Genomic DNA, 72,089 nt, shown 5'->3' on the forward strand with positions numbered 1-72,089 from the left:
GCTTATTGATTTGAAGGTGCCACAGTCTGCATTCCTCAGGTTCACAAGTTCACAAGAACATGCTCCTCTATCCTCCTCCTCCAGACTCCTATTTCCCTCAAAGTAGATGGCTGGATTACGCCCAATGAAGAAAGACTCTGCACTTGTGGGGGTGTTCTACTTCTTTGCGGGTGAGTAGACGGCTCTGGGGCCATTGCTGGGAAGGTCTAGTACCGGATAAAAGTGTTTTGGAGAAAATCGGAGCAAAAAATGTTTTGCCTTTTTGCTCACTATCATGTTTTCGGTGGCCTGTTTGGGGGGTTCCTGGTGTTTGTGGGTGGGTTTTGGGGTCTGGGAGCAACGCTGGCACAGTCTAATTTTGATTGCATTTGTTTTCCAGGACATCCATGGTGGAAAAGTTGAGTTATGACCTTGCTGCACAGCGCGTTTGGACAGAATTGAAACAAGGCCGAAAAATAATTCTAAGTATGAGATTTTCCATTTTTGCTTTTTGCCTGTTTGGGGGTGTTGTGCTTTTTTGCAGGTGGGTTGGCGGGTCTTGTGGCATTGCTGGGAAGGTCTAATACCGGATAAAAGTGTTTTGGAGAAAATCCATGAGGAAAACGTTTTTGAATTTTCTGACATTTCGCTCAGTACAGCGTTTTTGGGGGCCTGTTTGGGGGGCTTCCTGGTGTTTTTTGGGTGGTTTTTGGGGGCTTTGAGCAACGCTGGGTATGGACACTGTTTCATTGCAAGTGGTTTGAAGAAAATCCGTGGTGGCAAAGGGGAGTTAGGGCCTAGCTGCAGAGCGCGCGTGGAGTGATGTTGGAAATTTGCCAGGAACATTACTAAGTCCCCACTTTTGTAGTTTTGCTTTTTCGCTGTTTGGGGGTCTTCTACTTGTTTCTGCCTGGGTTGACGGCTCTGGGGCCATTGCTGGGAAGGTCTAGTACCAGATAAAAGTGGTTTGGAGAAAATCCATGGTGGGGAAGGGGGGATTTGGCCTAGTTAAAGAAAGCGTTTGCCACTATTCTTAACTTAGGGCTCGTTAGGGTTAGCAGTATTGTATTGCATGTGTTTGGGCGGGGGGCCCGCCATGATGAGTGAGACAGACTTGCGTTACTGTACCAGTCCAGTACATGCAGGTGGTGATGCTCTTACTTTTCTATTACGGGTGGCACTGAGAATACTCTGTTACAAGGGCTACTGCTTAATTAATTTAACTTTCACCTTACAGTGCCAATGAATAGATACTAGAAAAGGAAAATGAAGAAGATAAATAATCTGATTATCTATCACTGCACATGGTATGTATTTGCTTACATATGGGATGACTTTAGGTGCTTTGCTTTTTATTGAGTGAACAGTGATACATCCACACAAGAATGACCGAGTTCTACTAAACTTATTAACAGATGTAGTGAGCGTCCATCGTAATAGCCGGATATATGCTGTGCTTGCAATACAAACTACTGCTACTATTCATGGTAGTATTCGGACAAAATTACAACTTCTTTTTCTTGCCTTTCCTACACTGGGACGGACGTGCGGGTGCGGTGTTACATACTCTTCAAAGTAACACTTAGTTCATCCAGTGACCGTCTACTCTCTCGACATACACATATGCTATCTAAGAGTCAGATAGTACCATGATCCAGGCATCCATCCATTCAAACTATATGTCAATCATTCTTCTTCATGTCTCTCATCTGGACAAACCTTACGTTTTCTCACGGGGAGCACACTATGCACTCTGCAATCTCAATAAGTAAGGAATATAAGAGCTTACCACTGCCCGCCACTACCGTGGCAACCCGCACAGCAGTTTGGTCTGGCGCTTGCACCGCCTCCTCCCCAGAACTTTCCTCCTCCACCTCCGCGCTGGGCCCAGCACCAGATGTTCCACCTACAAAGTACATTTAAGAATGTTAGATGTCATAGACATACACCAATCACTAGTATTTTGTCTAGGAATGAAGAAATGTGAATACCGAAAACAAGCTAATAATTTGTGACTGTCTACTCTAAAGTAAAAATGTCCCTTTTTCCAGGGAAGGGTGTTGTCTTGCTGCACTTTTTGGCACAACTGATGAATGCTTGCTTTTTAACACGCACCATTTGTCTCATAACAGACAGAATCTTCACTTCTAAGAACAAATCATCATCACTAGGACGGAGGGACCAACGAATCAGCACCAAAAAGAAAAATTAAAGTTCAAACCAGGTGAGGGCTCGGCTCGCCCACAATAAATGTGTGAAATAAATCACTATAAGCACTTTTCCATTTTTAATCAACCGTTTATGTTTTATGACAAGCTTGATTTCAATAAATATTTTTACTTTTAATAAAGCTTTAAAACTTAAATAGACTCTGTGGTTTTTGGCCATGAGTGAATGAGCAAAATGTTTTGCAAATTGCAATGCTTGAGCCCGTGCCTCTGACACTTCTGGACTCTGACTCCGTACTCTTGTCCTGCGTTGGATAATCATCATTGGGGATCAATCATCAATGAATTCGGGAGCCAAATGACTCTGCCACACTATCTAGTCAGTAAGGAGATTGGGGGTTCTTCAAAGTCTGATATCACTGAGGTATGTGGAAAGTCGACCTGTGCCTATTATAATTGATAAACAATGCACTTTAGTGTCCATAGTTCTGTTTGTACAGATTTGTCCCTGCAACAGTAGTAGTATGGATTGTCCTCCTATCCAAACCAAAAGTAAAGTAGTATCTTATTCTTTCTTGGTGGTCATTCACCTTTTTATTGTTGGTAATTGTCAAAGCATAAACATTTAGAAGACTTGAAAAGACATTATGGACAATCCCAGAGGACTGCACTCAGAGCATGGAGCTATTGCTGACTAGAATGGGAGTTTCGTTTTACACCTTTTGCCAAATGTTCAATCTTAGTTAGCTACACAGACAGACAAATAAGAATAATCTAGTAATACCACAGGGAGTCATAGTCGAGGCAGGATAAGAATTTAGATACAGTGTACAAGAAGATCAAAGACGATTTAGAAAAAATCGAATGAGGAACGCAAGGAAAAAGTAGGTACTCTATATTAAAATTAAAACTTACCGGGGCCACCAAAGGAGCCCTTGCCTGACCGATCCTGGCCTAGTTCAGCAGCAGCAGCCTCCTCCAATGTCCTCTTGCCCCTGGGGGGAGCTGATGTACAACATGAAAGAAAGAAAGACCCAAAAATATGGATGATTGTTGTCAACCAAATCAAACATTTCAAAAGAACAATAACAAAATCTTTTGGCGAAATAGCAAATAGACAACTATTGAACGGAATATATTGACCTATCTCATGTGGTCTACTACGATATTAGTATTGCTTGATTTGCGGACCGTCGACTTGGAAAGTTATGCAACTCACTAAACAAACTACTAAAAAGGTTCGCCTAGGACTGGCAGGCAGAAGTCCACAGCACGCGAAGTGACAGACAAACTCCATCGTAATTGCAGATCAGCGACAACACTAAAAAGTTTCCTACTACATTAACCAGTCATTAAAATACTCAAACTATCAATCCACCACCACTATTTCTTCTTATTGCCAGGTGTACAAAGGAAGGACTGGACTGGAGTCTGTAGGGGCAGATTTACAAGCCCCTTGCGGCTCTTTTGCTCCATTGTTGGGTGACTTTTGTGACGCAGAGGCATAACAAAAGAGGCGCCATGGTGAGGCGTATATTAACAACATGACGCATACGGGAGATGCATCACGTTGTAAAGCCCTGCGTCATCAGGGGGTGTTCCGGCGCAAGGGAGGGCGTTCCTGCGCAGGAACGCATCCTTAAAGTGGCTGAGGGAAATCTACAAGATGTCAATCAGTCACTTTTAGGACAATGATGCGCGACTCAAACCCTGCGCCTGCTTGAAGCAGACGTACGACTTGACGCAGCATTGGGGAGATAGGGCACCCCAGAGCATTGCTGGAGCTGCGCCATTGTTGTCACGCGACTCCAGCAATGCGCCGCCTTTACGGCACAGATGCGTACGGCTTCTGTGACGTTTTGGGCCTATGGTGCGCCGCATTGTAAATACGGTGCACCATGAGTGGTGGTGGCGTGGCGCACAATTACTGGCGCATCCCTGCTACTTTGCAGGGATGCGCCGGTAATTGAAAATCTGACCCTTAGTGTCTAGCATTATGCAGTTCTTTACACTACACTCATACATAATTTCTCAGGCCAATGAAATGAACACAAAATAGAAAACAAATAAGCATAGTAGCAAGGCTACTGAGAAGGAGAGCAGTGCACCTGAAATGCACAGAAGATTTTGAAATATAATTTACCTACAATGTAATCGGCAGCATTATTGCTCTTGGTAAAAAACAAAAATTTGCAATATAATAACACACAGAGCGGGAGAAAACAGAGTAGTGATGAAATAGCTAGAAATAGCTACTACTACTCACCAAGCCCGGGGATCTCGACGCCGAGCACGTCCAGCAAGTCGCATTCCCGGTCTATGAGATCCGTCCAGCGGTGGGTGGCCTGGTTGTAGGTGCGCCGGACCCCAGAGTGTTCAAACATGGCCCGGCACACCTTCTCCCACCGCTTCCGGCGCTCCCGGATCCCGTAGCCGGTAGCGATCTTGCCGCCTCCCATGATGGTCTTGGGGAGGCGGCGCTGGACATGAAAGACTAGTGCGGCCACCTCCTCCGCACTAAAAATCTCCCGAGCTATAACTTGCTCCCCATCAAACGCCCGCACGGGAGACGGGCACGTGGTGCGGGACCCTTCCCCTTCGCGGGCTGCTTCCCGGCTCCCTTTACCATGGTCTGGGCAGAAAGGAAGGTAAATAATAAAGAAGAAATAGAATAGGGTAGAAGAAAAGAAAAGAGTTAAAAAAAGTAGTTTAAAATTAACCCAAAGTAGCAGAAAACACAAAAATATAGAGCTAGAAAAATAGAGGGATAGATAATAAGTAAAATAGAACAAAAAAAACTTCAAACAAGCAAAGGATGGCAGAGATTGACAGAGGATACAGAAAGCATGCCCAGAACCATAGCAATGAATGAAAAACAAGATGGCCTCGCCCGTTGACGACCGCGTGGGTAACTTCGCAAACGTTGTGCTACAAGCGGCTTGCGAACACGCACAAAATCACGCGAACAAACACGCTGCAAAAAAAACAAATCGTGTATTCGCACGAATTCGCGGCATCCAAAATCGATCTTGCACGAATTTGCACCCCGCAAATCGCGCGAAATTGCAGAAAAACTATTTTTGCAAAACTGAAAGCACTCAGCAGGTGCAAAAGTTCAATCTTAACATTAGTAACAATTCCCTCTAGTGCTCCCTGAGGGGCCCCTCCAGAGTTCAGTTGCCTACTTGCAACTATTCTATGACCCTGCTCTAACCCTCACAACAGGCTCAGAGAATAGCTACAAGTATGCCAAAGGTCCTGCTAAAAAAAATTAGACTGCAACAGAAAGCAATTACAGATAAGGAAGCAGGTGCCAGACTGGAAGTTCAAATTCAGTGACACATTAATCAATCAGCCCCTAATACATTCATGTCAGTTGAGGCAGGGCAGGTGTGCTTTTCCCCCCATAATCTACAGTGATGAAACAGAGGGTGGAAGTTCAAATTCAGTGACACATTAATCAATCAGCCCCTAATTCATTCATGTCAGTTGAGGCAGGGCAGGTGTGCTTTTCCCCCCATAATCTACAGTGATGAAACAGAGGGTGGCATGGGTGAGCCAGAGGGTGGCAGTGGTGAAACAGAGGGTGGCAGTGGTGAAAAAGAGGGTGCTGTGATGAACCAGACGTAGAAACAACATGGTCGCGACCGTTGCTACCCGACAAGTAAGTTCGCGAAACGGCAGAAACACTTGCGAAACCCAAAAAAAAAATCCGCTAAATTTGTGAGAGTTCGCGGATTTTGCGGATTGCGAATCCGTAAATACGCAAGTTCGCGGATTGCCAATTCGCAAAATCTGCCCATGCTTATTTAGAAGCACCAGTTGAGTACTTTCTAGCCTTCATTTTAACACTGTATGTATTTTATATGTTTTAAGGCAATTTATGGCTTAGAAACCATATCATGCTTTTACAGTACTACTTTATAATACTGTTCGTATTATATACCTTGTACTTTATAACCAGTATTACTATTGTAGCAGTACATTTCTTATGCTTGAGAAAGAAGACTGTTCAATAAATACTTTTATTGAAAACGCCCGTCTATTTTCTTAGCACCTCTGGTGACGCATGATTGACTGAGTAAAATAGTTATCTATTGTTTCCGCGACTCTAGAGATTCATTTCTTATTCTTGGGAAACAAAGTTGTCATGTTTATGCGGTTGTCAGAAACGAATCCCTTCATGTGAATTCGAGAAAGTTTCTAGTGACCTCTGAGCTAGCTGGCACTCACAATTAAGTCTAATACATTCGGCAGAGACCTAGTAGACCTTAGTCCTACGTCTAAGCTGCAGGATATATTATTCCAATGCGCAGAGCCTATTGGGAATATAGGAACTACACTGCAGTGTGTTTGATGTGCAGTGTTTGGCCTGTGTTGTCTCTTGCAGCTGACAGATGCTCTATGTGTAATGTTCTATTTGCATGTCAGTGTGTGTTTTTTGTTAGTGGGTTGTGATTCATCCAGATGTGTATTGCCAGTGTGGTGGGCATTACTTGTGTGTCTGTCACATGCACTTAGGGCTAGTCTTGTTCCTGGGCTTGTTTTGGGTGCATCCTTGGGGTTTTCTCATCTCAGATGTGACCTGTCATTTGTCAGGATTGTGCATGCATGTGGTACACTATGACACCATGTTGACTTGATGGGTGGGTTGGTATGTCTGTCTGTGTTTCATTGTAGGCCCATTGGTCCCAGCGTGTGTCCATGATTGTTCTGAGATGATGCACTTCTTGTCTGTGTTGGGGTATGTTGTCTGTGCATTGCTCCAGGGTGATGATGTTGCGTACTCATGTTCTGTCTGTGCTTCCATTGCCTTTCCACTGTTTTACTGCATAGGTCTGGTCTTATTGTTCTTTTGTGTATGTTATTTGTGAGGTTTGTGTTTGGCTATTGTTTTTGTGCCAGCATTGGTTCAGGCATCCCTGAGTGTGTGTGTGAAGTTTGTGTATGCCCCCCAGGGAGTGTGATTGTTTGTCAGTGTATTGACGAGAAATTATTGGCACCCTTCTGTGTGTTTGACACTGGTGTTGTGTGCTGCAGGTGTGAGGTTGGGAGGGCTATGGGTGAAAGATCCTACTTATGTTTGACAGTCATGGAGTGTGTCCATGGGCCCTGTGTGTTGTGCTGTTGACATATACCTGTCTCCCACATCTCTCATACACATAGTTCACCTTAGTGCATGCAATACACTTTTGATCTAACACATACGTCTGGTTTAGATCTCACACTTCACACATACTTCTAGGTTCTGAGGAAAGCCAGTAAACATTCAAGGCCTGGCTGAAAATATAGACTGTCTTCTTTGTATTACTGCCAGCGGCACACACATTAAAATAAACCCTTTGGGTAATGGGACCACTGGACAGTTTTTAACTTCACTTTCACATCACCTCACTGCACACTCAGTAAATATACCTGCTCTGCTCTAAATCAGGCGTTGTAGCACACCCGGGACGCAAAAGTCAGGACCAGAATAGTCGAACACCGCAGCACAATACGGTGTAAGAAAAACATCAGTCGCCTGACAGATCATTATCTACAACTAGGGCACACCACGAACGACATGCCCTGGACAGTGATTGAACACTTTGATCACAACAACATTAACTATGACAAATTCCTACTCAACAAGGAACAACAGTGAATTTATCGATTATCCACTCAGCTCCATGGATTAAACAACTCTATTCCCTGGCACAGCCTTAATTATTAACTTTCTACATGAATGGCTGCCCATCTAGACTCTTGTATATTTTTTAACACGTCCAAAGAACGTGATGCACTTTCTGCCTCATCTACGCTCTGATTCTCACGATATGAGCATGTTTACAATGTACTTTTCCCAGGCACAGAACAGTCACACAATGTACTCCATATAGACCTGACATACCCTGTGACTCAGCTATTTTTATACATCTCCGTAAGTGCTTCACCTTCTGTCAGCGTTGTTGTCCCCATCATACAGGGGCTTAATACTACATATCTCTTTTTTACAAATATTTTGTTTTCAACCCGTATTCTCTTCAAGACATTTGCCATGACAACCGGGCCAATGCGTCCCGCGTCACCCAAGATGGCCAAACTCACACACGAGGGCTTCCAATAGTCTGTTTCCTATGCGCCGCAAGGATATATCCACCTTAAGTAATTCTACAAAGATTTTTTTGGGACGGTGCAACAAGGAGAAGAGAACCACAATCCCTCTTCTAGGTTTGGCCTGGGCCACAAAGTACTTGAGACTCCTTAGCACACGTTTTGTATCTCTTAGTTTAAGCAGTATACATGAATTTCCACCATACACCAATCTTTCACTCATAAATAAATCTGATCCTTGTAGTCTGGATTGTTGTTGATGTTGTTTAATTTCTGGAGACGTCACAGCCAACACGTGTTTCGTCGTTGCGGGAATGTAACCCACGACTTTCTCAAGGCTATTCTCCAACTTGGTGCTCTTTTTTTGTTGAGGTGATACTTCCGACCCTCAATGGGGTTCTGTTCGGGGACTATATTATTTGCGTGTATCTCCTTGGTGGTAACCAGTGTGTTGGTTTCCTCAATTGGTCAGCTTTCGCCGTTACTATCGTGCTCAGACCTCTGTCCCCTCTGCCGTTTGTTTGATGCAGTCAAACAAACGGCAGAGGGGACAGAGGTCCTGAGCTGCAATGTAGTAAGTTGGGCAACGGGAAACTCTCTTTCGCTAATACTAAGGGTAGGCTTTTCTTTTCCAGTGTTAACCACAGCCACCATGCCGTTCTTTCTTCTTTTTTTCCCCCCAGATTTTAACAATCAGCCAGAACCCCTGCCAGAATCTTATGAGGCACTTCTGCTAATCGAAAGTGTAAGAAAGGTTTTTAACAGAATAAACAGCATATTCATTTACCGATATGCACAACCTTTTACACTGTAGCTCACATACCGGTAAGTGCCACGTTTTACCGCCATCTTGTTATTACACTGCCGTTTTTTATGAATTTCTCACGGACACTACGGCAGAATACTTATGTACATGACTAATACCAACTTTGCCTAAATTCACATACATCTGTATGTTTGTTTGTTTGTCTTGTTATATGTTTTTGAATTACAGGAATGCCTTAAGAGGGAACACTCCTCTTACACATAGTGCACCTTAGGGCATGCAACACACTTTTGATCTAACAAATAAGTCTGGTTGAGATCTCACACTTCACACATATTTCTAAGTCCCGAGGAAAGCCAGTACACATTCAAGGCCTGGCTGAAACATGCAGACCGTTTTTGGATGTAGGAGTTCTTAATTACCACATCCACTGTCCTGTTTTTATTACTGCCAGAGGCCCAAACATTAAAATAAACTCTTTGGGTAATGAGACCACTGGACAGTTTTTAACTTCACTTTCACATCACCTCACTGCACACTCAGTAAATATACCTCCTCCCCTTTAAATCAGGCATTGTAGCACACCCGGGACACACTCGATGTCACCAGGTGGGCCCGATGATGAAGCATGCCACCAACTAGGTTGGTGGATGAGGGCTTTATAAAAAGAAAAAAGCTTTTTTCTTTTTGTTACAAAAATCATACAATTTCGATATCACGTACACTCAGACTGGTTTCTCTTGATGATATATATTAACTCTGGGGATAAGGACTAGTTCTCTAATCCTCTCTCTCCTTTTGATACTTAATATCTATTCTCTCCTGGCAGTTCATGGAGACTGAGGGTAGAGTATTGCTCTGAACTATTCTCAAATCTCTACACTTTTATATTTTAGTATACTCAATTCTTTCCCACTTAAAACCTTGCTGAATTCCATTAAATCACGTTCTCCTCAAGATCCTCTTCCTCCTGAGATGTTGAGGAAATTCAACATAATACTTTATCTGCTCCTTTTGAATCTCCTTATCTCTTCCTTTAAGGAAGGTAGCGTTCCCTCTACTTAGAAGCACGCAACTGTTGTTCCTTGCTTAAAAAGCCCCCTCTTGATGCAATGGTATGGGCCAATTTACGGCCAATCTCGCTCCTACCAGTTTGGGTGAAGATAGTGGAAAAACACGTTAACAGTCTGATGACATCATATTTGGCCAATCGAATTCTGCTGCACTTCTCCCACTTTGGTTACCGTTCTGGTTTTAGTATGGAGACTGCACTCCTTGCGGCTGTAGAACATCTTAGGAAAGAACTGGATTTTGAGTGAACTGCAGCTGTCATTCGCCACGATCTTAGCACAGACTTTGATATTGTAGCTCACCCTGTCCTGTATCAGACATTATCGGATATTGGAATTCAGGACTCTGCCGTTTCTCCTGGTTCTCATCATTCCTTCAGGATTGCATTTTCCAGGTTTTCTCCAACTCCTATGTATCCTCACCTTCCCACTTGTAATGCGGTGTGTCTCCGGGTTCCAGATTAAGCTTCACACTTTTCTACATCCATGTTCCTCCTTTGGCCAACCTGGTTGAGAGCTTGGCCTGTCTCTTTTCAAGTTTGCTGCTGACACCCAAATTATTGTAACTCTCTGTGATGAGGATAAGGGTGGGGTGACTAACCTCCGGCTATATCGGATGGAGGTGGCAGGATGAATGAGACACAATTATCTTAAGCTGAATAGCGAGAAGACAGATGTGCTTGGTGAGACCACGACAACAGTCACCAGAAAATATCACCGCAGCTCAGTCCAACTGCTGCTTGTTCCCACCAGCATTCCATATGTCTTCAGCTGAAAAACATCGGTGCATTCCACCCTTGACATGTTAGATCACCATAACAGGATCATACAGTTAACAAAAGCAGATACTACACCGCCTCCCTCCTTTAACGAGAAACTGTTTTGTTTTTTACATATTGATGAACATGTAGAACGTTAACCCCTTCCGTGCTCAGGCTGGCCGGCAGCCGTCCTGAGACATGGTGGGAATGGGCCCGATTCACAGAACTAACTTAAGTCTGTTTTAAGTTTGTCTTAAGTTTGTCTTAAGTCAAACTTAAGACAAAATCCTAACTTTACTACTACTAAATGCCTTCTGTGAATACCAAAAGTAGTAAGTTTAGGATTTTGTCTTAAGTTAGTTCTGTGAATCGGGCCCTATGTGCGCAGGATGGCTCCCGGTGATCCACGCACATGTCAATTGAAATCCCTCTGGTGCGGGCACAAGGGAGATTTCATTTCCCCCCCAAAAGCCTCAGGAGCTGGAGACGAGCTTCACCAGCTCCGGAGGCAGTTTTTATTCCCTGAAATGACTATCAGCGCTCAACGTTACACTGACGTCATTTCAGTGAAACCGAAACTGAAATGAACTGAGAAACTCATTTCAGTTTCACCTTCTTCATGCCAAGGGGGCTATATCAGCCCCCTGAGCATGTAGAAAGTCAGGAGAGGTATTGTTGAAAAGGGGAGAATCTCCCTAGGGGATCTCTACTAAGCATGGGCGTAAAATCCGTTCCGCTCGCGAATTTTGCGGATTTTCGGTAAATTCGCAATCCGCGAACTCTCGCGAACTTGTCGAAAATTCGTAAAATCCGTGCAAAGCGGATTTTTTGCTTGGTCGCACTTGCCAACTAGAATAATATACACTTGCGAACACGTAGATGCGGCGGGCGGCGACAATCTCGCAATTGCGAGATTGCAAAATTTGCAATTTCGCACAAGAAATCCACCAGCAGGCAGCATAAACCTTGAAAATTATGATTTTTATCAGAATAACTCCTCAGGTTGACATTTGCCTGCACTTTTTCTTTGCAAGGAGTCCATTTTGGGGAGGGTGGGTGGGAGGAAGGAAGTGCCCCACAGTCTCCAACTTCCTGTCCACCAGGCTCCTCCCAGTGCTTTCTTCATGTGCTGGTCACTTTGATTTGGATCTTGACCTGGAAGGATTACTTTTTGTGGATGCTGCTGGATATTTGGATTTTTGCTAAACTGAAAGCACTCAGCAGGTGCAAAAGTTCAATCTTATCATTAGTAACCATTCCCTGTAGTGCTTCCTGAGGGGCTCCTTCAGAGTTCATTTGCCTACTTGCAACTATTTTATGACCCTGCTCTGACCCTCACAGCAGGCTCAGAGAATAGCTACAAGTATACAACAAAGGTCCTGTTAAAAAAAATTACACTGCAACAGAAAGCAATTACAGACCAAAGTGAAAGCACTCAGCAGGTGCAATAGTTCAATCTTATCATTAGTAACCATTCCCTGTAGTGCTTCCTGAGGGGCCCCTTCAGAGTTCAGTTGCCTACTTGCAACTATAGGCCACAAAGGTCCTGTGAAAAAAAATTGCACTGCAACAGAAAGCAAATTACAGATAAGGAAGCAGGTGCCAGCCAGACTGGAAGTTTAAATTCAGTGACACATTAATCAACCCCAAATTAATTCATGTCAGTTGAAGCAGGGCAGGTGTGCTTGCTTTTTTTCACCCCCATAATCTACAGTGATAAGCCAACCAGAGGGTGGGAGTGATGTACCTGAGGGTGGCATGGGTGTACCAGAGGGTGGCAGTGGTGAAACAGAGGGTGCTGTGAACCTGTGATGATGAACCAGATGTAGAAACAACATAGTCGCGGCCGTTGCGAGCTGACAAGTAAGTTCGCAATTGCGAACTGGTACAGAACCCTCGCGAACTGGCAGAAATCCTTGCGAACACAAAAAAAATTTAAAAATCTGCAAATTTGCGAGTGTTTGCGGATTTTGCGGATTGCGAATCCGTAAATACGCAAGTTCGCAGATTGCCAATTCGCAAAATCCGCCCATGCTTAATCTCTACCCTAGGAGGGTGATCCCTAAGCAGACATCCACCCACTAGGCACCAGGGAGGGGGAAAGGCCCCTTGGGCAAGGTCCTTTGCTCCCCCAAATTAAATTGGGTGAATTCAATCTTTCTGCCCCCCCTGGGGGGACAGTAACCCCACTAGATACCAGGGATTTTTCCTTATTGAATTAGGGGTGGTGGCTGCCCAATAAGGGCATGCCAATGCCCCCTGCAGAATTTCAGTCTTTCTGCCCACCCAGTGGGGGGGCAGAAAACCCACTTGATGCCAGGGATTTGTTTTTTGTTGAAATTATGGGTGGGGGTTGCCCAAGATGGGCATGCCAATGCCCCCACGCCCCACAAAATTACAGTGTTTGTGCCCCCAATCTGGCCCTCCGGGGGAGGGGGGGCAGAAAGCCCACTAGATACCAGGAATTTTTTTTCATTGCAATTAGAGGTGGGGGCTGCCCAAGATGGGCATGCCAATGTCCCCACCCTTGCAAAATTACAGTCTTTCTGCACCCCTGGGAGGCAGAAAGCCCAGTAGACTCAAGGAATTTATTTTTCATTGAATTTAGGGGTGGGAGCTGCCCAAGATAGGCATGCCGATGCTCCCACCCCCTCAAAATTGCAGTCTATGGGGGCAGCAGACCCCAATCTAACCCCCTGGGGAGCAGAAAGCCCACTAGATGCCAGGGATTTTTTTATTGGATTTAGGGGTGGGGGCTGCCCAAAATAGGCATGCCAATACCCCCACCCCCAAATATAATTCCAGTCTTTCTGCCCTCCCCTTCCATGTCATAGCACTTGGCCCATCCACACAAGTAAGGTATCATTTGTACCGGGAATCTGAGGGGAACGTTGAGTGGTAGGAAATTTGTGCAGTTCGGTGATCCCACAACTTTCCTACACAGATATTAGAGGAAAATTTGACTTTGTAGCTAAATTTGAGGTTTGCAATGATTTTTTTTAATGAAATGTTGGGGGATGAACGCAAGTCACATTTCCCTAGTTTTCATAAATGTCTAGGATATTTAGGTTCCCTAGATGTCTGCAAACCTGGAACCAAAAACACAGGTGCCCACCTATCTATCAAAAAATGATCTGGTTTTTCAAGAGGGTCACCTGCGTTTTTGGTCCCAGGCTTAGCGGCCATCTAAGGAAACCTACCAAACACACATATTTCTAAAAGCTAGATACCCTGGGGAGTCTAGGGAGGTATGGGTTGCATGGACCGCCAATGTTTTCCTTAGCAGAATCCCCGGCAAATCAAAAATTTTGCTGAAACAATCACATTTCTGTGTGGGGAAGTTGTGGGATCACTGGGCTGACAGAAATTTCCTACCACCCACCATTCCCCCTGGTCTCCGGATAAAAATTGTATCGCACTTGTGTGGTTAGGCCAAGTACCAGCAACAGGCAAGGGCCCAACATTTATTGAGGAAACATCAAAATTACCCATCGCAAAATGACCTTGTTTTGCAAGGATGATCACCTTGGTTTTTGGCTACAGGCTCGGCGGCCATCTAGGGAAACCTACCTAACCCACACATTTCTGAAAACTAGACTCCCAGGGGAATCTAGGGAGGTGTGACTTGCGTGGACTCACCAATGTTTTCCTACCCAGAATCCCCTGCAAACCTGACATTTAGCTGAAAAAAACTAATTTTTCCCAAGTTTCTGTGTGGGAAAGTTGTGGGATCACAGGTCTCACACAAATTCCTTATCACTCAGCATCCCCCCCGGTCTCTCAATAAAAATGGTCCCTTACTCGCGTGGGTGGGCCAAGTACCCGAAGCAGGCAAGGGGCCAAAATGTATTGAGGAAATATCAAAATTACCTATCACAAAACGACCTGGTTTTGCAGGGGGGGGAGGGGGGGGTCCCTGGATTTTTGGCCCTGGGCTTGGTGGCCATCTAGGGTAACCTACCAAACCCACATATTTCGGAAAACTAGCCACCCAGGGAATTCCAGGGAGGTATGGCTTGCGTGAATCCCCCAACGTTTTATTACAGAGAATCCTCTGCAAACCTCAAATTTAGCTGAAAAGTCACATTTCCCACACTGGTATGGGGGATGATGTCCCCTTGCCTCCTGAGGGCCTCAGGACTAAAGTGGACTTCTTGCCCCAAGCAGCAGTATGCCAGGAGGCACGTTTGAGGAGTGGTGGCGGAAGCTGCTGTGGCCTCTGAGCCAGGGGCGGCTTTTCCATGTGGGCGGAGGAGTGTCACCCCACTGCTTTCTTGTAGTGCGCGAAGCAGAAAGATAAAATGGTATGAATACCATTTTATGTTTCTGCTTCTAGCACTGTGAGAAAGCAGACAAAGGGTTTGGTTGGGGGCTTGGGTAGGGGAAGAGTGGAGTGGCTAGCCCAATGTTCTGGGCGGTGACTGTTAGGTCGACCCCAGGGCCAACCAAACCAGTCATACACACTCTCCCATTTTCTCCATGTAGGCTGCATGCAGCCTGCATGGAAAGAACGGCCTCCCCACAGACCCTGTGCAGACGGCGTCCCAGCCTATCACAACACTGCCATGGCCGCATTGTGATTGGCAATGGGGAGAGGAGGGAGGCTGCCCGCCGCTGCTTCCTGCGAGGACGATGCGAGGCGACGCGGGACCCGATCGCCGAAGGTAAGTTTTTATTTATTTAAAACTAACCCCCATCCAGAGTGACCCCTGCCCCCTCACCCGCGGGACCCCAGCCCCCCTCCAGCGAGACCCCCATTCCCCCCGCATGTCATGCCAGCCATGACTGCTCTGAGCACCTCTGAGCAGTCCAGCTGTACAAGGAGGGCTAGTTTGCCCCCCAAGGACACTCAAGAGCCAAAATTATTTCATCCCCAACTAATAGTGCACCTGGAGGTGAAAGGGGCCATGGCCACCGAAAATAACTCAGTAAACCCACTGTGTGGGACTTGCTGAAGTTAACAGGAGAAGCAGCTGGTCCCCAAGGACCCTCAATAGCCAAGGGGACTTCATCCCCCTACTAGCAGTGTGCCAGTAGACGGGTTTGCAGAGTTGGGAAAGGGGGCGTGGCCTGCTATCAAGTCTCAGCAATCCTGCTGTATGGAACTTACTGGAGGTAATAGGAGGGGTAGTATGACCCCCAGGACCCTCAATAGCCAAGAGGACTTAATCCCCCGACCAGTACTGCACCAGGAGTCGCATTTGCAGAGTGGTGGAGAAAGATGGCGTGGCCAGATCTCAGCTATCCTGTTGTATGAGACTTACTAGAGGTAATAGGAGGGATAGTTGGCCCCGAAGGCCGTCATTGGGTGACAACTACCCCACCTGTTACCGCCAGTAAGTCCCGCACAGTAGAATTGCCGAACTGTGATACCAGGCCATGCCCCCTTTGTCTCTCACTCTGCAAACATGACTACTACTTTAACAAGCATTTACAATGCAATAGATCTTGCATTTATGAAAGTTTAAGCTATTGGCATTGTAAATGACAATACCTTTAATTTATGTGATTTGATAATTAACGCATAAATAAAAGGCATTATCATTTCTAATGCCTATAGCTCAAACTCTCGTAAATGCGAGACCTATATTTTTTCAAAGAGGCAGCCGCCATTGTCCTGGGCGCTCTGAATGTCTCCCCTTCACACACTTTTTTCTTTTGTTTTTATGTACACCTTTTTTAATCAACGGTATATTGGTATATTGGTAATGAGTTGACTGACAAACTGACATTCATGAAGATATATTAATAAATTCCTTGCGGGTGTTTATGACTGGATAATACTGATAAATTGTTTAGACCAGCTATTGGGTAGAGGTGTATACTCCCCAATGCCAGTTTGATACAAAAGAGTGGATGTTGTTGCGCATAGTCAGGTCTTTGGTTTTTTATAGTGATTTGTGAGTGGAGGGCGACTGGATTATTTTTGTTCCCTCTAAAGCTCCCTATTGTTAATGAAAGGTTACAAATGAAGACAAGGCGGTACTAAGGAGGGACTAACAATCCAATTATTGAATCAGAAGCCAGCGTTTCCATAGGAAAATGACACAAGCCAATGGAAAATATGGGTGGGGAGTGGGCGGAGCTTGGAGTCCCTGCCTGAATACAGCGTGCCTCGCAGAGCAGTGCATGGGCTGCCCAGTCTCGACCTATAAATGGGCGGTGTTAATAATAATAGGGCACTATCATGTTACAGAAGTGGCTGGCTTTTTTCCTAAAATGGACCATTTAAAGAGTATAGAAAATTTATATCAAGACTCAGCGTCTGTGTGTGAAGACACTAGGAGAGTTGTCTAGTTTCTTCGATTTGGATGGGATTAACTTATAAAGCGGTGCTTTTCCATATTGGACAAAAAACTGACTCTTTACCCCAGGTTTGGGTGATGCTCTTAGGACAGGGAGCATTTGGAAATAGCACGCTAGAATTTGAAGACTTACTTGTATGGTGAATTTAGGATTGGTGCTTTTCTTTTCTTCTTCTTGACAGGTCCACTGTCCAAAGTGTTGTTGGATAAATATGTTACAGAAGTGGCCCTCATACCCAATGACCATTTGTGCCACTTGTAATGCTGCTGTAATACTTGCTTATTACAGAAGAAAAAGCCCATACATGTTTTCTACAGCCCATACTGTAAATCCAATCACAAGGGTGCACATTTTTCTTTTGCACAATGTCAAAGGGATGTTCCCTCTTTTGCCTCACATTGTGACCCCCACACAAATAAGGGAACACTTTGCAACATCTCCCTCCTTTGTATTAGTGATGCAGACACAGGTGCTCTTGAGACCTACAGAGAGTGTGCCACATAGGAAGTCACACACAGTGCCCCCTGAATGTACGCTTTGCGAGTGGCCTTTCAGGCAGATGGGTGTAAGTCACACAATGCACCCATCTGAAAATGAAGACTGACCCCCTATTAAAGTAAGACCAGTTCCCCTTCCTCGAAGGATGTGGAGCTGTGGTCCATCTTTCACTGATGTCCTACTAACTGTGAAAGCATCAATGGGTGCCTACACTCGACTTTCCCAATTAACTTGGCACAGACTGGGACCATGCACAATAATAATATAATACAACCCTGGTGCATTTAAAAGATTGCACTTAGGCACAAGCCACACGCCTGACGTTTGCAAATGGCTTCCTTCTGGCTAGAGAAGCCTTATGTTTAGCACCAATCCAGAAGTACCACTACAATGCACTGCAGAATGCAGGCACCCTTTTCAAGAAACTAACAAACTAGGCAACATCATATAAAATGAGCACTGCAAGTGCTAATTTAAGGCATGGGGCACATCACATAAAGGAATCACAAGGAACATTACTTTAAAGCAGTCCCTGCTACAGTTTTTTGGGTGACTGGTGTCTTACCCAGTTGTAGAGCTCGACCAGTGCTACTGTACTACTTGAGACACTGGCATATGGTGGTTTGTTAAAGGAGCTTTAAAGGCATGTACTGCTTATGCCTTTAAATGGAGCAGCACATGTTGACAAAACTAAAGTAAAAAACAAAGCATAGAACAACAACATACACAAACAAAACGACACAACGCAGCACAGGTCAAAACCATAATACAAGACAATAACCACAGTATAACACATCGTTTTGCAAAAATATGGCAGAAAAACACAGCAATACAAAAAAGCAGAAAACATCACCACAGCAAACATGTCACACATGAGTAACTTTAGAATCCTTCTTTCATAACTCGGTGATAAAAGATGCTTCACACTCTGCCTTCACTTTCCATAAAATAGGGCCAGCCGAAAATATGTTCAGCTCCTGCCCTCTGACTCGGATCCCGGCACCATTGTTGGAGATGCACCATATATTTTTAAATGTATAATACTGAAGCTATTACAATTGTCTATTGCCTGCCTTAACACCAGAAAATGTAACTCAGGGAAAGTAGTAAATTATAACTTACTGCACTAGCTCTACAAGCATTAGAGCAAATTCAGCAGCAGATGCCAGGGCCAGCAGGAAATGTTCAGCAAGCTTTATTTTGCACATGTTCCTAAATAAATGAATTCTTTGTGTTATAATTTACAAGTGAATCTGTATTAATAAATCATGCTTCAGTAAGCAGTCATGTTTATTATATTCTTGGTCATAATATGCATGGTAGTAATTTATTTGATTGTGCAGTTTTACCACTGTATTCTTCTTCAGTGTTACTTATAACTTTGTGTCAAGCAAGCTGTATACATGTAATGTCAGGTAGCTCTTCAGAGACAAACACGGGTGGCCTGCTCAATGAACAAGCAGCAGCATAAGAAATAAAAGGGGAATAAGGTGCAGCACTAGAGTCCGTGTGTGCTCGTTGATGTGTTTTCAATTACTTTGCTGGCACACTCACATGCTGGTTGTTGTTTTACAGTGTTCTTGTGTAGGACGTGCTTGCTGGTTGAACAGAGAACAAAGACGTCGCGCCGCCTGGGGTTTCCTGCTAGCCTTTTACAGAGAGTAATTAGTTTGCATGAGATCGAAACTCTGCCCACCGCCTTCGACTGCTTTCCCAAGGTGATCCATGAATGAGGTGACCTCACTCACCAGGACATATTTGTTCCAAACCTGCTAGGTGGTTTCCTTAAGTCAGATGAGATGTTGTATGTTCTCCAAACAATGAGTGAGCAGAGAGAAAGGGGGGGGGGGGAGGCTGGGGGGGCGGGGGGAGAGGAAGGGTTATCTCACGATCTGCAAGTTTTTTTGAAGTTATGAAGCTGGCGTTCTTATAGTAGGCATATAACGTGCAATTCGTCTCACCATACTTTGACTTTACCCCCCCTTTTGCCCCCCACAAAAGGTACCAAACAAAGTGGCTGGTCTTCACTGCGTAGTCTTTATTAATTCTCTCAGATAACGCCCTCTTTATTTGTTGATACATTGTCAACATTAGACCAACTTTATTAAACAATCCAACACACATTGATAAACATATGGTCGTGCAGTATTCGTTTGCACCGCAGGTTACAATTGTATTTACAAATCAGGATCTCCAGATCCACCCTGGATGTGGGTTGTACCAGCAGCCCACAACCCACCTCCATTGCTTCCAATCCATTCCAGGTAACTACCCGTCGTCTACCCCCTAGACGCGGTCACCTGGTACTGCTTTACGCCTTTCCTTGTGCCCCAGCTTTCCCCAAATTGCTTCTTCCAAACACCGGCATCTCGGGTAGGGCCGGAGAGTCCAGGACCACCAGCAGAACGGCCCCCTCTCCTGCCAGCCCGGAGCCCCATTGACTGCCCTCCTTGTTCTAGGATGAGCCAGTCCCCGCCCAGAAAGGAGCCCCCGACATTTTTCTTGGCCGGGACCCTGCCAGTTCTACCTTTAACAACAGGGATGGGTGGGTGGGCAACTTCCTTCTAACTGTGACCCAAGGCACCCGAGGCAAGAGGGCTTCTCCCTCGTGGTCCGTGTTCTTATTCCTTTCCTTGGGGAGGGGTCGCCTGCGAGCTCTTCCTACCTTCTCGCCTTTCCTGCTAACCCCTCCCACTCCCCTTGCCCATGTACGCCCAGTCTCTTTCTCCCGGCCTCTCCCCTGTAATGCCACTAGAGGCGCCCCTCCCCTAGGCGCAGGGGGGGCCTCTCATGTGCGCTATTCTTTCAAACGTGCACACTGTTAGACTGACTAAATAGCCTTTAAGGGAATGATGAAGAGACGCTGTACACAGGCTTCACTTCCTACTGTGTCTTTTTTTCTCAAAAGGGTACTTTTTACTTGATTGGTAGAAACTGGATTTAACAAACGGCCAAGCTTGCATAACTATTTTATTTATGGAAGCTGCACCCAGCTCTTACAGGAATTTGCAAGCATTTCAAATTTAGCAATAAGTAAACTGTCTCGGAGCGGGGAGAAGGGAGACGGGATGAACGTGGAAGAGGATGGGTAAAGCGGAAACACGGTGCCGACCCAAAGAAAACAAAAGTTTGCTGTCATGAACAAAGCTTACACGCAAGCGCAAACGTTTCTTTTTTAAAGCCTGCACAAAGTAAACAAAACACAGCACTACAATGCACAAGCAGAGGCAAAAAAATGATTGTGTCATTGTAACAGACTTTACAGATAAAGTAGAAATAGTACCTCATTTCAAGCACATTAAGTGTATCTATCCTGAGTCCACCTCTATCAATGCACAACGTTGCAAGCTAATTTGTGTGAGTATTCGCCCACAGTAGGTCTCCTCTTTCAATATGAGACATGATCTAGTGTACATCCAGATTAACATTGCTCGGGTGAGAGGTCGCTCACCGGCGCAGATTTCTTTGCCTATTAATCATGGCGTATTTTCTTCTGGCCATGTTCTACAGTGTATTATTGCATCGTTTTATCTTCGACGTTATTCTGGCTATACGTTGTTTCTTGGCATGTTGCTTATCCTACATGGGATTGCTATTGGGTATTGTCCTCCCATTTTCAAATGTCTGTGTTTGTACTGACCCTTACAGGAGGGTGGTTTTGGGTGGTGGTCTCTCATTGTTGTTGATTGTAACACCAGGCCCTTCACAGGTATAGTTTTTGGTGGTTTTGGCCTGTTTTTGTATATATGTCAGTATCCCTTTCTTGAGGGATGGGAATTGATTTTTGTCCCATTTCCACGCAGTAAGTCATAGGACCCTTATAGGAGGTGTGGCTTAAGGGTGTTTCTCCCTTTTACACAGGTAATGGGTTGTAGTCTCATTGTTACGCAGTAAGTCACGTGACCTTTACGTGAGGAGTAGCTTTATGGGGGTCATTCCCATTTACACAGATTGAAGTTGCAATGGGTGTTAGTCTCATCTGCACAGTTTGCATTATGGGTCACAGTTCCATTTATGCAAATTGTTTGTTCACACTTTCAACTTCTACAACACTTTCAACATCTACAATGGGGTGTTCAATGGGTGCGAGTCCCATTTATGCAAATTGTTTTTTTGCATACCCTTCATTTAGGTATATTTATGGTGCTGTCACCGTGTGGTACATGTATATTTTTGTTGTTAAACGGTGTGTAAGTCGCCTTGTGCTGCACGTTTGCTGTACGGTGTATATCTCACCATTGTGCCACATGCGTTGTTTGCTCCCCTTAGGTCATAGCGGCTGAAGGGTTGGCAGTCAACCTTCTTTGAAGAGGTGTGGCTCACTGGTTAGAGGCGGCAGACCTGTAAGCAGAGAACGGCCCGGGACCAGGGTTCAATTCCCGACGCGGCAGGGTCTTGGACCGGGGTCAACGGACTCGATAATTCTCGCCTCAGTGCCTACTCTAACCAGGGAACACACTCGGTAACTCTGGGCATTAAGCTTGCCTCATCTCTACAACGGTCCCCCACAGATGCCGGGGATGCCTGGTTTCACCCTGGAGATACCCAGAAAGGGACCATCTCACAGGGAAAACCAGGACGGGTTCCCCAGCGGTCTATAGCGCCAGGAAACTCGGGTAGAGTAACAGTGCGCTTTACAAGTATCCAACATTTACAAGTATGCAACATTTACATTTTCATTCTTACCTCTACTCCTATATAGGATGTTGTTGGATGTGGGTGTCCGCTGTTGTTTCAGGTTCATTCACTCTCCCGTGTTTGGTGGACTTTGATTTGGGTGACTTTCACCCATTTTTAATATACTTTATTAAATTTTAAGAGGATAGGTGATAATATATCCTGTATATTTGTCTACACACCTCCTCTATGATTTTCTATTCTTTATGTATATCTTCTTCATGCAGTATTTTCTTTGCATTTTATTTCTCTTGTACTTCCTTCTATACTATCCATTTCATTTTCTCATGTAATTATTCTTGTGTATCTTCTGTGTAGTTTCTCTCATGCTCATGGTTGTGTTTTTTTGCCTTGGTACCTATGCTGTGATTCTTTCACTTTTGGGTTCATTTTCTTCTTGCGTTTTCTCTACTGTTGCACACTTCGCTTTCTTGAGTTTTTCTTGTTTGAACATTTTTCTAATTTGCAGTTTCAATTTTGTGTTCTGGAAGGAGGGAGGATATGTAATAACCTGTATTGTATTTATCTTGTTACTTTCTCCCTAGCTGCTCAGCCAGTCTGAATGTGATGTATGGAATGTTGGTGTGATGGACATGAATGGAATGTTTGGGTGCCTGGATCCCTGAGTGTGACAGTTGGAGTATGGGCTGAGCAGCAGGGCGACTGCTCCTGGTTGGGCTGCATCACAAGAACTCAAGAACTTGTAACTATAACTAATAAATCAACTTGAAACTACACCTTGGCTACGGACTTATTACTACAGTCACTCATCCCCTAACCTCGCTGGATCCTGTTCTGGGGTCTGTCTGGCCATGGGTGCTTAGGAATTGTACCAAACCAGATAGGGCCTGTCCCTCAAGACACTCCTGTTTTTTAATTAGGCTGCAGGATCTATATAGTTATGTGCATAATCTTATCACTACCCCTTCCCTGATATGTCAAGGCTCTTTTGGTTCCTGCGCAAGTGTCACTCTTTAAAATTGGATTACTCACAGCCCAGAATAAAAACAGGAGCGGCCAGTGAGTTCTGCAATTTTAATGCGTGAGATTCACTTTTACTTTTTCTCACAGGGGTTAATGGTGAATGTGTACACTTAACAGCGATTGGTATTTGTTATTCGCTGAGGAACGGACACTCAGTATATTGTCCGTCTGTTGAGAAGTAAAAGGATTACTACATGTTGTTTGTCCTTCTATGTTTTTGTCTTTTTCTTTCCACTTTCATGAGAGTGAGCAACCGATGATGATAAGTGGGTACACTGGTAATTGCTAGCCAGATAACCCCATTGGCGGTTCTACCGTGAGGTGCTCACTCTCTTTTTCCACAATTTTTTGTAGTATGGGTGATGGTTGCTTGGCAATTTTAACTTTACCTTGTGTGTACCTTGACAAAGAGTGACACTTGCGCAGGAACCAAAAGAGCCTTGACATATCAGGGAAGGGGTAGTGCTAAGATTATGCACATACCTATATAGATCCTGCAGCCTAATTAAAAAACAGGAGTGTCTTGAGGGACAGGCCCTATCTGGTTTGGTACATTTTGAGTGGGGAGCGGCCTGTACCTTTGTTCCCCCTAAGACTCCAAGGAGTTGATGCTTAGGAATTGTATCTGCTCAAGCTATGTAGCTCGGTGTTTCCTACTTCAAGGGATCATATCTCGCTTTATTTCCTTGCATCAGTTGGTTCAGGCAGTCTCCAAATGCCCCTTGTGTAGTCTAAGTCAATGAGTGGTCTCTCTTGGATATCATAGGTGGGGTGACTTGCTTCTGGGGTTTAGAGCACTTCACCCATGCTCTCCTGACGCTGGTGTATCGATTCTATCCTGTCCGCCAACTTCCCAAAACTTCTCTGAGTTTGTCCTGTAAAGTTATTGTTGTATCCTTCTCTCCTCACTTCACTAGTGTCTCTCCTGCTCTCACTGCCTAATAGCCAGTCCTGCACAGTCTCTGATGAGATTATTTCACCTCCCTTCTCCTTCTGCCAAGGGGGTGAGCTATCTTCAGTCTATCTATGCTCCTGTTCCCTTTCTTGAGATATTGGCTGCCGTGTCATATCTACTGTCCTATGCACATAGTTACTCCACCCTGCATCCCCAAACCCCTTTGCTGTGGGGTGGACACTCGTTTTCTAATTACCTTCCTAAGGTTATCCTTTTAGGTAGCAACTGCAACGTTGTTGATGATATATGTGACTGGTCGTCATTAGAAACGCTATCTCTCTCCTAACTAATGCCATCACCTCCACGCATACCTACTCTCCGACTCCCTCACAATTCACCATATCCCCACTCATTAACAACAATCTCAATCCCAACCCTTCAACCGTCTTCCCCCCTAACATGATTACTAACATCAACAACACTCACCCGCTCACTAACAGCTCCTCCACAAATTCCACACCCGATCAACCTTCGTCAATCATTCCAATCCATAATACCATTACGCCCCACTATCCTCAACTGGATACGTACCTTATAACCTCAGAACTTATAACTCCCACAAACTTACCTTCCGCTCCCTGCTCACCCCCAGCCACTAAGCCACTTCCACTTCAATCTACTTCCACTATGCACCCCACCTATCAATCTACTATCCCTGTTCTCTTAGGTACAAGCAGATTCCCCCTTCTTACAAAATCCCCTAGACCTCCCCAACATCTGAGACCTATCCCCACTCATCAATCTTCTATCCCAGTTCTCCTAGGTACAAGCAGACTCCCCCCTCTTAAGAAATCCCCTAGACCTCCCCAGCATCTGAGAACTATTCCCCCCTGTCCCTCAACTCAACAACCTGACCCCTCTCCCCTACATTGCATGTTGATCAACTGCCGATCCGCCTCCCGCCACGCCACTGAGATTGCAGAAACGATCCTCAGCGAAAACATCGACATAGCATTCCTAACCGAAACCTGGCTCACCGCCCACTCCACTCCGATCCTCGACCTGCTCATTCCCCCAGGTTACTCAATCATCAAGAAAGACAGAATCAAGCAAACAGGAGGAGGACTTGCTCTAATTTTTAAAACTGAACATAACATCACGCTTGTTGAGTCTCAAGACCCTTCATCCTTTGAATACCTTTGTGCAGATCTCTGTATTCACGACTCCCCCACCACTCGGCTGCACACCATCTACCATCCCCCTGGAAATTGTATCTCTTTTACTGAAGAGATGTCTGACCTCATTATCCAATCCTCTCTATCACACTCTAAGAATATCTTCCTTGGTGACTACAACGTCCACTGGAATAAAATTGATGACCCTGCTATTATCACTTTTAAGAATACCATGGAAATCACCAACATGACCCAACTCTGCCATTCTCCCACTCATAATAAAGGTTCCACCCTAGATGCTATCATAACTAGCAATGATCTAGCCTCCCTCTCTAGTATACTTCCTATCGACTGGTCTGACCATTACCTCATCCTCTTCTACGTGAAGAGACCCACGAATCACCCCACCCCCATCAGCACCCTACCGATGAAATCTACACGCAACCTTCACCTTATCCCTCTTGATGAACTGGAATCCACAATTAAAACCTGCTTACTTCGCCTCCCTCTCTCTGACAGTACTAATGACATAACCAACCATTATAATAACTCTATTCTCCAAGCCCTTGACGAAATTGCCCCAATTAAACTCAAACAACAAAAAAACAACCCTCCCAAATCCTGGTTCAACTCTGAACTCAATAATGAAAGACGATCCCTAAGACAATCTGAACGTGTTTGGAGAAATCATCCCACCGATGACAATCTTACCCTCCTCAGAACTGCCAGAGTCCAATACAAAAAACACATCTACAATAAAAAAGCCTCCTTTCTCCGGTCACAACTTGACCAAGCTAAAAACCGACCTAAAGAACTCTTTAGCATTGTTAAAAAACAAACCTCCACTGGCCCTCCTAAAATATCTGCCTCTATTGACAAATGTGAAGAAATCGCCAGCTTTTTTAGCAACAAAGTCAATAAGATAGAACTATCCTTCTCCTCCCTCCCCCCCTCTTTCCAACCCTCCCACACTCTACACACCCTCCCCAACACCCCTTTATCTCTTTCGTCAACTCTTCCCACTCTCCTCGACCCATCTCTTACCCTTCCTGCTCGTGCGCATTCAGACCTCTCTACTAATAGACTCATAACTAAAAATAATGCTTCTTGGAGTGAATTTAGTCCAGTTTCAGTGTCATCGATCACTAACATCATGACTAAACTCAAACCTTCCTCCCATTCCAAAGATCCTCTTCCCGCCCATTTGGTCCAAGACCTCAAATCTACCATTGCCCCTATTTGGACCAATATCATCAACTCCTCCCTTGCCACTGGTTGCGTCCCAGCCTCCCTTCAGCTTGGTCAAATCTCTCCCATCCTGAAAAACACCTCTGCCGACCCAAATGACCTTAACAACTTACGCCCTATCTCTAACCTTCCTTTTCTCTCTAAAGCCCTAGAAAAATGTGTCCTATCACAACTTGAGAACCATATCCTCGACTTCAATCTCCTTGATGTTTTTCAATCCGGTTTCAGAAAAGGCTGTAGTACAGAAACTGCAATGTTAAATATCACAGATGACATTCATCGCTCCCTTGACAATGGTGAATCCTCTCTACTGATCCTCCTTGACCTCTCGGCGGCATTTGATACTGTCCATCATCCCACCCTTCTAAACACCCTCAAAGATCGATTTGGCTTGGAAGGCACTGTACACAAATGGTTCTGCTCATTCCTTCAAAACAGATCACAGCAAATCAAACTTAGCCACTTCCTCTCTAATCCTCAACCTGTCTCACTCGGGGTCCCTCAAGGATCCATCCTCTCCCCAACCCTTTTCAACCTTTTCATGGAACCACTCACCCTCATTCTCAAAGAAGCTAAAATTAGTTACGCCGACGATACACAATTATACTACAAGATCAAATCCCACAACGACATCCTTCACCTCAACGACACCCTAACTAAAGTTGAAGCCTGGTTCCATCTAAACCATCTCAAACTGAACCCCAAAAAAACAGAATTCATTCTTTTCACCCCCAAAAACAATACCCTTCCCATCCAAATCTGGATCAATGATATCAAAGCTCTCAATTGCTCCCTCTCCACCTCTAACTCTGTTAAATCACTTGGCATCAGCATCGACCAGAATCTCAACCTCATTCCCCACATCAATAATGCCGCCAAAAGTGCTCTTTTCACCCTTCTCCACCTCAAGAAACTCAAACCTTTCATTCCAGCTGATGATTTCAAAATCGTTGTCCAATCGCTAGTCCTCTCCAGGATTGACTATGCTAACGCCACCCTTGCCGGCACCCCTAAAACCCATCTTGCACCAATTAAATCTGTCCTCAATCTAGCTGCCCGACTCATCTCTGACTGTAAAAGATTTGACCACATATCGCCCGTCCTCAAAAATCTTAATTGGCTCCCAATTGAAGGAAGATCCTCTTACAAGATTGCCTGTATCACCCACAAAGCTCTTCATCAAAACACCCCCGCCTACCTTGCAACTAAACTAAAAAAAGCAGGCTGCACCAGGTCCCTGAGAAGCACCGACTCCCTTCTCCTGATCCCACCTAGACTTAATTGTCAAAAAACTCAATCCCGTGCATTCTCTGGTAATGCTCCTACCATTTGGAACTCACTCCCCAAAAACCTTCGCTGCAACCCCTCTTACTCTCTTTTCAAAAAATAACTCAAACTACTTCTCCACAACTTATATTGGGGTACCTAACATGTCCACTCTCTCTACTCTTATACCCTCCCCCCACCTTGTCTGAATTCAACATCTTCTCCCCTGTTAACTGTTTCGCCTATTTTTAATTTGTACCTGTCTCTTACTCCCCCACCTTATCATATACTTTTTGCAAACTGTATCCCGTTGCTAATTCCGCATATATTTCTATTCTATCCTATTGTGTCTAACTCTGTTGTAAAGCGCTCTGATACTCCAGGGTCCAGCAGCGCTATATAAAACCCTTGAAATAAATAAATAAATAAATAAATATCCTCTAAACTCTGTTTGCCGCTCTTATACTGCTGGAGAAAGGCTAGATCTAGATGCAGTACAGACTGCGCTTCTAATTGTCCTGAAAATTGGAGGTCCTCTGCCCTCGCTTGCTGCCTAGGAGTACTTACCTTGTTTGGCTTTGGTAGTCATGGGGTAACCTTGCGGGTGGCTATTGGGGAGTGTGGTGTTCCAATTTCAGGGTTCTCAAACTCTACTGTGGCTTCTTGCAGCTACAGTAGTGGGTAGATGCTAGACACTGTTGGCACGATGTTCAGCGGGTCGTATGGGGTGGGGGAACAGACGGTGTATTAGGGGTATCTCCTTGTGAGGAGTTTTTTGACTTTTCACAAAATATTCTCCATAACGCTATGGTGGCTTCCCTTTTCTTTAATTTGGCTCCTGCATATTTACTTTGGAAGTATGTGACAACATGCTCAATTATCCTTTTATTGAATGCTCCTTCTTTTGGCCAAGGATATGTATGCTTTTGGATGGCTTTAAATCACTCTTGGCTATACTTTTGTAATTTCTTCTTGTCACTGGGGAATACCCTCTGCCAATGCTTTAAGGGGGTCGCCATGATTAGGCTTATTTCATACTTTAACTTTAAACTATTTTCTTACCACAATAAATATTTCTAAAGTAGACTTGCACGAATCTTTATAGTGGGAAACGTTTGTCTATTTTTCGACTTATCGTTTCACAATATACATTCAGCTTTTAATTTGCTTCACCAGTTCTTTGAGGCTGTGACTAGGGGTGAGTGTCTGAAAAGCTTCAGCGCTCCGTCCATCATCTCCTTGTGTTTGCTTTGTTTGCTATAAATTGGCATGCAGGCCCAGACTGGCCGTTTGCGGGCACCGGGCTATCCCCAGGTGGGCCGCATGGGTGGGGGTCGGTTTTGTGCCCCTGGGGGCTGTTTTTGTTACAGAGCCGTTTTTGCAGCATGTAACAAAATCGGCCAAAAACTGGCCCTGGCAAAGTGCGTGGGTGCAACCCCAAGCCCCCCGGGGGAGGGGGGACGGCCGAGCACTTTGCCAGGGCCGGTTTTGTTTCCCAGTCCGGCCCTGTTGGCATGGTATGCCCAGACGTGGGTCTCTTGCTTACTTTGCCACTGGATTCAAGCTAGCTAGGCTGATGAGGGGTGTTACCCCGAAACCGATCTCGGATGCTTGTTTCTGGTCCAGGGAAGATCTGACTTGGCAGTTCGGACTGCTCCAATAAGGAACAGGGTCAAGACTGATTTGCATATGACGTGTCTGAACTCGGGGTGGGGGGGGGTGAAGTGAGGTAAAGAACGATGATGTATTCTACCCAGATCTGTGACTGGGGGTGAGTGACTGAAAAGTTTCAGCGCTCTGTACATCATCTCCTTGTGTTTGCTCTCTTGAGGAAATATTCTTCATTTTTTCATATTTGAAAAAATACCTAGTAGCCTAGATTGGTTTAAAGGATGGTAGGCAGAGGACAGCATCTTCTTCTTAAGCTGGGGTTTGAAGAATAGTAGCTGTTGTGGCCTACGACTAGAGTCGTCCCTCAGTTTCACTATAGGAGGCATATTCGGAACCTCTAACCAGATGGAGATCTTTTAACATGGGTTATTTCCCGAGATGCCTCTTTTCCTACTGTTTCTTGATTTTCCCTGCTTCTAACCGCTTTCCCCAGTATGCACGAGCCAATGTTATCACACTCTTGTGGTAAATAAATAAATAATTACCGGGTCTATTTTTCGGGATACTCATATAAACAGATAGCTCAATAAATAAGAGTCAAGATTCGAGGTAGCTGGAGTTTTCAGGCTTTAATCAGGCATAAAGGACAGGAACAGGACAGCCTGCATGGGAATAGGATGGCAGCTGCCGGGGGCAGGATCTGGGATCATAAAGGGGTAACTTTTAATAACAGTGCACAATATTTATAGTTAAACAAATACATTACATTCAATACAGTAGGCGTAGCAGTAGGCGTGGTTTCGTAGCAGTCGCGAAAGATAAGGGCAAAATGATGTAACAAGAAGGCGTGTACAGGGCGTATACATAGACATGTGATGTAAACGTAACAGAATATGTCATAAAAGGGGCGGAAACATGGAGGGGGCTACCTGAGCAGCTGGGACCTCTAACCTAGTGGTGCGCGCAAACTGGCAATGACGTGTTACTAGGGAGAACTGGGGGCTATGACTTCTGCGCTAGAAGAGGAGACTAAAGTCTGGAGTGTCAGAGCGACATGTACCCAGGCATATCTAGTATCTGGTGTTTAGAGTACATGTTGATAGAATCCAAAAGTTATCAGGGCAAAGGCTAATAGACTCTAAGGGCCAGATGTAGGTAAAATTATTTTACCACCTCTTAAATACCGAATCATACCGATTCGGTATTTAAGAAGTGGTAAAATATAAGTACCGAGATGTAGGTAAATACAGATGTGCATTTACCGAATCGGTAAAATTCGGTATTTACCGATTCGGTAAATACCGACCGGTAAATGCCCATTCATTCCTATGGGCTTTGAAGCCCATAGGAATGATTGGGCATTTACCGGTCGGTATTTACCGAATCGGTAAAGACCGAATTTCACAATGGTGCAGGGGGTGTCACTTTGACACCCTCTAGCACCCCCAAAACGGGTTCAGGTGCCATGTGGCAGGCATACCTGCCCTAAGGGCAGGTCTGCCTGTCATATGGCATAGGTGTGCATGCACACATGTGCATGCACACCTGAATCGGTATTTTACCATCAACTTGAATTTGATGGTAAAATACCGATTTTGTAGGGCTTGTGGGACTCAGAAGAGTCCCACCTACATCTCGATTTTACCGATTCTGTAAATATACCGGTCGGTAAATTTACCGACCGGTATATTTACAGATTCGGTAAAATTACCGAAATGGCCTGTTTTCAGGCACCTACATCTCAAAAGCCAAATACCGGTCGGTAACGGCCGAATTCGGCCGTTACCGACCGGTATTTGGCGACCTACATCTGGTCCTAAGACTGGTGCATGCATAATTCTACATGTAGTGCGTGTGTGAGGAATATTCTATGAATATTAATACAGTATTTCTCTTACATGGAGACATAAAGGCTAGACCATGACGGAAACTATTGATGCGATTCAGTAGCTTAGGAATGCAGAGAAGGAGGGTTGGACTGATAACTAGAAACATAACATATTCTTGGCAGACTGGGAGGCAGAGCCAGGCCGAGCCGGGCACTTCGAGGCAAGAAAGTAAGCTAAGGGTCAGGGATGCAGGTGGGGGCCTGTATCGCTCCTCGGAGAGGGTTCAGGAAACAGGAGCTGAATCTGAGTCCGGGCCCTTTTGAGGCCTATAAACGGGGACAATTCAATGAATTAACGTGCACACTGTAAAATGTGGCAACGTAGGTATACATAGGCTTGATATTCGTTGCTTTCACGAAGACTGGAAACTGGCATACTAGAAATGGACACAACTATAATTGCGTCTTTAATCGAAGAGGGGAATACATGCATATCGATCATGCACATATAACAAAATATGGGGAACACGTAGGCACATACAACATGGCAAAATTTACTTTTCCACATTCCCTCCTTGTGCCCTACGTTTCCATCAGGAAACATCTATATTCATGATACCATCTATCATTTCATATAGCATCATTTGCTCGTCTCGAATTGTCTTGGAACGGGACTTAGGACTAGGAATACAAGAGGTAGCACACATGCCGCAAATCGCAGGGCCACATTGTATACAGAGGCAGCAACTGAATATGATCATTACTGCAATACCTAGGAATGACAATACTTTCCATCCCCAGGCAGATATAATACTCCAGAGCCAACCGGACCATGTCCAGGTGCCTGGATTCTGGTGTAACTGATGGGCAATTTTGTGAAGTCTGGTTATAGCTGAATAAACAGACGGCGCGTTATTAGGAATGAAAATGCAGCAACTAGATCCGATGACTCTACATGCTCCTCCTCTATCGGCCAGTATGACGTCAAGAACGAGACGATTTTGGAGCACGACAAATCTCATAGCAGATTGCTCTTCAGTTAAGTTACCTAGAGCAGAAGTAGTCTCATTCACTACTGCTTCAAGGGTTCTGGTTAACCTACGTATTAACTTACTATTCTGGATAGGGCCTATAAAGAAGAAGAAACCTTTATTGAAGTCTTGATACTGTTCTAGAGTAGTTTCAGTTTGATCGACAATTGGGGACTCGATCTCCCTTCTAGGTCTGACGTGTACTAGATGTGTGTTTCTGTGATAATCAGATGGGGCTAGAAAAACTGGTGGCAGTAGGAAGGCAATGTAACATGTTCCATCCCAATCAAGGGGCAGACGAACATATGCGGTCTGACCACAAACAAAATAAGAATGACGTGAGGCTTTGAAAATAGATTTCCCACTGTCACTATACTCGACAGTAGTAGTACAATCACTATGTCCTACATGTGCGGAACCATTCTTTCTGACACATAATTCGCCTTTGACTGGTAGTACTGAAATAGCAGGTAAATCTGGAGTAGTATCAGACTGAACATTCAGGACCATAAAATTCGAAGAATAATTACCTAAATCATATACTTCATTTTCTAGATCTAACCCTGTTCTATGGGAGAGACCTTGCTTGTCTGGGAAACATGTCCTATTCAGAAGGGACATATCATTTGAGGATGACGTTAAAGTGGACCATGCTCCACACGAACCATTATGTGAAAACGGATAAGGAAAGAGTGGTAGAACTCCCTTCGGTGTCTGAAAAGGGGGGAGCCGACCACACACCCAACAATTAGTAGCATTGCTGGTCTGGTGTGAATAGTGTAACATTCTTATAAATGTATTATTTCTCATAGCAAGACGATAGGATAACTCGTGAGGAGGCAGATCACTGAATGTGTGCTCTACCGTAGCATTAGAAAACTTATTTACATGAGAAATTGGAAAACATAAATGTAATGCATAACTTGTGCAGGTAACCATTAAACTTAGAAACAATAAGAAACTTAGAAAAACGATACATCTTATAGAGTTTTGACTAACTCTCTCACTATGTGGGTCTATCTCATACATGTCAGAAACCTGTCTAACCGTTTCACCCGAGAGGGACTTAGACAATTAAACTGGCTGACTTATTTTACTAGACCGGAGCTTTAACTTATACTCCTGTTGCGGAGATTTCTCTAACAGAGGAACTTTCAGTTCAGGATTCAGATCAAAGTCTGGTTTCAGGCAGTCTTTAGAAATGGAACAGTCCTCAGAAAATGTTTTTTCTCGAACTCCATGGAACTTCTTTATATGGGACAGATGGACCCACCCCTTGCGGCCCTCCAACTTCACGGCCGTGCGGGTGGTCAGGAGAACAAGTCGCGGCTCCTTCCAACGAGGCTCCAGCGGACTTGAACGATCAAAGTTCCTGACGAGAACAAGGTCGCCTGGAATGACCTCATGCGGTTTCACTTCGGTATTGTCTGGAAATGCAGCGGCAACCTGGGAACGACAAGAGTGTAGGGCAGACATCAAGGAAGCTAGGTAATCTGTCAACATATTACTGGAAACATCTGTAATACTGCGGGGTCTAGGTGTACCCCACATGTTTGGGGGGCGGCCGAATACGACCTCATAAGGGGACAGACCTGATCTGGAATGTGCAACCATTCGCATAAAAAATAGAGCAACTGGCAGGGCAACTAGCCAGTCTACACCTTTCTCTTTACATGTCTTAGCAATACGGATTTTCAGGGTCTGATTATGTCTCTCTACGAGACCGGCTGCTTCAGGATGGCGCACACAATGGAACTTCCACTGGTACCCTAACAAAAGGGAAACATGTTTCATGAGCTCAGATGAGAATGGCTGGCCGTTATCAGAATACACGACCCTAGGGAGTCCATAGCGGGGAAAGAATTCACGAACCAGCTGCTTGGCAGTGGTCGCTGCTGTGTAATCTGGAACTGGATATGCTTCTGTCCACCTGGAAAAAGCGCATACAACTACGAGGACATACTTGAAACCTCGACATCGCTCCATCTGAATGTAATCCATCTGGAGGACTTCAAAAGGGTGGTCAGGAGGTTGGAATCCCCCTTGTTCCACCGGGACACTTTTACCTGGATTGAATTGACAACATATCATACAGGTACGGACTTTCTGCTTGGCTGCAGCTCGTAAGTGCTTGTTGAACCAAAGGTTCTGAATACTGTCTAACATAGCTTTTTCTCCTAGATGTGCTGGACTATGTGCGGTATTAATAATGACTTGAACCATAGAGTCGGGGAGAAACCATGTGGCTTTTCCCTTCGTCAACCATCCCTGATCTGTCTGGACCCCTCCTTGTTCGGACCATTTCTTGATTTCTTCGGGAGTAGCATGTAACTGTATGTCTATAACATCTTGTGTAGGGTCCTTAACTGTCATACAAGTAGTCTGTTCTGGAATGAGTGTCTGTGTCGTGTTAACTGGAATGTCTGGAGTCTGAGCTGTAAGCTTGGCTGTTCGATCTGCTAGATCGTTACCTTGGGAAATGATATCAGTAACTTTCGTATGTGCCTTGCACTTCATGATAGCGATAGCTGTCGGTAAATGTATTGCATCTAACAGAGCTTGGATGAGGAGACCATGCTGAATCTTGGTTCCATGAGAAGTCATGAAACCTCTCTCCTGCCAGAGCACTCCGAAGTCGTGTACAACTCCGAATGCGTATCGTGAATCTGTATATATATTTACTTTCAGGTTCTTGGCACGTATGCAGGCTTGGGTCAGAGCAACTAGCTCTGCTGCTTGAGCAGACAGGGTGTCAATACGATGTGTTTCTATAACTTCAGTTTCAGTAGTCACTGCATACGCGGCTACTAGTTCTCCTGTACTTGTTCTCATACATGAACCATCCACATAAAGTGTCAGGTCGGGATTAGGTAATGCAATGTCTGTCAGGTCTTGTCTTGGCTTAGTCATAGTGTTAACAACTTCCACACAGTCATGTGGGGCAGGATTTGAAGTAACTGACGGTAACAGTGTAGCAGGATTTAGAATGTTGCAGCGTCTGATTTCTATGTGTGGCTGGAACAGTGTCAGTTCATAACCTGTTAAACGTGCAATTGTCAAGTGCTGAGTCTGTGTTCGGTTTAAAAGAACTTCCACGGAGTGTGGAACTTGTACTGTCAGGGAGTGTCCTAACACTATGGAATCACTTTGTCTGATTGCTAGAGCTGTGGCTGCAACTGACTTGAGGCACGCAGGCAGAGCCTGGGCTACTGGATCTAATGTGCTTGAAAAATAAGCACAAGGCTTGTATTGTCCTGCTTGATCTTGTGTGAGAACAGATAATGCAGTACCATCACGTTCTGTGACAAAAAGTGTAAAAGGCTTACTGTAGTTTGGTGTAGCTAGAACAGGTGCTTGGCATAGGGCTTTCTTTAATTCATTAAAAACAAGTGTATGTTCCTGGGTCCAAGGGAGGACAGTCGATACGGCTGCCTCCTGTGTCGTTAACTGTATCAGTGGCTTGGCTAGAAATGCATACTGAGGAATCCATTGTCTGCAATAAGAAGTGAGGCCAATAAAAGCTCGTACCTCCTTCTGTGTCTTGGGCTGTGGAAGACTCGCTATTAACTGGATACGGTCTGGTGTCAACTGCCTACCCCACTTGGACAGTAAGTGGCCTAAGTAGATCACTTGCTGGACACAGAATTGTAATTTGGAAGGGGACACCTTGTGCCCCTGCTCGGCCAGAAAATACAGGACTGTAAGTGACGCTCGCTCGCAGTCACGTTCAGAACGGGCTGTGATCAGTAGATCATCGACATACTGGAGCAGGGCAGTGTCAGTTGGCATGTGAATATTGTCTAGTTGTCTCTTAAGTGCTTGACTGTAAATACTAGGACTTTCTGTGAGACCTTGAGGAGCTCGTGTGAATTTATAGCTCCTTCCATTTAAACAGAAACCGAAAAGGTACTGGCTGTCTGGATGAATGGGGACACTGAAAAACGCATTCTTGAGGTCGATAACAGTAAAAAATGTAGCTTCAGAATCAATGGCTGTCAATAGGGAAGAAATATCGGGGACTACTGGATACTGCGGTATGATACATTTATTAAGCTCTCGAAGGTCAATCACTAATCGATATACTGGAGGTGCATTGGGATCAGTACGTTTCAAGACTGGAATGATAGGAGAATTACATACATTGGAGTCAGTTTCTACAACCACTCCTTGAGCAATGAGCTCGTCAATAATTTTGGATAAGGCTGCTACAGCCTCAGGTGGCAATCTGTACTGTCTGATTCGTGGCAAGACTATACCTTGCTTCAGGGTCACACGATGGGGTGTGATTTGCATAAAACCTACATCAGTTGGACCTTGCGCCCATAAATGCTGCGGAACATTTAGTAACCTTGGATCAAAATCGCGTAATACATAGTGACCTTTAAAGTCACGCAAAAACAATCGTATTCCTTCTGGGGAGCAGCAAATAACTGCACCTAATTCTTTCAGTGTTTTAATGCCTAACAAATTTTCTGGACATGACTTCGTAAGTAACAAATCAGTAATTCGGGACAATGGACCAACTTCTAGGGATACTGGTTTTGAAATCTCATTAACAATAGGCTTTCCTGAAAATCCAAGGGAAACATTTCTAGAGCCTGAGAGCGGAGCCCCTGGAACCTCGTCATGACTGATAGTAGTCCTACTTGCCCCTGTATCAATCAGAAACTTTCTGTCTTTCCCTAATACTTGACTGTGTACATAGGGACCCTCTTGATCTACAGGAATCTCGATGAGAGGCAAGCCCACCTCCCTCTCTAGGCTGTTTCATGAATACTGTTGATACTCTGGATACTCTGTCTGGGCATACTGGTACATTTGCTGTGTAACATGCTGTGTTGCAGCGATAGGCTGCGGTGCTGGAACTGTCTGTTGTGCATTCTGTGGTGACTGAGAAGTCTGTGAAACTTGTTCTTGTCTAGGCGGACGTGGTCTTTCTTTAGTCTTACCAGTAGCTATGTTGTGTTTCAGAACTGCACACTCGTTTATAAAATGACCTGGCTGTTTACAGTAATTGCAAGTCCCTTTAACGGGAGCTGCAGGATGACTGGCTTGATTCGGACCCCTCTTCTGACTGTCTTGTGGAACAGATTGTGCAACTAATACTTTCATTTTCGTGTCTTTCATACGTCTCCTTTCGTGTTCTTGCTCTTCCCTGATTCTGTTCTGGTGATACTGGAGCATCTGGAGCATTTGTGACGGGGTATTAGCTTGCCAACTACTTTCGACTTTCAAAACTCGATTTTTAACTTGTGGACTTGAATTCTCGACTAGTTTAGTAACAAAAAGATGAGGGTACGACTCGCTACTTGTCTTCAAACCACTGTTAATAATAAAACATTTTTCAAATCTAGAATAAAAATCACTAGTGTCTTCATCCTGTTTCTGTTTACATGCTGAGATTGCATCCCAATCTTCCTTTTTCGTGGCTAGTAACCTTGGCAAGACCTGAATCAATAACTCGGGCAATTCTTTAACCTTAGCCCCTAGACCGGTACCTGGTACTCGTGAAGTATCTTCAGCTTCTAGAGCTGTCCAATCAATCTTTTTCTCTCCCACCTCCCATTCCTTTTCCTTGAGTTTCTCATATACCCCTGCGGGCAACAGGACCTTTAACATTTTAATGATATCTGGATATGTGTATTCCCCCATACGGAGCATGTCTTTTAATTCTCGATGGAACCCTGCTGGATCTTTGTCGTGACAGGGAATTAGCTTCTTCATCTCTAAGAGTTCCATCTTGGTGATAGGGGTGTAAACAAATACTCGTTCTAGACCACCACCCGTTCCTCTAACTGGATGCACTTCTCGTAACGGATGCTGTCTATCTATGTAAAATGATTTACTTTCTGGAGGTGAGACATGAACAAAATGCGGATTCAGAAACGTTCGATATGTGTGGCGCTGTTCTAGAATGACACTAATTAAATCGGTACCTAGACCTTTCCATCTATACTGGAGTAACTCGTTCAAAACATCATGTAACGGATCTGGATCAGAATGCTGACCCTCATACAGTGTAATGAGGTGTTGGATCATATACATACCCACCAGTCGCTGCTCGGCTGGGGGCAGTTTCAGAAACATTTGTGCCACTATTTCGTCTGGAAAAGTGGTAGAATCAGTAGTCCATCGGACTGCTGATCGGGCTAGTTCTTGTTCATGCATAGTACTAAGTTCACTATAACCGATTCGTGATTTCAGAATGTGATCGGTAGCTTGAAATACTTGCTCAAGAGAACCTTGTTCTGTTGCTGGAGGAGGAAAAACTTTTTTGTGTTCTAGGCATGAATGTCGGTCGGGAAGTCTAGTTCTACCTACATACGCTATTCTGGTGGGATTCTCGTCGTCTACCTCTTCAGTAGAAGAGTTGTCTTCTTTCTCACTTACTTGTGCTGCTTTTCGTTTCTCGTGTAACTTTATTATTTCCCTACGGATCTTCTTATACATACTGTCTATACAGTTCTGTGTCTTGTGTCTTCCCTCGGCTATGTGGTCACTCCACCTGGTCAGGACTTTCATTTCTTCCGGATCTTTATCTGGATAATCTTGTTCCCTTATTAAACAATTAATTAGAAACTTTAATAGCATGAGCTGAATCTCGACTTTTCTATGAGTCATGGCATCGCCAATACTTTCTGGATCTACTCCTGTACGGATAAAACGATATATTCTGTCTAGATATTCTTTCATATTTGGTAGGGTGTCCAAGTACTCGGTCACCCGTCTTACACGCAATGAATATATAACCATATTATCATCGCCTGGGACTGGATCATAACGGCATTCGGTAAGGGCTCGCTTGATATCTGCAACGGACTGATATTTGGGCGTACGCTGTAACGCACGTTCATGTAACTCGACTAATGTTACACGTTTGTGTGGCGGTGGGGTACCAGGAGGACCTCCCCCCGCGGCCCCTAAACTAGAATCGTCGACTGATACTCTTCGTGCTGGCAGATTGACCGATGTAGCGGGAACTTGTACTATGGGCTGGACCGGGGGTACCGTAACAGGTGCTGTAACAGGTGCCCCGGTGGCTGGAGGAACAGGAATTACGTTATTTACAGGAGCTGGCGGAGCAGGATTTGCATATTCTGGGACTGTGTCGTCCAAATAGGACGAGAGAAAAATATCAGCTGCGGTCGGTTTGTGACGTAGCTTAGTCGGAACTAATGGCGGCGGAAAATTACATGGTGCTTCCGGGGTTGCTTTTGGCAAGCCCTCGGCAAGAAGAGGATACATACCCTTAATGAGGGCATTTCTCTGTCTGTCTGACTGTTCGGCTTTAACTCGTTCACCTATTTCGATTAATTCCCTTTCTTGGGCTCTTTCTAAGGATTCCCTACTTAATTCTGTTTTTCTGATTTTTTTTTCGGTTCTTTTATGAGATTCTTTGCGCCATAACTCGATGGCATCTTTCTGGGACTGTCTGGATTTCTTTTTCCATAATGCTTCTTCTACTCGCATGATACACTCGGCATCCCATGTACCTGACACGGGCCATCTATATTTCTCTTCAAATTCCTTGGTGTACTCCACCCATAAGTCTAGATATAATATGGCACTTATGCCATGCTTATGATACATAAAATGACCTGGACTGTCCCTAGGCGGGACCGGAACTGCTTCCTCGAGCAGACCTTTTTTAGTTCTTAACTGACGTAATTTCGAGAACAAAGGCATAATTTAGGCTGGAGTCTGGACACAATACAATACACGATAAACACAATAATAACTGAAAAACGAATCACTCATACCACGACATTGAAAACACATGGAATAACATTTATAATAACAGTTCGGACAGAATACTGAATTTTCTCGAGAAACAGAACTTACTGGAACAGAAACTTACTAGAATGACTAGATGCACTGCTAAAACAGTACGAAACTTACTGGTCCCATAAAGAGACACGTCAGGACCCGCGTCCACCTAGGTGAACACTTCGTGTTGGATCTGTGTACCCAAACCCACGGACCAGAGACAAATTATTTGACCCTGTCTAGATACTACCCCAGCAACGGTACTCACCGGGCAGCAAGAACGGAAGGCCTCGGACTGGACTGGACTGCTACGACGACGGACGGACGAACTTCGGACTTCAGTTACAGGTGGGCCTCCGGATACCTCGGACCTTGGACTCTCGGCTTGGGCTCTGGTCGGGACTCGCCGCGTTCCTCCACCGCCTCGTCTGGACGCTGGACCGCAACCTCCGTCTCGTCCGTGGGCCTGAGGGATACTTGAAGCAGAAATATCTGCACGTGCACGGTATGGTTCCGTCACGGCTGCAGAGGATCAGGGGGCCTGCGTGGCTTCTCCGGCGCGTGGGGAAAGGGCAAGTCCCTATTCGGGCGCCATTATGTGGTAAATAAATAAATAATTACCGGGTCTATTTTTCGGGATACTCATATAAACAGATAGCTCAATAAATAAGAGTCAAGATTCGAGGTAGCTGGAGTTTTCAGGCTTTAATCAGGCATAAAGGACAGGAACAGGACAGCCTGCATGGGAATAGGATGGCAGCTGCCGGGGGCAGGATCTGGGAGCATAAAGGGGTAACTTTTAATAACAGTGCACAATATTTATAGTTAAACAAATACATTACATTCAATACAGTAGGCGTAGCAGTAGGCGTGGTTTCGTAGCAGTCGCGAAAGATAAGGGCAAAATGATGTAACAAGAAGGTGTGTACAGGGCGTATACATAGACATGTGATGTAAACGTAACAGAATATGTCATAAAAGGGGCGGAAACATGGAGGGGGCTACCTGAGCAGCTGGGACCTCTAACCTAGTGGTGCGCGCAAACTGGCAATGACGTGTTACTAGGGAGAACTGGGGGCTATGACTTCTGCGCTAGAAGAGGAGACTAAAGTCTGGAGTGTCAGAGCGACATGTACCCAGGCATATCTAGTATCTGGTGTTTAGAGTACATGTTGATAGAATCCAAAAGTTATCAGGGCAAAGGCTAATAGACTCTAAGACTGGTGCATGCATAATTCTACATGTAGTGCGTGTGTGAGGAATATTCTATGAATATTAATACAGTATTTCTCTTACATGGAGACATAAAGGCTAGACCATGACGGAAACTATTGATGCGATTCAGTAGCTTAGGAATGCAGAGAAGGAGGGTTGGACTGATAACTAGAAACATAACATATTCTTGACAGACTGGGAGGCAGAGCCAGGCCGAGCCGGGCACTGCGAGGCAAGAAAGTAAGCTAAGGGTCAGGGATGCAGGTGGGGGCCTGTATCGCTCCTCGGAGAGGGTTCAGGAAACAGGAGCTGAATCTGAGTCCGGGCCCTTTTGAGGCCTAGAAACGGGGACAATTCAATGAATTAACGTGCACACTGTAAAATGTGGCAACGTAGGTATACATAGGCTTGATATTCGTTGCTTTCACGAAGACTGGAAACTGGCATACTAGAAATGGACACAACTATAATTGCGTCTTTAATCGAAGAGGGGAATACATGCATATCGATCATGCACATATAACAAAATATGGGGAACACGTAGGCACATACAACATGGCAAAATTTACTTTTCCACACTCTCCTGATAGCTGAATGCTTACTTTTCTCTTGGTGCACTCCCTTGGCCAGACACCCATATTTTTTGTTTAAATCTGTTTTATTGATTGTAACATTTTGCGAAAGGTAACAATTGCATGTGAAAAGAACCGTTTTTTACAGCATAGGTCTAGGTTGCGGTACATGCATAATCATTGGACATCAGTTCAGTACAAACTTTGCTTTATATCAAGTACACAGTCTGTGACACATTGTTTATAAATGCTCAGCATTCTCTCCTTTGAGGAGGCAGCGACAGCATCTGTCCTCCGAGCGCTATCCCCCACTGTGCAGAGTTGCAACAAATACGGTGAGATATGAGTGAGATAGCTGTGTCGCTTCGCAAAAGTCCTTCCAGTTCATTCACCTTGATCTTTTGCACAGATGTAGTAACAATAACTAAAACTAAAAACAGTGACCGGCCCTTATGATCCTGTCCCTTCGTCCCCTCACATGTTTACATCACAATTTCCTTGCAAATTCAGCACCTGTCCTCTCCTACCTGTAGTGTCCACACCAATGCTGACATTGAAGTGATCCATGGTTTTCATGGGGTATTGCGGGCCACCCCTAATGTTATGTGCAGTTGACGCTGTCTGTTCGCCCTCCGCACGGTTGACTAGTTCCCCAGATCCTCCCACTCACTGCAGCGCCGGTAAGAAGGTGTCCCAATAGGTCGCTATGGGTTCTTTACGCAGCCCCAGTGTTTCTTCACGTTTGATGGCAATGCTTTCTGCTTTGGCCCAAGCTAATAGCGAATGGTGCCATGCTCGCGCATGTGGCGGATCCTCTGCTTTCCACCGTGTGGTGAGAAGCCGCTTAGCGACTACTATCCCTAAGTCTAGGAACCTGAATACTACCTTGGTGGCAGGGGTTCTTTTATGGTGATGTAGCAGATACACTGACCATTCAAAAGGCAGCTCGTGGCCCGTGCAGATGCGTAACAGCCTACCAATTGTGCGCCAGTATACCTCTATGCGGGGGCAAATCCACAGCATGTGTATTAGGTCGGCCCCTGGTACAGCGCATCTTCGTGGCCAGACACCCTGATGATAGCCTTGGGGAGGATAGTTCGACGCATCCTCTGCCTCATGATGCCTTTAATTCCTTCCCTCCTGCTGATTATCCTCCTTTCACCCCATTATTCTGTATGACTAGTTAATCCTAAATTTTGACAGTACCCTTCTTTTTCCAAAGGCAATTCTTCTTTTCAAAACTTGTTAGGGAAACTTTGAAAAAAAAAGACCCTACCTTATCCACTCGGACAGTAGTTTCACCTGGGGGCTCCCATGGTCCCAAATCTCACCTGTTGACCCTCCCTGGGTAGACTCCACAGGTCTATCCTTTCGTGTTCTACTTATGCTTTCCAGGTGCTGTATCAGCTTAACATTTCAAGTATTATTCAGTGATAGGGCCTTTAACATTCTATGGAAGGTTACTTGCATAAGGGATAGGATTGTCAAATCTTGGGCAAACTCTGACACATTTCCTTTGGAATTGGGCTCATCTATGGACTTGCAGTTTTCTCCAGGGCACTCCCTCTTCGAACCGACACCCAGTCCTCATTCTCCAAGGATGCTGGAAATCATCCTGCCAAGGTGTGGATAATAATTCACCCCTCAATTCGGGAGTGACAGGATGATTCCCCCAATAACAGGTTAAGCCCTTCTTCTCTCATCAATATTTGAGAGGAAGATGATCTTGTGAGTGACCCCCATTAAGCCTCATTGCTGCGTTGAAAACCCCTTCTTTAGACTAGAAAGACTTGTTTGCCTAGACTCTCCTTGTCGCTCCCCCGACTTGGCACTATCGGAGCGCAAACGGAGAGGCTCTGTTACAACTGACATTTCATCACATAAATTATTTTTGTCAAGTATTCGTGCCGAATCTATGACAGAATATCGAACGACAGAATATCGACCTACAGAAACATCGACGCTAGAATATCGAAAGCAAGTATATCGACATCCTATCTACAACATGGTAAGTACAAAAATATCGAAACAAAAATATCGATGTTAAAAATATCGTAATTAAAAATATCGTTTTTTATCTGTTAATACTAATGTGTAAAATAAGTAAATAATACGTATAAATAAAATAAACATAGTTAAAAATATTTATTAATGTTTACAATTAATAAATAATACATATATAATAATAATACATTAATTAAACATATTCATAAAAGATATAATATATACTTACTTAATAATAAGTTTTAATAATTATTTTAATTACTTATGAATTATTTAAAAATAGTATAAATTACAAATACTTTCATACACATAAAATAATAACATAAAAAAGTAAATAATTATGTTTAATAAATTAGAAAAATATATATACTTTCAATATTTTTAAAATTAATTAAATACTACATTATCTAAAATAATACAAAAAATATTAAATAGAAAAATAAATAAAACTACTATTTAAAGTCCAAAAAAAACACAATAATGAAAACATTGGATAGCGTAGGACGTAAAATTACTATTCTCCCTCCAGAAAATGCAACAGTAGGGAAAGTGTTAAATAGCGTGGGGGTAAACATTACTATTCACACTCCAGAGAGTGCAACAGTAGTGAAAGCGTTGGACAGCGTAGGGGTAAAAATTACTATTCCCACTCCAGAGAGTGAAACAGTAGGGAAAGCATTGGATAGCATAGAAATTAAATATAACATACTTATAAATAATTTTTGTATTTAAAATAATTAATAATTTATAATTTAAATAACTCAACATCATTTACAAATACCCATCAATAATTATTAAAACATAATTATAATCGAATAATTAATTAACAATAAATTAACATTAAATTAACAATAAATACCAATAAATATTAATTAAGAAATATTAGTTACCAAATAATAAATATTGAACAATAAAATATTTTTCAAAACAAAAAACATTAATTACCAATTATTAACAAATAATTTCAAATAAAAAAAATTCATTACCAACTAAAAAAAGTAATTACCAATTAAAAAACATATTTACCAATTACAAACATTAATTACCAATTACAAACATTAATTACCAATTAAATTAATTAATTAGCAATTACAAACATTAATTACAAACATTAATTAACATTTTTTTTTTACAAATTACAAACATTAATTACTAATTACAAAATTCATTAACAATTAAAATAATTATTTGTAAATTAAAAATTAATTAAATAATAATTAATTATCAATATCAATAAATAAAGATAAATCATTACTTAATTATAATTAAATACTTCCCACCCAATTCCCCTATAAACCCACTACCAGCTGCAGAACTTAAATACAAAAATTAATTAAAATTAATTTATAATTCCTAAAAATTAATAATTAATTTAGTATAATTAAATTACTTCCCACCCTATTCCCCTATAAACCCACAAGCCGCTCTGGTACTAAAACATAAAATTGACTTAAAAATAACTTTATAAATATATAAAAATAGTAGACATATAATTTAAAACAAGTAAAATACTTAAAAATAAACATATGACACATACATATTAAATACATAATAAAATACATAACAAAAATACAAATATCGATATTAGTAACATCGAGATTAATAACATCGATATATTTGATATCGATATTACTGACTTAGATATTACTTACATCGATATAAAAAAATCGATATTACTTACCTTATGGTCGATATTCTGTCCAACGATATTCTTGACATCGATATTCTGTACCTTCGATATTTCCAACTCAATATTTCTGTAGATCAACATTAAGAACTCGATATTTAGACTGTGTACCATTCGTGCCCTTAAAATCAGATCATTGACATTCTTTCAGGGGTTTACTTTGTTAATCTCAGGAGAAGGACCACCCACACATTTCTTTGGAACTTCTACGTAATCCAGATTTCACTACAGCCTTAGATCGGACATCAATGCTACCAGTCTCTGTTTTGCTATTTGCTACCAGCAACAGGGGTGGCATTTCACTTGGGCAGAGGGGAGTGGTAACACCCATTATTGTATTCTCATTCATCACTTATTCCGCCCCCCACATCCTTCAGCGATCCTACTGCACTCATACTGGCATAGCTGTTTCAGATGTTGTTAATGTAACATTGACTATGTGTTAGACCTGGTATCCTTAGGGTGGTCTTCCCCCCAATCATTTTGCTTTTTACCTCAACGTTTTGCTGAATCTTTTGTTGGTCTTAGGACTCTGATCACATTCCCACTGCCAATCAGTGCTTAAGTGCATATGTTAAAGATGTGTGTAATTTGTGTATACATAATAAGCATATTTAAATTAATTGTAAGTTCCTTGTGAAGTGGCATACTAAATACCCAGGGCCTGTAAGTTAAATGCTACTAGTGGGCATGCAGCACTAATTGTGCCACCCACCGAAGCAGCCTTTCAAACCTGTCTCAGGCCTGCCACTGCAGGGCCTGTGCAAGCAGTGTACTGCTACTTTGACTTGGCATTTAAAACTACTTGCCATGCCTTAAACTCCTCTTTTTTTACATATACGTCAACTCTAAGGTAGACCCCGGGTAGCCCAAAGGGCAGGGTGATATGTAAGAAAAAAGGTACGGCATGTACTGTTATGTTTTGCATGTTCTGGTAGTGACAAACATCCTGTTTAATTTTTCACTACTGTGAGGCCTAGTCCTCTCATAGGTTAGCATTGGGAATTCCTTGATACACTTTCAAGCTGCAATTTCTGAGAGACTAGCTTGTTCATGTTTCATGTGTTTGGAATTGTAATGATAAATCCTTGTTACTGATAAAGTTGGATTAAACATCACTGTTTTAGAGTTGGCAATTTTAGATAGTGGGCATTTCTTTGCACTTACTGCACTGTGTGCCTGATAGCCTGTCTCCAATACACGTCTGGGGTGGGTGACAGCTACACTTTGTGCATTCCCTTCTAGACAGCCACAAACAGAGGAAGTACAGGGTGTATCTGAGCACCGATCTGTCAAGTTAAGTAATTTTTTCTTGTACGGTTAATTAAAACCTTTACAAGCAAACAAAGCAGATGAAAATCTACAACATACCAAGTTAAAATAAAATGTGGTAGGAACAAACAGGGCTGATACACGCAGAGAGGGTTCAGATTAACCATTTTTTAAAAAGAAGATAAAAGAGTGATCAGTGCATGTAAACAGAACAGGCCTTTGAGCATAAATTTATATACAATGTGCAAAATACGCAAAGCATGGACCTATTGTGAGATGACAGACCTGTAATCACTACTAAACTGAAAAAGGTTAAAGACTTCTCTTGTTCACAGACTGACCCGATACAGGCCAAGTAGTCCATTTTTAGAAAGTACCAATACAAAAAGTTGTGACAGGCAATGAAATACTGTAAAAGCACTAGGCTGCACCCAATCCCAGAGAGTGGAGCAGCAGATTTGATCATTAACCCCTTCCATGCTTATGACGAGCTCAGCTCGTCATGAGGCACAGTGGAGCTGCGCTCATGACGAGCTGAGCTCTTCATAACTGCCGCGGCCGGCCCACGCGCGGCTAATTCCCCACCTGTGCGGGCATTCTATTTGAGTGGGCGGAGTTGTGACGAGTCCAGCTCGTTTGAGCACAGCTCCACTGTGGCCCCACCCTCCCTGCACCGCGGGGGAATTAGCCCCGCGTGGAAGGGGTTAAGAACAATGTGTAAAAAATGAAGTTGTGGGGGCAAATCCACAAAATGATCAGCATGTACAGATACTAAAGTACATTGTGCAAAATGTGCTGATAACATTGCTGAACCTGGCCCGTTTGCACAATGCTGTGCTAGAGCACACTATAATTGATCTTAGAGCTGTAGGGTGAAAGGCATAGCATTATTTTGGCAAGTTCAGCCTGGCCCGATATTGGGCATGCAATGATGAGTGGCACAAGGGAACAAGCGGACGGGAAAAAATGCCAGCAATAAAGGGCATGTTGACACAGAACTGGTGAAATTGACATTGTCCAGTTCGGTCACACCCATACAGAGAAACCTAACAGCTTTGACATTTAATAATGAGTTCAAAGGATTAGGCTATCAAAAACTGCCTGCCGGCAATTGCTACTAGCCGAATGTTATAGGCACAGAGAAACATTCTCCTTTGCTGCAGCAATTGAGGGCAGGTAAATAGGATGTGGATTAAGGATTCTCTTCCTTGTCCCCAGAGACTGCAGTTTGTGTTGAGAGGTGCTGAGTGGCACCAGGTCAGAAGGTGAGCACGGAGACTCCACTCGACCAGTCTTAATGCCACAAGTCTTGCCTTAATCCACAAAGGGAAAGTAGAGGTGATGTAGTTCTGCTGCTTGTTGTAAGAAGACGAGTTAATAACTGACCATGCATGAAAGTGCTTACTAAAGACTGAAAAGTCCTCCAGTTTTTACTTTTTTTTGCTGTGGATGTTACTAGGTTGTTAAAGAACTGATGAGAGAGATGTTTACTCCAGGCCTCAATCAATGAGAATTCAGACAGTTTGTCATCAAGATCTTGCCTGTATGACAATGTTGAATAAGCACCCTATAATTCATACCAGATTAGGCTGCGCATGGAATCTGGCGATGCAGATCTGAGTCTGTGACAAAAATGAAGGAAACAATAGCCTCTGGCCCAATGCTGTTTTGTAATGTTGTACTGGAGTCAAACTTGAGCCGGTGATGCTCTCTGTGGAAGGTTGAAAGCAGCTTTATGGATTCTAGTAATCCCTTTGTTTACTGTCCCAGCTTCCCTACCCAGGGTAATTCACACCTGTAGGTTAGTGCAGGGATGTCTTTTGCTTTCATCACTTGGAGCAGGGGGTCAAGGCTTGGTCCTCGTAGCTTCAGGGCAACAGCTGAGCGAGTAAATAATAAATATTAACTTTTAAACTGGAGCCTTTGTTGTTTATAGAACGTAGGTGATAAGTGAATAATCCTTTACTATAAGGAAGGATGCCCAGATATTTATAATCCTTGCTATGAAGGAGCCAAAGAACATTAGGCTCTCACTTACTATCAAGGCATGGTTTTGGGCTGGATGTGACCATCGTAGCCTTTGTTTGATTGATTTCCAGCATGTTCGTAACAGTGTAGGCGTGTAGGGTAGTAAGTTGCCCTTTTTGTCTGACTGAGGAGCACAAGATTATCTATGTATAACAGGTCTGTCATGCGTTGTCCTCTTAGTTTGGGTGGGTAGCAGTTTTCTTTGTCGAGGTGCTTCGACATGTCAGCTATGTACAAATTAAAAAGCAAGGAAGCAAGCATGCAGCCTTGCTTCAGCCCAGCATTTGTGGGGAACCTCCTTGAAATACAAGAGCTGTCACCTAATTTGATCCACACCCAGGTGTTGGTATACAGCTATGATTTGCTCTCGAGAAGGCTCCTGGGAAAACCCAATCCTGTAATTTATACCAAAGGGGGCCTCTTGGTATGCTATCAAAGGTGGCTTTAAAGTACACAAAGCAGGACTAAAGCATCCTTTTTTAGGTCTCGCCTAGTAGTGCGCATGCGTTGCTTGGAAAATGACCTTTAGCCGTCGATGCAGTTTTGGCCCGAAAAACGTGCACGAGTTCCATTGCCTTCAATGGCAACGCGTGCACGTCTGGCTATTCACTTGCGGGAGCGAGCTTGACACCATGGCGTCGATTCCGATCCGGTAAAAAGCGCTCCGAATTGCTGTTCGGAGTGTTTTTCCCTTATGAATCCTACCTGTAGGCGTCCCCGTACGAATCAGCAAGTACGATCACAAATCAAAGCGTCACTCCGTACGACTCGTAAAAAAGCCCGTACAAATCGAAAGTCCATACGAATTGCAGTCTGCTGACGCACCACGCAGCGTCCGTACGTAAATAGACCGCGCCTTCCGAGCCAGGAAGTACGATCCGTGTTGAACACACTCCGTACGGCTCTTTTTCTACGAGAGCTCTGAACTACCGTAAACCCACACTCCGGCAAGACCCGCACCCGGTACACGACAAGCAGGACATGAACGCCATCGTCCGTCTCATCCCTATCCTGTACGGCCACCACCTCGTACTTAGAAACCGACGACGGTGCAGAAGGTGAGCACAACGAAGTCCAACATACCTGTACGTGTTGCCAGACGGGCACATCGCCATTGCACGATTGTAATGTCTGGGTATGTAGCGCCACACACTCCCGCACATCACTAGTGTAATACGAAGAGAGGCCGTATCTTCGTCATCGATCATGGGGTACGGTACGTCACCGCACAACAGTAGAGTAATACGTGGGCGGGGCCACCTACATCATCGACCACGGGGTACGGAACGTCACCGCACATCAGTAGAGCAATACGGTGACAGGCCGCACCTACGTCATCGATCACGGGGTACGGTACGTCACCGCACAACAGTAGAGTAATACGGTGACAGGGCGCACCTACGTCATCGACCACGGGGTACGGAACGTCACCGCACATCAGTAGAGTAATACGGTGACAGGGCGCACCTACGTCATCGGCCACGGGGTACGGAACGCACCGCACATCAGTAGAGTAATACGGTGACAGGGCGCACCTACGTCATCGACCACGGGGTACGGTACGTCACCGCACAACAGTAGAGTAATACGGTGACAGGGCGCACCTACGTCATCGACCACGGGGTACGGAACGTCACCGCACATTAGTAGAGTAATACGGTGACAGGGCGCACCTACGTCATCGACCACGGGGTACGGAACGCACCGCACATCAGTAGAGTAATACGGTGACATGGCGCACCTACGTCATCGACAACGGGGTACGGTAAGTCACCGCACAACAGTATAGTAATACGTGGGCGGGCCCACCTACGTCATCGACCACGGGGTACGGAACGTCACCGCACATCACCAGTGCAATAGACGTATGGGACATACAGCTGCTATGTCAACGTAAGTCTAACTGGTGTATAGTAAACACATCCACCACTGCCCACCACTTCCCAGCATCAGAGTGCCCACCACTGCCCAGCATCAGAGTGCCCACCACTGCCCAGCATCAGAGTGCCCACCACTGCCCAGCATCAGAGTGCCCACCACTGCCCAGCATCAGAGTGCCCACCACTTCCCAGCATCAGAGTGCCCACCACTTCCCACCACTGGCCAGCATCAGAGTGCCCACCACTGGCCAGCATCAAAGTGCCCACCACTGCCCAGCATCAGAGTGCCCACCACTGCCCAGCATCAGAGTGCCCACCACTTCCCAGCATCAGAGTGCCCACCACTTCCCACCACGGGCCAGCATCAGAGTGCCCACCACTGGCCAGCATCAGAGTGCCCACCACTTCCCAGCATCAGAGTGCCCACCACTGCCCAGCATCAGAGTGCCCACCACTTCCCAGCATCAGAGTGCCCACCACTGCCCAGCATCAGAGTGCCCACCACTTCCCACCACTGGCCAGCATCAGAGTGCCCACCACTTCCCAGCATCAGAGTGCCCACCATTGGCCAGCATCAGAGTGCCCACCACTGCCCAGCATCAGAGTGCCCACCACTGCCCAGCATCAGAGTGCCCACCACTTCCCAGCATCAGAGTGCCCACCACTTCCCACCACTGGCCAGCATCAGAGTGCCCACCACTGCCCAGCATCAGAGTGCCCACCACTTCCCAGCATCAGAGTGCCCACCACTTCCCAGCATCAGAGTGCCCACGACTGCTCAGCATCAGAGTGCCCACCACTTCCCAGCATCAGAGTGCCCACCACTGGCCAGCATCGGAGTGCCCACCACGTCCCAACATCAGAGTGCCAACCACTGCCCAGCATCAGAGTGCCCACCACTTCCCAGCATCAGAGTGCCCACCACTGCCCAGCATCAGAGTGCCCACCACTTCCCACCACTGGCCAACATCAGAGTGCCCACCACTTCCCACCACTGGCCAGCATCAGAGTGCCCACCACTGCCCAGCATCAGAGTGCCCACCACTTCCCAGCATCAGAGTGCCCACCACTTCCCAGCATCAGAGTGCCCACCACTGCCCAGCATCAGAGTGCCCACCACTTCCCAGCATCAGAGTGCCCACCACTGGCCAGCATCAGAGTGCCCACCACTTCCCAGCATCAGAGTGCCCACCACTGCCCAGCATCAGAGTTCCCACCACTTCCCAGCATCAGAGTGCCCACCACTGCCCAGCATCAGAGTGCCCACCACTTCCCATCACTGGCCAGCATCAGAGTGCCCACCACTGGCCAGCATCAGAGTGCCCACCACTGCCCAGCATCAGAGTGCCCACCACTTCCCAGCATCAGAGTGCCCACCACTTCCCAGCATCAGAGTGCCCACCACTGCCCAGCATCAGAGTGCCCACCACTTCCCAGCATCAGAATGCCTACCACTGGCCCGCATCAGAGTGCCCACCACTTCCCAGCATCAGAGTGCCCACCACTGGCCAGCATCAGAGTGCCCACCACTTCCCAGCATCAGAGTGCCCACCACTGCCCAGCATCAGAGTGCCCACCACTTCCCAGCATCAGAGTGCCCACCACTGCCCAGCATCAGAGTGCCCACCACTTCCCACCACTGGCCAGCATCAGAGTGCCCACCACTTCCCAGCATCAGAGTGCCCACCACAGGCCAGCATCAGCGTGCCCACCACTGCCCAGCATCAGAGTGCCCACCACTTCCCAGCATCGGAGTGCCCACCACTGCCCAGCATCAGAGTGCCCACCACTGGCCAGCATCAGGGTGCCCACCACTGCCCAGCATCAGAGTGCCCACCACTTCCCACCACTGGCCAGCATCAGAGTGCCCACCACTTCCCAGCATCAGAGTGCCCACCACTGGCCAGCACCAGAGTGCCCACCACTGCCCAGCATCAGAGTGCCCACCACTGCCCAGCATCAGAGTGCCCACCACTTCCCAGCATCAGAGTGCCCACCACTTCCCACCACTGGCCAGCATCAGAGTGCCCACCACTTCCCACCACTGGCCAGCATCAGAGTGCCCACCACTGCCCAGCATCAGAGTGCCCACCACTTCCCAGCATCAGAGTGCCCACCACTTCCCAGCATCAGAGTGCCCACCACTGCCCAGCATCAGAGTACCCACCACTTCCCAGCATCAGAGTGCCCACCACTGGCCAGCATCAGAGTGCCCACCACTTCCCAGCATCAGAGTGCCCACCACTGCCCTGCATCAGAGTGCCCACCACTTCCCAGCATCAGAGTGCCCACCACTGCCCAGCATCAGAGTGCCCACCACTTCCCACCACTGGCCAGCATCAGAGTGCCCACCACTGGCCAGCATCAGAGTGCCCACCACTGCCCAGCATCAGAGTGCCCACCACTTCCCAGCATCAGAGTGCCAACCACTTCCCAGCATCAGAGTGCCCACCACTGCCCAGCATCAGAGTGCCCACCACTTCCCAGCATCAGAGTGCCCACCACTGGCCAGCATCAGAGTTCCCACCACTTCCCAGCATCAGAGTGCCCACCACTGGCCAGCATCAGAGTGCCCACTACTTCCCAGCATCAGAGTGCCCACCACTGCCCAGCTTCAGAGTGCCCACCACTTCCCAGCATCAGAGTGCCCACCACTTCCCACCACTGGCCAGCATCAGAGTGCCCACCACTTCCCAGCATCAGAGTGCCCACCACTGGCCAGCATCAGAGTGCCCACCACTGCCCAGCATCAGAGTGCCCACCACTTCCCAGCATCAGAGTGCCCACCACTGGCCAGCATCAGAGTGCCCACCACTGGCCAGCATCAGAGTGCCCACCACTTCCCAGCATCAGAGTGCCCACCACTTCCCACCACTGGCCAGCATCAGAGTGCCCACCACTGGCGAGCATCAGAGTGCCCACCACTGGCCAGCATCAGAGTGCCCACCACTTCCCAGCATCAGAGTGCCCACCACTTCCCACCACTGGCCAGCATCAGAGTGCCCACCACTGCCCAGCATCAGAGTGCCCACCACTTCCCAGCATCAAAGTGCCCACCACTGCCCAGCATCAGAGTGCCCACCACTTCCCAGCATCAGAGTGCCCACCACTGGCCAGCATCAGAGTGCCCACCACTGCCCAGCATCAGAGTGCCCACCACTGCCCAGCATCAGAGTGCCCACCACTTCCCAGCATCAGAGTGCCCACCACTTATCACCACTGGCCAGCATCAGAGTGCCCACCACTGCCCAGCATCAGAGTGCCCACCACTTCCCAGCATCAAAGTGCCCAGCACTGTCCAGCATCAGAGTGCCCACCACTTCCCAGCATCAGAGTGCCCACCACTTCCCACCACTGGCCAGCATCAGAGTGCCCACCACTGGCCAGCATCAGAGTGCCCACCACTGCCCAGCATCAGAGTGCCCACCACTTGCCAGCATCAGAGTGCCCACCACTGGCCAGCATCAGAGTGCCCACCACTGGCCAGCATCAGAGTGCCCACCACTTCCCAGCATCAGAGTGCCCACCACTGGCCAGCATCAGAGTGCCCACCACTGCCCAGCATCAGAGTGCCCACCACTGCCCAGCATCAGAGTGCCCACCACTTCCCAGCATCAGAGTGCCCACCACTTCCCACCACTGGCCAGCATCAGAGTGCCCACCACTGCCCAGCATCAGAGTGCCCACCACTTGTGGAAAAGTAAATTTTGCCATGTTCTGTGTCCCTACATGTCATCCATCATATGTTATATGTGCATGATTAATATGCATATGTTATTCCCCATGTTTGATTAAAGACGCAATTACAGTTGTGTCCACCTCTAGTATGGCAGTTTCCAGTTCTCGTGAATACTACGAATATCAGGCCTATGTAAAGCTACGTTGCCACGTTTCTCAGTGTGCACGTTATTCCATTGTAAAGTCCCCGTTTCTAGGCCTCAAAAGGGCCCGGACACCAGATTCAGCTCCTGTCCCCTGAAGCCTCGCTGAGGAGCGATACAGCCCCCACCTGTATCCTCGACCCTTCACTTATTTCCTGCCTCGCAGTGCCCGGCTCAGCTTGGCTCTGCCTCTGAGTCTGCCAAGAGTATGTTATGATTCGAGTTATCAGTACAGCCCTCCTTCTCTGCATTCCTAAGCTACTGAATCGCATCAATAGTTACCGTCATTGTCTAGCCTTTACGGCCCCATGTTAGAGAAATACTGTATTAATGGTCATTTAATATTCTTCATCACGCACTACATGTAGAATAATGCATGCTCCAGTCTTAGTGTCTGTTAGCCTTTCCCCTCCTGACTTCTAGTTTATATCAACATGTTCTCTAAACATCAGATACTAGATACTGTTTAGGTACATGTCGCCCTGACTCTCCAGACTTCAGTCTCTGCTCCTAGCACAGAGTTCAAAGCCCCCAGCTTCTCCTAGTGATACGTCATTGCCAGTTTGCGCGCACCATCAGGTTAGAGGTCCCGGCTCCTTAGGTAGCCCCCTCCATGGTTTCCGCCCCATTCATGACATATTCTGTTACGTTTGCATCACATGTCTGTGTATACGCCCTGTTACACCTCTTTTCACCCTTATCTTTCGCGACTGCTACGCGTCACGCCTCTTGCTCCACCCACTGCTACGCCTATTGCAATGTAATGCTATGTGTTTGCGCTATGTATATATGCTCATGTACTGTTATTAAAAAATTATCCGTTCCGTTTCCTTGTCCCGATCCTGCCCCCGGCAGCTGCCATCCTATTCCCGTGCAGGTCGTCCTGTTCCTGTCCTTATGCTGTATTAAACCTGCAAAACTCCTACTACCTCGAATCTTGACTCTTATTTATTGAGCTATCTGTTATTCATTTATACATTCAAAAATAGGGTATTATTTATTTATTTACCACATAATGGCGCCCGAATAGGGACTTGCCCTTTCCCCACGCGTCGGTGAAGCCACGCCGACCCCCTGACCCTCTGCAGTCGTGACGGAACTCTTCTGCGCACCGGCAGATATTTCTGCTTCAAGTATCCCTCAGGCCCACGGAGGAGACGGAGGAGGCGGTCCAGCATCCAGACGAGACGGTGGAGGAACGCGGCGAGTCCCAACCAGAGCCCAAGCCGAGAGTCCAAGGTCCGAGGTATCCGGAGGTCCACCCGTAACAGAAGTCCGAAGTTCGTCCGTCCGGCGTCCAAGCAGTCCCGTCCAGTCTGAGGCCTTCTGTTCTTGCTGCCCGGTGAGTACCGTCGCTGGGGTAGTATCTAGACAGGGTCAATCTAAATTGACTCTGGTCCGTGGGTTGGTGGTACACAGACCCACAAACGAAGTGTTCACCTAGGTGGATACGGGTCTTGATGCGTCCCTTTATGGGACCGGTATGTTCCGTACTGTTTCAGCAGTGCATCCAGTAACTCTAGTCTGTTCCGTTCTCGAGAAATTCTTGTGTTTCTGTTCTCAGTATTCCAGGTAATATTCTGTCCGAACTGTTATGTTATGATGTTGTTCAATGTATTTCCAATGTCGTGGTATGCCTGAATTGTTCTCCCAATTGTTATTGTTCCTCGTCTATTGTATTGTGTTCCGATTCAAGTTTACAATGTCTCTCTTTTCGAGATTACGTCAGTTAAAAACTAGAAAGGGTTTGTTAGAAGAAGCAGTTCCAGTTCCGCCTAGGGACAGTCCAGGTCATTTTATGTATCAGAAGCATGGCATAAGCGCCATATTGTATCTAGATTTATGGGTCGAGTATACCAAACAGTTAGAGGAAAAGTATAGATGGCCTGTGTCAGGCACATGGGATGCCGAGTGCATCATGAGAGTAGAAGAAGCATTATGGAAAAAGAAAGCCAGACAGTCACAGAAAGATGCCATCGAGTTATGGCGCAAAGAATCTCATAAAAGAACCGAAAAAGAAATCAGAAAGTCAGAATTAAGTAGAGAATCCTTAGAACGAGCCCAAGAAAGGGAATTAATCGAGATTGGTGAACAAGTTAAAACCGAACAGTCAGACAGACAGAGGCATGCTCTTATTAAGGGTATGTATCCTCTTCTTGCCGAGGGCCTGCCAAAAGCGACCCCGGAGGCATCCAGTAACTTTCCGCCACCATTAGTTCCGACCAAGCTACGTCACAAACAGACCGCAGCTGATATTTTCATTTCGACCTATTTGGACGACACAGTCCCAGAATATGCAAATCCTGTTCGCGCTCCGCCAGTCCCTGCAAATCAGGCACTTCCCGTTCCTCCAGACACCGGAGTACCTGTTACGGTACCCCCGGTCCAGCCCGCCATACAAGTTCAGCCTACATTTCCATTTCCCACTCTGCCAGGACGAAGAGCATCAGTAGACGACTCTAGTTTAGGGGCCGCAGGAGGAGGTCCTCCTCAGACCCCGCCGCCACATAAGCGTTTAACAACAGCCGAATTACATATGCAAGCGTCACAGCGTACGCCCAGACATCAGTCTGTAGCAGAAATAAGAAAAGCCCTTAATGAATGCGGCTATGATCCAGTCCCAGGAGAGGATAATATGGTTTTATATTCATTACGTGTAAGAAGGGTGGCCGAGTATCTAGTCACCCTACCGAATATGAAAGAAGACCTAGACAGAATATATCGTTTCATCCGTACAGGGGATGATCCAGAAAGCATTGGCGAGGCCATGTCCCAAAGGAAAGCTGAGACCCAGCTCATGATATTAAAGTTTCTGATCAATTGTCTAATAAGAGAACAAGATTACCCGTCCAAAGATCAAGCCGAAATGAGAACCCTGACAAAGTGGAGTGATAATATAGCCGAGGGTAAGCACAGAACCATCAGTGCTATGGAAAGTATGTACAAGAAAATTCGTAAAGAAATAATAAGGTTACACGATCAACGTAAAGCAGCACAAGTAAGCGAGAAAGAAAGTAACTCTGATACTGAAGAGGTAGACGACGAGAATTCCGCCAGAATAGCGTATGTAGGAAAATCTAGATTTCCAGATCGCCATTTACGCCTAGAACACAAGTCTACTTTCCATCATCCAGCACCAGAACAAGGTTCTCTAGAACAAGTATTCCAAGCTACCGATCACATTCTGAAATCACGAATCGGTTACAGTGAGTTGAGTACCATGCATGAACAAGAACTAGTCCGATCAGCAGTCCGATGGATTACTGATTCTACCACTTTTCCAAACGAAATAGAGGCACAAATGTTTCTGAAAATGCCCCCAGCCGAGCAACGACTGGCGGGTATGTATATGATTCAGCACCTCATTACATTGTATGAGGGTCAGCACTCTGATCCAGGCCCGTTACATGATATTCTGAATGAGTTACTCCAGTATAGATGGAAAGGTTTAGGTACCGATTTAATTAGTGTCATTCTAGAACAGCGCCACAAATATAGAACGTTTTTGAACCCGCATTTTGTTCATGTCTCACCCCCAGAAAGTAAACCATTTTACATGGAGAGACAGAATCCGTTACGAGAAGTCCACCCAGTTAGAGGAACGGGTGGCGAACTAGAACGAGTGTTTGTTTACACTCCGATTACAAAGATGGAACTCCTAGAGATGAAGAAATTAATTCCCTGTCATGATAAAGATCCAGCAGGGTTCCACCGAGAATTAAAAGACATGCTCCGTATGGGAGAATACACGTATCCAGATATAATTAAAATGTTAAAGGTTCTGTTGCCCGCAGGGGTGTATGAAAAGCTCAAGGAAAAAGAATGGGAGGTGGGAGAGAAAAAGATCGATTGGGCAGTTCTAGAAGCTGAAGATAAGGCACGAGTACCAGGTACCGGTCTTGGAGCGAAATGTAAAGAATTACCAGAATTATTAATACAAGTTTTACCCAGATTATTGACAACTAGAAAAGAAGACTGGGATGCAATCTCAGCCTGTAAACAGAAACAAGATGAAGATATTAGTGATTTTTATTCTAGATTTGAGAAATGTTTTAGCATCAACAGTGGTCTCAAGACAAGTAGTGAGTCATACCCTCATCTTTTTGTTACTAAATTAGTCGAGAATTCAAGTCCACCAATTAAAAATCGAGTTTTGAAAGTCGAAAGTACCTGGCAAGCTAATACCCCGTCCCAGATGTTACAGATGCTCCAATACCACCAGAATAGAATCAGGGAAGAGCAAGAACACGAGAGAAAACGTATGAAAGACACGAAAATGAAAGTACTAGTTGCACAATCTGTTCCTCAAGACAGTCAGAAGAGGGGTCCAAATCAAGCCAGTCATCCTGCAGCTCCCGTTAAAGGGAACTGCAATTATTGTAAACAGCCAGGTCATTTTATAAATGAGTGTGCAGTTCTGAAACATAACATAGCTACTGGTAAGACTAAAGAAAGACCACGTCCGCCTAGACAAGAACAAGTTTCACAGACTCCTCAGCCACAGAATGCACCACAGACAGTTACAGCACCGCAGCCCATCGCTGCAACACAGCATGTTACACAGCAGATGTACCAGTATGCACAGTCTGAGTATCCAGAGTATCAACCGTATTCATGAAACAGCCTAGAGAGGGAGGTAGGCTTGCCTCTCATCGAGATACCTGTAGATCAAGAAGGTCCCTATGTTCACAGTCAAGTACTAGGGAAAGATAGAAAGTTTTTGATTGATACAGGGGCAAGTAGGACCACAATTAGCCATGCCGAAGTTCCAGGGGCTCCGCTCTCAGGCTCAAGAAATGTTTCCCTTGGATTTTCAGGAAAACCTATCGTAAATGAAATATCAAAGCCAGTTACTCTAGAAGTAGGTCCATTGTCCCGTACTACTGATCTGTTACTTACTAAGTCATGTCCAGAAAACCTATTAGGCATTAAAACACTGAAAGAATTAGGTGCAGTTATATGCTGTTCCCCAGAGGGAATACGTCTGTTCCTACGTGACTTCAAGGGTCACTATGTATTACGAGATTTTGATCCCAGATTGTCTAATGTTCCGCAGCATTTATGGGCGCAAGGTCCAACTGATGTAGGTTACATGCAAATCACACCCCATCGTATGACTCTCAAGCCAGGTGTAGTGTTACCATGAATCAGACAGTACAGATTGCCACCTGAGGCTGTAGCAGCCTTATCCAAAATTATTGACGAGCTCATCGCTCAAGGAGTAGTTGTAGAAACTGACTCCAATGTATGCAATTCTCCGATCATTCCAGTCATGAAACGTACTGATCCAAATGCACCCCCAGTATATCGATTAGTGATTGACCTACGAGAACTTAATAAATGTATTATTCCCCAGTATCCAGTTGTCCCAGATATCTCTTCCCTGTTGACAGCCATTGATTCCGAAGCCTCATTTTTCACTGTCATAGACCTCAAGAACGCGTTTTTCAGTGTTCCCATTCATCCAGACAGCCAGTTTCTTTTCGGATTCTGTTTAAATGGAAGAAGCTATATGTTCACACGAGCTCCTCAAGGTTTCACAGAAAGTCCTAGTATTTACAGTCAAGCACTCAAGAGACAACTAGACAACATTCACATGCCAACTGACACTGCCCTGCTCCAGTATGTCGATGATCTACTGATCACAGCCCGTTCTGGACGTGCTTGCGAGCGAGCATCCCTTACAGTCTTGTATTTCCTAGCCGAGATGGGGCACAAGGTGTCCCCTTCTAAGCTTCAATTCTGTGTCCAGCAAGTGGTCTACTAAGGTCACTTACTGTCCAAGAGGGGTAGGCAGTTGACACCAGACCGTATCCAGTTAATAGCGAGTCTTCCTCAGCCCAAGACCCAGAAGGAGGTACGTGCTTTTATCGGCCTCACTTCTTATTGCCGACAATGGATTCCTCAGTATGCATTCCTAGCCAAGCCACTGATACAGTTAACGACACAGGAGGCAGCCGTATCGACTGTCCTCCCTTGGACATCTGAACATACACTCCGTTTCAATGAGTTAAATAAAGCTTTATGCCAAGCTCCAGTCCTAGCTACACCAAACTACAGTAAGCCTTTTACACTTTTCGTCACAGAACGCGAAGGTACAGCATTATCTGTTCTCACACAAGATCAAGCAGGACAATACAAGCCATGTGCTTATTTTTCGAGCACATTAGATCCTGTAGCCCAGGCTCTGCCTGCGTGCCTCAAGTCAGTTGCAGCCACAGCACTAGCTATCAGACAAAGTGATTCCATAGTCTTAGGACACTCCCTGACAGTACAAGTTCCACACTCCGTGGAAGTTCTTTTAAACCGAACACAGACTCAGCACTTGACAATTGCACGTTTAACAGGTTATGAATTGACACTGTTCCAGCCACACATAGAAATCAGACGCTGCAACGTTTTAAATCATGCTACATTGTTACCATCAGTTACCTCGAATTCTGCCACACATGACTGTGTGGAAGAAGTTAACATTACGACAAAGCCCAGACAAGATCTGACAGATATTCCGTTACCAGATCCCGACCTGACACTTTATGTGGATGGTTCATGTATGAGAACAAGTACAGGAGAACTAGTCGCCGCGTATGCAGTGACTACTGACACTGAAGTTATTGAAACACACCGTATTGACACCCTGTCCGCTCAAGCAGCAGAGCTAGTTGCTCTGACACAAGCCTGCATACACGCTAAGAACCGGAAAGTTAATGTTTACACAGATTCACGCTACGCATTCGGAGTCGTACACGACTTTGGAGTGCTCTGGCAGGAGAGAGGTTTCATGACTTCACATGGAACCAAGATTCAGCATGGTCTCCTTATTCAAGCTCTGTTAGATGCCATACATTTACCGACATCCATTGCTATCATGAAATGCAAAGCACATACGAAAGTTACTGACACTATTTCCCAGGGTAACGATCTAGCAGATCGCACAGCCAAGCTTACAGCACAGACTCCAGACACTCCAGTTAACATGACACACACTCCAGATCCGACTACATGTATGACAGTTAAGGACCCTACTCAAGATGTCATAGATATCCAGTTACATGCTACTCCTGAAGAAATCAAGAAATGGTCCGAACAAGGAGGGGTCCAGACAGATCAAGGATGGGTGACGAAGGGTAGAGCCACATGGTTTCTCCCCGACTCTATGGTTCAAGTCATTATCAATACCGCACATAGTCCAGCACATTTAGGAGAAAAAGCTATGCTAGACAGTATCCAGAACATTTGGTTCAACAAGCATTTACGAGCTGCAGCCAAGCAGAAAGTCCGCACCTGTATGATATGTTGTCAGTTTAATCCAGGTAAAAGTGTCCCGGTGGAACAAGGTGGATTCCAGCCTCCTGACCACCCTTTTGAAGTCCTCCAGATGGATTATATTCAGATGGAGCGATGTCGAGGTTTCAAGTATGTCCTTGTAGTTGTATGCGCTTTGTCCAGGTGGACAGAAGCATATCCAGTCCCAGATTACACAGCCGCGACCACTGCCAAGCAGTTGGTTCGTGAGTTCTTCCCCCGCTATGGACTCCCTAGGGTCGTATATTCTGATAACGGCCAGCCGTTCTCATCAGAGTTAATGAAGCACGTTTCCCTTTTGTTAGGATACCAGTGAAAGTTCCATTGTGTACGCCATCCTGAAGCAGCAGGTCTCGTAGAGAGACATAACCAGACCCTGAAAATTCGCATCGCAAAAATTTGTAAAGAGAAAGGTGTGGACTGGCTAGTAGCTCTGCCAGTTGCCTTGTTCTATATGCGCATGGTCGCACATTCCAGATCAGGTCTGTCCCCGTATGAGGTCGTTTTCGGCCGCCCCCCTAACATGTGGGGTACTCCTAGACCCCGAAGTATTACCGATGTTTCAAGTAATATGCTGACAGATTACCTAGCTTCCTTGATGTCTGCCCTCAACTCTTGTCGTTCACAGGTTGCCGCCGCATTTCCAGACAACACCGAGGTGGCACCGCATGAAATCGTTCCAGGATCCATGGTCCTTGTCCGGAATTTTGACCGCTCAAGTCCGTTGGAGCCACGCTGGAAGGAGCCCCGACAGGTCCTCCTCGCCACCCGTACAGCCGTGAAGTTGGAGGGTCGCAAAGGCTGGGTGCACCTTTCACATATAAAGAAGTTTTATGGACTAAAACCCGTCTCAAAGAACCTTTCCCAGGATTTGAAGGATTGCCAAAGTACTATTCTTAAGGACTGTCCCGCAAAAGACATTGCTACAAACCCTCCCCTGTTAGAGAAAACTCCGCAGCAGGAGTATAAGTTGAAACTCCGGTCTAGTAAAATAAGTCAGCCAGTTTGATTGTCTAAGTCCTCCCCTAGGTGAAACGGTTAGACTGTTTCTGACATGTATAAAATAGACCCCCATAGTGAGAGAGTTAGTCAAAACTCAATCCGATGTATCATTTTTCTATGTTTCATATTATTTCTCAGCATTATGATTTCCTGCACCAGTTATGCCTTTTGCCTGTATTTTCTAGTTTCTCATGTAAATACGTCTTCTAATGTTACAGTAGAGCACACGTTTAGTGATCTGCCTCCTCATGAACTCTCTTACCGCCTCGCTATGCGAAATAATTCTTTCATCCGCATGTTACATTATTCACACCAAACCAGCAATGCCACTAATTGTTGGGTGTGTGGTCGACTCCCCCCTTTCCAGACACCGAAGGGAGTTCTGCCACTCTTTCCTTATCCATTTTCACATAATGGTTCGTGTGGAGCATGGTCCACGTTAACGTTATCCTCAACAGATATGTCTTTTCTTAACAGTACATGTTTTCCAGACAAGCAAGGTCTCCCCCACAGAACCGGGTTAGATCTAGAAAATGAAGTGTACAATTTAGGTAATTATTCTTCGAATTTCATGGTCCTGAATGTTCAGTCTGATACTACTCCAGACTTACCTGCAATTTCAGTACTACCAGTCAAAGGCGAATTATGTGTCCGAAATAATGGTTCCGTACACGTAGGTCATAGTGATTGTACTACTATTGTCAAGTATAGTGACAGTAGGAAATCTATTTTCAAAGCTTCACGTCATTCTTATTTTATTTGTGGTCAGACCGCATATGTTCGTCTGCCCCTCGATTGGGAGGGAACCTGTTACATTGCCTTCCTACTGCCACCGGTTTTTCTAGCCCCACCCGATTACCATAGGAATTCCCACCTAGTACATACTAGACACAAGAGAAACCTCCCGATTGTCGATTATACTGAAACTGTTCTAGAACAATATATAGATATCAATAAAGGTGTCTTTCCTTATTTAGGTACAGTTGTGAATAGTAAACTGATACGTAGATTAACCAGAACCCTCGAAGCAGTAGTAATTGAGACTACTTCTGCTCTAAGTAATTTAACCGAAGAACAATCCTTTATGAGAATTGTCGTGCTCCAGAATCGTCTCGTCCTTGACGTCATATTGGCCGATAGGGGCGGGGCCTGTAGAGTCATCGGATCTAGTTGCTGCATTTTCATTCCAAATAACGCGCCGTCTGTTTATTCAGCTATAACCAGACTCCATAAAATTGCTCATCTGTTACACCAAAATCCAGGCACCTGGACATGGTCCGGTTGGTTCTGGAATATAATTTCCGCCTGGGGATGGAAAGTCTTGTCCTTTCTAGGTATTGCAGTAGCGATCATATTTAGCTGCTGCCTCTGTATACAATGTGGCCCTGCGATTTGCGGCATTTGTGCTACATCTTGTATTCCTAGTCCCAAGCCCCGTTCTAAAACCCGTTCCAAGAAAATTCGGGACGAACAAATGATACTGTATGAAATGATAGATGGTATCATGAATATTGATGTTTCCTGATGAAACGTAGTGACAAGGAGGGAATGTGGAAAAGTAAATTTTGCCATGTTCTGTGTCCCTACATGTCATCCATCATATGTTATATGTGCATGATTAATATGCATATGTTATTCCCCATGTTTGATTAAAGACGCAATTACAGTTGTGTCCACCTCTAGTATGGCAGTTTCCAGTTCTCGTGAATACTACGAATATCAGGCCTATGTAAAGCTACGTTGCCACGTTTCTCAGTGTGCACGTTATTCCATTGTAAAGTCCCCGTTTCTAGGCCTCAAAAGGGCCCGGACACCAGATTCAGCTCCTGTCCCCTGAAGCGTCGCTGAAGAGCGATACAGCCCCCACCTGTATCCTCGACCCTTCACTTATTTCCTGCCTCGCAGTGCCCGGCTCAGCTTGGCTCTGCCTCTGAGTCTGCCAAGAGTATGTTATGATTCGAGTTATCAGTACAGCCCTCCTTCTCTGCATTCCTAAGCTACTGAATCGCATCAATAGTTACCGTCATTGTCTAGCCTTTACGGCCCCATGTTAGAGAAATACTGTATTAATGGTCATTTAATATTCTTCATCACGCACTACATGTAGAATAATGCATGCTCCAGTCTTAGTGTCTGTTAGCCTTTCCCCTCCTGACTTCTAGTTTATATCAACATGTTCTCTAAACATCAGATACTAGATACTGTTTAGGTACATGTCGCCCTGACTCTCCAGACTTCAGTCTCTGCTCCTAGCACAGAGTTCGAAGCCCCCAGCTTCTCCTAGTGATACGTCATTGCCAGTTTGCGCGCACCATCAGGTTAGAGGTCCCGGCTCCTTAGGTAGCCCCCTCCATGGTTTCCGCCCCATTCATGACATATTCTGTTACGTTTGCATCACATGTCTGTGTATACGCCCTGTTACACCTCTTTTCACCCTTATCTTTCGCGACTGCTACGCGTCACGCCTCTTGCTCCACCCACTGCTACGCCTATTGCAATGTAATGCTATGTGTTTGCGCTATGTATATATGCTCATGTACTGTTATTAAAAAATTATCCGTTCCGTTTCCTTGTCCCGATCCTGCCCCCGGCAGCTGCCATCCTATTCCCGTGCAGGTCGTCCTGTTCCTGTCCTTATGCTGTATTAAACCTGCAAAACTCCTACTACCTCGAATCTTGACTCTTATTTATTGAGCTATCTGTTATTCATTTATACATTCAAAAATAGGGTATTATTTATTTATTTCCCAGCATCAGAGTGCCCACCACTGCTCAGCATCAGAGTGCCCACCACTTCCCAGCATCAGAGTGCCCACCACTGGCCAGCATCAGAGTGCCCACCACGTGCCAACCACTGCCCAGCATCAGAGTGCCCACCACTTCCCAGCATCAGAGTGCCCACCACTGCCCAGCATCAGAGTGCCCACCACTTCCCACCACTGGCCAGCATCAGAGTGCCCACCACTTCCCACCACTGGCCAGCATCAGAGTGCCCACCACTGCCCAGCATCAGAGTGCCCACCACTTCCCAGCATCAGAGTGCCCACCACTTCCCAGCATCAGAGTGCCCACCACTGCCCAGCATCAGAGTGCCCACCACTTCCCATCACTGCCCAGCATCAGAGTGCCCACCACTGCCCAGCATCAGAGTGCCCACCACTTCCCAGCATCAGAGTGCCCACCACTTCCCAGCATCAGAGTGCCCACCACTGCCCAGCATCAGAGTGCCCACCACTTCCAGGCATCAGAGTGCCTACCACTGGCCAGCATCAGAGTGCCCACCACTGGCCAGCATCAGAGTGCCCACCACTTCCCAGCATCAGAGTGCCCACCACTGCCCAGCATCAGAGTGCCCACCACTGCCCAGCATCAGAGTGCCCACCACTTCCCACCACTGGCCAGCATCAGAGTGCCCACCACTGCCCAGCATCAGAGTGCCCACCACTTCCCAGCATCAGAGTGCCCACCACTTCCCAGCATCAGAGTGCCCACCACTGCCCAGCATCAGAGTGCCCACCACTTCCCATCACTGCCCAGCATCAGAGTGCCCACCACTGCCCAGCATCAGAGTGCCCACCACTTCCCAGCATCAGAGTGCCCACCACTTCCCAGCATCAGAGTGCCCACCACTGCCCAGCATCAGAGTGCCCACCACTTCCAGGCATCAGAGTGCCTACCACTGGCCAGCATCAGAGTGCCCACCACTGGCCAGCATCAGAGTGCCCACCACTTCCCAGCATCAGAGTGCCCACCACTGCCCAGCATCAGAGTGCCCACCACTTCCCAGCATCAGAGTGCCCACCACTGCCCAGCATCAGAGTGCCCACCACTTCCCACCACTGGCCAGCATCAGAGTGCCCACCACTTCCCAGCATCAGAGTGCCCACCACTGGCCAGCATCAGCGTGCCCACCACTGCCCAGCATCAGAGTGCCCACCACTTCCCAGCATCGGAGTGCCCACCACTGCCCAGCATCAGAGTGCCCACCACTGGCCAGCATCAGAGTGCCCACCACTGCCCAGCACCAGAGTGCCCACCACTTCCCAGCATCAGAGTGCCCACCACTGCCCAGCATCAGAGTGCCCACCACTTCCCACCACTGGCCAGCATCAGAGTTCCCACCACTTCCCAGCATCAGAGTGCCCACCACTGGCCAGCATCAGAGTGCCCACCACTGCCCAGCATCAGAGTGCCCACCACTGCCCAGCATCAGAGTGCCCACCACTTCCCAGCATCAGAGTGCCCACCACTTCCCACCACTGGCCAGCATCAGAGTGCCCACCACTTCCCACCACTGGCCAGCATCAGAGTGCCCACCACTGCCCAGCATCAGAGTGCCCACCACTTCCCAGCATCAGAGTGCCCACCACTTCCCAGCATCAGAGTGCCCACCACTGCCCAGCATCAGAGTGCCCACCACTTCCCAGCATCAGAGTGCCCACCACTGGCCAGCATCAGAGTGCCCACCACTTCCCAGCATCAGAGTGCCCACCACTGCCCTGCATCAGAGTGCCCACCACTTCCCAGCATCAGAGTGCCCACCACTGCCCAGCATCAGAGTGCCCACCACTTCCCACCACTGGCCAGCATCAGAGTGCCCACCACTGGCCAGCATCAGAGTGCCCACCACTGCCCAGCATCAGAGTGCCCACCACTTCCCAGCATCAGAGTTCCCACCACTTCCCAGCATCAGAGTGCCCACCACTGCCCAGCATCAGAGTGCCCACCACTTCCCAGCATCAGAGTGCCCACCACTGGCCAGCATCAGAGTGCCCACCACTTCCCAGCATCAGAGTGCCCACCACTGGCCAGCATCAGAGTGCCCACTACTTCCCAGCATCAGAGTGCCCACCACTGCCCAGCTTCAGAGTGCCCACCACTTCCCAGCATCAGAGTGCCCACCACTTCCCACCACTGGCCAGCATCAGAGTGCCCACCACTTCCCAGCATCAGAGTGCCCACCACTGGCCAGCATCAGAGTGCCCACCACTGCCCAGCATCAGAGTGCCCACCACTTCCCAGCATCAGAGTGCCCACCACTGGCCAGCATCAGAGTGCCCACCACTGGCCAGCATCAGAGTGCCCACCACTTCCCAGCATCAGAGTGCCCACCACTTCCCACCCCTGGCCAGCATCAGAGTGCCCACAACTGGCCAGCATCAGAGTGCCCACCACTGGCCAGCATCAGAGTGCCCACCACTTCCCAGCATCATAGTGCCCACCACTTCCCACCACTGGCCAGCATCAGAGTGCCCACCACTGCCCAGCATCAGAGTGCCCACCACTTCCCAGCATCAAAGTGGCCACCACTGCCCAGCATCAGAGTGCCCACCACTTCCCAGCATCAGAGTGCCCACCACTGGCCAGCATCAGAGTGCCCACCACTGCCCAGCATCAGAGTGCCCACCACTGCCCAGCATCAGAGTGCCCACCACTTCCCAGCATCAGAGTGCCCACCACTTCCCACCACTGGCCAGCATCAGAGTGCCCACCACTGCCCAGCATCAGAGTGCCCACCACTTCCCAGCATCAAAGTGCCCAGCACTGTCCAGCATCAGAGTGCCCACCACTTCCCAGCATCAGAGTGCCCACCACTTCCCACCACTGGCCAGCATCAGAGTGCCCACCACTGGCCAGCATCAGAGTGCCCACCACTGGCCAGCATCAGAGTGCCCACCACTTCCCAGCATCAGAGTGCCCACCACTGCCCAGCATCAGAGTGCCCACCACTGCCCAGCATCAGAGTGCCCACCACTTCCCACCACTGCCCAGCATCATAGTGTGTGTGTGTGTCTCTAACACTCCCACCACTGCCCAGCTCGTACATCATAAACATACCACTGTCAACCTCATTACCCTCAGGAGATAGACACATTTTAGCAGACCTAAATGTGAACATCACACCAGCTCCCAGGCACACAGCAGTCACAGACATCATCACACAAACTACAAATCTGAAAAGCAAAAAATTAGCTTTATTCAGCGGATTCACAAAAGAAAAGCAAATGAGAGTCCTCGCTCATTAAAGGCCAATGGCCAGTCCAATAGAGTCTCTGCAACAGTTTGTGCCTCCATGGGTGTAATCTCACCCAAACCTGCCTGCACATGGCGTTTAATCCGCTGTGGTGACTATGGGGGCACCATCTGTGGAATCCTCCGGTACCGCATGGACAGGAGAGGGAAGGACAGGTGGAGTGGGTGCAGGTGAAGTGGATTCATCTACACTGGTTGGGGCATCGCCAAAAGTAGATTCAAAAACCTGGCTGCACACCTCAGCCAGTGCGGAAAAACTACCACCTGAACCCGGGGACACATTGGGGGTGGAGGTACAGGGCTGTGAGTCTGTCCTACTGGGTGTGTGGATGCGTGTGTGAGGTGTCTCCCCTCTCCCTGTGGGTTTGCCTACTTGCCCTTGAGACTGTGTGCGTGGAGCTTTGAGCTTCTTATGCTGTGTGTGTGCGCTGGGTGTGTCTGACCTGTGGCGTGTGCGTGTATGCTGTGTAGGTATGTGAGAGGCAGAGGTGGATGGCTCTGAAGGAGGGGGGGGACAGATGCTGCTGGGTGTACAGAGGTGCCGTCAGTGTTGATTCAATGGCAGCCACACTCCGACGCAGATCAGACATGGCTGATGACATGCCTTCCATGAACGACACCACCTGTGTAATCAGTTGTGTATGTCCATGGAGGACAGTCAGCATGGATGCCTGACCTACTGCAATCTGCCGGAGTAGGTCCACTGTCTCAGCACTGAGGGCAGCAGGGGACACAGGGGCAGGGGCTGCGGTGCCGGGAACAAAGGAGACACGGGGGCTAGCACGGACCCTAGGCACACCAAGGACTGGGAGTGTGGAGATGGGACTGGAGGAGGGGAGGGCAGCCAAAGATGAAGGAGTGACCATTGCTGCATATTCCACCCCCTCCTGAGAGTCTGACTCGGAGTCGTCGGCATGGTAAGATGTGTCAGTCGCATGTCGTCCGGCCTGCAGACTCTCCTCACACTCTGTGCCACTGCCTCCCTCTGACACCTCAAAGCAGGTGGCACTGTCGGTGTGTCCCTCTGCCTGGTCCGCGCCTGTGTCTCCTCCAGAATCAGATGATGATGCTGTGAGCAAGGAGAAGAATGAAAACATATCAGTCACCTGTACACATCAGACATATCAGCTGCAAATCATTTGGCCTCATTTCTCAACATGGCATGCATCATGAGTCACATGACACAGAACTCTGCATAAAGACAAGTCTACTTGTGGACAAATGTCAGAGACACAACGCTCAATGTATGGTAGGAGACAAGGTATAGGCAAGGCAAATACTTGTATGAGAGACACAATCATGATCCACTGCCTGACAACAGGATAGCTGATGATGCATCACAGTTCATTAGCCAACCCTTCCACCCAAATCAAGACCTGGTCATGTTTGAATAGCTTTGACTCTGTGCCACATTAGAAAAGTCCTGGCCGAACTGGCATGTGATGCTATCCTGGGACCTGAAACAAGTGTTCCATCACCTCACACTGCCATCACAGCTTTCACAGTCACATTGTGTGGCAGACCATCAATACTATGTACAAACAACATGCAACAGATTTTGAGAATATGCACACACGCACTGCCCAGTGTGAGTATGCATAAGCCCAAAATATAGCACATGTACATTGTGCACCTGTAGCTAACACAAGATAATTTGAAAGTGTACCATGGACAAAGGCCACTGAGGCTGACTTGTGCAGAAAACACATGTTGAGACTCAAGAACAGTGCCAAAATATGAAGAAGGGCAGACACAGTGCACATGTGGTGCTACATTTAAGGTACCAATAGGTGTCACAGACCCCCCTACAACATGATGATGTGCAAAGGAAGATGCATACTGAGACATTGCACCATAGGAGTACATGTAAAAAACAAGCATTAGCCAAAGCAAAGCTCTAATGTGGAGTAGGGCAAGACATGTAAAGAAGCTGCTGCTGACACAGGGACAATCAAATGCCAATGCATGAAGTGCCTGTCTGACCGCACCACTCAAACAATGGGAGTGTGACCATGCCTTGGAGCACTTCAGGTACCATTTCACACACACATGACAACAAACAGACATGTACCTACCCCCTTCGTGCTGCTGTCCCTCCTGCAACTGCCTATGGAGGTCTGGGAACACCACTTCCAGGACCTGGAGCATGTTGGGGGTGAGGTGGCGGCTGCTGCCATGCCGGCGTGGAGCTTCCAGCTTCAGCTGGACTCGGGCGATGCGGCGGCTCCAGCACCGGATGTCCTGCCACCTCTTCTTGATGTTTCGGAGCCTCCTGCGAGGCACCACCTCTCTCCTGACAGCCCTGGCGATGTCCACCCAGATTTCACCCTTCTCATAGGCAGATACCTGTCACAAATGTAAAGTAAAAGAACATCAGTATAACTGGTCCATGTTCCAAAGACACCTATATGCACACAAAATACATGAGGACAACAGGGCATCGTATGCCACACACATGTGCATCATTGTCCAGGAGTATGTGGCCTGTGTGCAAACACAACTGCAGTGCATCACATTGAAATTCTACAGATGACATGAGGGCTGCAAAACACTCTTTGAGCATGGCACTCACTGAACAATATATGCTACATCTGGGTGCACTGCAGCACGTGACATGCTGTCACACACCACACTACAACAAATAATTCTCTTGTAACAACACTGTGCACCCTGGCACTCACTCACAACAACATTGCATCTATCCACTATACATACACAGTGGCTATGATGTCACACACACAACAGGTGCACACTCCAAGGTATTGCACACATCACTCACCTGATCCTCTGGTCTCCCATACAGCTTGCTGAAGTTTGGCATGAGGGCATCCAGCAGGGCCTTGTTCTCACCATCAGTGAATGCAGGTGCCCTTTCCGTGTTCAGCTAATCAGGGTCCAGAGGATTCAGAGATAGCAGCTGTGGTTACCACACCAATGTTGTGCAGGCAAGTGCCCTCCCACAGCCACATGCTGCCTTATATCTGTGCTGCAGAGGGTCTGTGAGTCCAAGGAGTAGTGTGTGATAGGCCACCATAATTTGCATCCTATGTTCCATCCAATCACATCACACATAAGCCCATGACACAC

The sequence above is a fragment of the Lissotriton helveticus genome, chromosome 5_1, assembly GCF_964261635.1.
Source record: "Lissotriton helveticus chromosome 5_1, aLisHel1.1, whole genome shotgun sequence".
In the NCBI taxonomy this organism is placed as follows: domain Eukaryota; kingdom Metazoa; phylum Chordata; class Amphibia; order Caudata; family Salamandridae; genus Lissotriton; species Lissotriton helveticus.